At 31.7% G+C, this 72,089-nt stretch overlaps 1 protein-coding gene across 1 annotated transcript; it reads left to right on the top strand.

The window, feature by feature from the left end:
* The first annotated feature begins 41,886 nt into the window (after nucleotides 1–41,886).
* Oli (Olig family) lies at nucleotides 41,887–48,673 on the top strand. The gene is made up of 4 exons (XM_065501441.1): nucleotides 41,887–42,355; nucleotides 47,712–48,172; nucleotides 48,238–48,402; nucleotides 48,474–48,673. The coding sequence occupies exons 2-4, from the start codon at nucleotides 47,727–47,729 to the stop codon at nucleotides 48,607–48,609; spliced, it is 747 nt and encodes a 248-aa protein (XP_065357513.1). The 5' UTR covers nucleotides 41,887–42,355; nucleotides 47,712–47,726; the 3' UTR covers nucleotides 48,610–48,673.
* The last annotated feature ends 23,416 nt before the right edge of the window (nucleotides 48,674–72,089 follow it).

The raw sequence follows: 72,089 nt of genomic DNA on the forward strand, positions 1-72,089 counted from the left end.
CTTAAATTTAACTACACATAGACCTACGATTGAAGTTAAAATTGAACGACATAAAGACATACGATTGAAGCCAAAACTGCCCAACATAAAGAGCTACAATAGTAGCTAAAATTGAACTACATAAAGACCTAATAAGTAAAATTGAGCAATATAAAGACCTGCGATTGAAACTAAAATACACGAGTTAATTTCTGGTCTTACAAAATAATTTCAAGTCAATATCTCAATTTGATTCAAAAAATGTCACCTTAAAACTCCGTCCTACAAAAATATTGCACTTTTTTATATTTTAGTATAAACTGTGACTAAGTCAGAACCATTGACATGTTGTTGAATAAAATATTAAGAAACTTTATTAAAAATGTTTGGAAAAATATCCATAATTTTGAAAGATGGATTTTTAAAGTGGCATATTTTTGAATCTAATTGAGATATTGACTTGATACTTTTTTGTAAGAACAAAAATTAACTTAACTATTTGCAATCCTATAAAAATGTTGATACAAATTTTAGTTTTAAAAACTCAATAAATTTGTAATATGTATAAAATCTTTATTTATTAACAAAATTCAATGAAATTTTCATTTTTTTTTCCCCGCAATTTCTAAAAATTGGTGGTAAAATCCAAATAATGGTATTTTTTTATCATTTTACCGATAGGATCTACACTTCCTATGGAGATGGGAAAATACTTTGGGGATATATAGGGAACACATCAAGGCTTTCAAGACTGCTTTCCGTTTTCTGATCCCAGCTTTGGGATTTTAGAAAATGTGGCCCAAATGTGAAATTTTAATAAAAAAATAGGTCAAATTCCGAACGGCATAGGGGCGATATATTCGAAAAATAGGACATGTTTTTTATACGAAAATGTTCTCTTTAAAAATAGCTTACAAAATGACATAAAATGGTTACCTGTTCTTAAAGAAAACTTTTTTTAATAAAAAAGAGTTAACCCTTAAATGCATGATTTTTACTTTTATTTTTCTATAAAGTATCAAATATTTAGTTGATTTTTATTTATTATATTTCCTTTAGCTTTAGTTTGATTTAGAATTTCCTTAGCTAAAAGTTTTTTTACTCCATTTGATTTTTCTGAATTAGAATCTGAATTAGTATCAAGCTTATATTCGTCTAAAATTAAGTGGAACTGGAATGTAGACAATATGCATTAAAGGGTTAAGTCCAAAAAACAGCAAAAATCTAATAATTTTTGAATTTTTAAATTAAAAATCATTTAATTTGGATACATAATAGAATTTTCTCTGAAATCTCTTGTACATTTTTGGTAATTTAGCTGCTTAACTAACAAAGGAAATTCGAGTCCATTCGGTGTAAATGGCACTCCTGGCTATGCCAGCGCCAAATCCAGATCGGGTCACATGTTTAGAAATACCAGATTAATTTCCAAAAAAAAATTGATTCTGCCCCACTGTGCAACATAAAGAAATAAGATTGAAGCCAAAATTATACTTACTTAAGCCTACCATTGAAGCCGAATTTAAACTTCATAAAGGCCAACGAATGAAGCTAAAATTGCTCTACATAAATTGCTGGCGGCAAATTAAAGTTATGCTTGAAATTAATGAAATTTGTACCCACCATATATTGATTTTGTCATTCCGTTTGTAAGCACATCGAAATATTCATCGCAGACTTCTAGGACAATGTACGTATGCCCATCAGTCTGTCTGTTGAAAGCATGATAGAGCCCAAACGAAAGGAGCTAGCAGGCTGATATTTTCCACAAATTTTTGATATTGCACTGTGGTTTCAAATCGAAATCTAGGTGGACAAAATTATGAAAATCGTTATCTTCAGAATTTGGAAAAACGAAGTCTGCTCTACTCCAATACAAATGGGTTTTTCAATTGGAAATTTCGTTTTCTCGACAGAAGAGCCAGAAGTTCAACAAATTTTGAATCATATTTTCATTAATTTTTTTTATTATTTTACTGCTTTACTAAATTATATATATCTCAACTGTTTTACCATATAGAAATGAATACTTCAAAACGTAGATAAACATTGATATAGGCTTTTATCAAGTATATATCTTATATTTATGGGCCTCTCCATTTACCTGTTATAGTTCTTTAAACTTGGGTCTCAAATATACTGATATTTTTATACCCTACACCACCATAGTGGGGAGGGTATTATGCGTTTGTGCAGATGTGTGTAACGCCCAAAAATATTGGTCTAACACCCACCTTAAAGTATACCGATCGACTTAGAATCACTTTCTGAGTCGATTAAACTATGTCCGTCCGTCTGGCTGGCTGGCTGGTTGGCTGGCTGTCCATGCAAACCTTGTGCGCAGAGTACAGGTCGCAATTTTGAAGATATTTCGATAAAATTTGGTACATATAATTTTTTCGGCCCAAGGAAGAAGCCTATTGAAACCGGCTAAAATCGGTCCATTATTTCACCTAGCCCCCATACAAATGTCCTCTCGAAATTGGACTTTATTGGTCATAAATGTTTAATTTATATATGTATCTACACAAATTTCGCTCCAAATAAGTTATATATATACAAAATTTATGTCACCAAATTTTGTTACGATCGGTCCATAATTAGTTATAGCTCCCATATAGACCCGCTTCCGAAAATTACTTTAATGTGCTTAAATCACTTAAAAATGTTGGTATATACACAAAATTCAACATAAATAACTTTCATATAGGCATAAATCACACTACCTAATTTCATGGTGATCGGTCCATAATTGATCATAGCCCCCATGTAAGGCCCACTTCCGAAAATCACTCAAAAATATAAATTATTGAAATTTAAAAAAAAATATTTTTGCTCTTTTACTTAGTGTTTGCTCTAATAACGTATTTTTTTAATTTTTTAGAGAGACCCTACTGTAACTTGAAAAAAAGTTTATATTGATCTTTTAAAATTTTGTTCACCTAGATTTTGATTTGGAACCACAGTGTATTGGCAAGATTTGTTTGGTATGTGGCAATATCGGTTCATGATTTCACCTATCCCACATAAAAATGGTCCCTCGGAATACAGTTTGAACAATCATTAATATGCTGATCATGCGGTAATTCTATTAAAAGTTTGCACAAATTAGTTCTAAGTACTCTGAAATTATACTGTGAAGTAAGGCGAAAATCATAGGGCAGCATTTGTCCCTAGTCCCCATACAAGGTCCCCCTCAGAAAATGACATGAACATTCTTAATTGTCTATATTGTGATGCAATTGGACATGAACAAGTTTTATATGAACCTAAATCTTTCAACCAACTTCTATCCTATATCAGAAATATATTTTATTGTCAATAAATAAATAATTTATTGTATAATGATATATTGATAAAAATTTCGACATAAATCATTTAAAATTTAAAAAATTAATTACTATATAAAATTCAGTACAATTCGGGCCATAACTGAGTCTGGTTCCCATAGAAGGGCAAAGCCACATATTTATGGTGGGTATACAAGATTCAGCACTGCTGAATATAGCACTCTTACTTGCTGAGAATATTTGTTTCTTTTTCTCTTAAAGACAGTAAATACTTTTACTAGGAATGTAATCAAACAAAGCCATTTTTACCAACTATAAATTATTTTATGGCAATTTAACCCTGCTGTTAGGTTTGGACCATTTTGGTCAATTTTTTTTTTATTTTTTATATAAATTTGAAATGGCTTATCGTATCAACTTAAAACGTCTGCTCAGGTATTATTTTTCTATTTTAATGATTTTAGTTAGTTTTTAGCTATATAGGATAACATAGAACAGAAAAAAATTAAAATTTACAAATCTTAGTTTATGGACCATTTTGGTCCATGCAATATATTTTATTCTTTATATGAGTAAAAGTAAGAAAAAACAATTATGGCTTATTGTTATTTTCGAAGCAAGATGAAAAAATAGTTTTTCGATTCGATTTGCATACAAATATGTTGGATATAATGCATTTGGCATTACATTTGAACTTACATCAATTGCAAATTCCCCATTTTCTAGTAGCTGAAATTTTTATATCAACTCTTGATGGCGAAGCTTTTTGTTGAGTCAATAGCTCTGCTGCAAATGGATTTTTAGGTTTGACTGTCCATTTCAAAACGTATTCTTCTGATAGGCACATAGCTAACTGGCGTAAAAACTCGGATGTATCATCTATATTTGAAAATACATCATTTTACCATCTATTTAATTTTCTTTTAGTGTTGTAGTAACTAATAGTTTGATCAGCAGTATCAACGCCTCCTAAGATAGATAAAGGAAACAGTTATAATAAGAAACGATTGCAGGTATCTTGTTATGATTATTGATGGAGCTTATCAATATAGTTCCTTTAGTTTTATGGCCGATATATATAGCAAACAAGTGCTGCGATTTCACTAAAAGCAAATGCGGATGTATATAAAGGAACTTTTTTGGACATAAACAATTTCGGTGGAAGTTTTGTTTTCCCGAAATGTTCCCATATATGTCCGTCTCCTTTGCATCTTACTCAAAAGATGAAGTTATCACCTGTTATCAGGATGTTATAAAACATTGAAAGAAGAGTTTCCCAATTGTCCCATAACTCAAACTTGTCACTACTTTTTTGTTGTCTTCTGTTGACAACATCATCCAAGCTGAGAGCATATATGTCCGTCTCCTTTGCATCTTACTCAAAAGATGAAGTTATCACCTGTTATTAGGATGTTATAAAACATTGAAAGAAGAGTTTCCCAATTGTCCCATAACTCAAACTTGTCACTACTTTTTTGTTGTCTTCTGTTGACAACATCATCCAAGCTGAGAGCACTTGTATCAATATGCCAAAACTTGCATCAAACTAATCTTCGTTTTTGCCACTGCAATATAAAATTATTATGATAACCTAATTATGTATACACAAGACCAAAATCTTAGCAAGAATTAGAACACCAATAAATCTTTCCATTTGCTTTCAAATTTAAGTCTACCACATTTATTCGTATTATCCATGATTATTTTCACACCACAAAGCGTTAAACCTGGTGGTAATGATGTAATATTCTCCGCTGAAGCTCCAATGTGACGTGGTAAAGGAATCCATTGCATTTTGGTTTTCGCAATGTATAATGCATCTACAGCATAATCTGCTTAATTTTCTTCACCATTGTTCATTTCACATTCATCAATATGACTTTCTTTCAATATTTTCATCTAATATGGACGAAAATGAAATATCTGAATCAATTTCATTTAGAATTTCGGCAATATCACTGATAATATTTCGTCAATTTTCCATTTTTTTTAATTTTTTTTATAAAAAATTATATATTCACTTTTATAAATATTTAAAATGTCTGGCCAAAAAGAGTTTTATGTAAAATTTTTTATGAAAAATACAAAGAGGACCAAAATGGTCCCTTACCTAAGATTCGTAAGTTTTTTTTAACCTAACAGCAGGGTTAAACAAACAAATATCATCATTAAAATCATATTCCTCAAAATTTCGATCAATCTACTGGGCAACATAAAAATATAACATGAATATTATTATGACCACCAATGGCGAAAATCATGCACATTAAAAGCAAAATGACATCCAACAGAGTTGAGCTTATTAACAATAATTTTATTTAAAAAATGCCATCAAAATACTCTACCAATACCAGCCAAAAAACCCAAACAGTCAAAGGAACTGATATCTTTATAGTTATAATGCCAAAATACTACGACAAACACACATGCTTACATACGAGTTTACTAATGGCACACACTGATGAAGATGATGTCAGAGGTCATATCACAACACCCCCCAAGGATAAGATTAAACCCAACAAAAAAAAAGAGGAAAATGACAAAACAGAAATATGAAACAAATGCCGATTCCAAACACAACCAAACAAAAAAAATCTAGACAAAAGGAGTTGTACGAGATGTACTCCTTCATGTAGAAAATAAACTTCAAAAAAAAAAGAAATCAAAAATCCTGAAAATTGTTTGCTTTGCTCAAAGTGTTGACTACAAACGACCAAAAAGCACAGATACACAAACACATAGATTCATATGAAATTCAAACTATATATAGAGCCTCCGGTAACATTTATAGCAAATAATCCTTGTTACTGAACTCAACTCAAATGAATCATCGCCATCATCATTGTTGAAATCTTCATTCGAATCAGGCATTGTAGTTTGATATCAGCCATGGAAAGAAAAGTGTGTTGTACAGAGCAGAGCGTGTGGTGGCATCAAAGGATGTACAGTTTGTTGGTTGAAAACAAATACAAATAAATTCTATCTGTACGACTGTATGTTTGTATGTGCAATCAACAAAATGAATGCAGTCATACATACCTACCCAGCGGGAAAAATATGCAGTAAAGAGGCCCTTCTAAATGCCTCATTTTGCAGACATAAGGACTTCTAGCGATCCAAGGCCTTGCATACTCTCAGCTGTTATAATTTGCAGCCCTCTTTTTTGATCTAGACTCTTTTCATTTACTCACTTGTTATTAGAAGGGGATTCATAGGTCTCCTTGAACACCTTCTAAGAATAGGTAGAGTGGAATGAGTATGGGATCTTTTAGAATGTGTAAGTATGCCTTTTAGAAGGCCTACAAACTGAAGTCCTATCACTTTTTTCCCGCTGGGTATGTACACACACTCACACACACACCCTTTATGAAATTTCGTTATGCAAATTAGTCTGAAATGAAATCGAAAAATAGGATAAATGAACAAAACAGGAATTGAGCAATGAGTTTAAAGGTTACAGAGGCAAAATAACGCACAGACAGATAGCTACGCCAGTTTCCATAGTTTCAATTGAACCCGTGCATGGCTTAATTTAAATTGCTTATATGTTGCTACGAAACAACACAGTTTTTTAGGAAATTATGCAGGAGTTTTTAGCAATAGAGTGTAGTTAGTCGAGGCAGACTACATGACACCCTACACAAGTTACGTTAATGTATTTATTTAAGGATAGCATTTCTCAAAATTGTTGTCCTGCCGCCATGTTGAGCTGGATCAAATAATAAAAATAACATTTTTTAAGGTTTAATAATTTTTTCCTATTTCTCGCAAAGAAACATATAAGATGTTGGTATCATGTGTTCGTACACATGAAACATATTCAAGTAACACAGAGCCTTATCGTGCAGAATTTCTCGAAGTACTTATCGAAACTAACAAAACACCATATGAGTATTTAGCTTAAAACTTTTTCCGAAGAATCATTTAAAAAATTTAATTTGGTATCTTTTTTCACCATTTTTGGCCCATATCTACCAAACTGTGGGCATTCAATAAAGCAATATTCCTTATAATATAGTTCTAGTTCAAGCAACGAAAATTCGAGAAATGTATAAAGAACAAACTTCTGCAAGCAATGCATCCAGCTTTTTCCCTTTGTAAGAACTCATCAAATTGGTGATGCAGTCAATGTAATTTCAATGGCATAGATGCATTGATTTTATGAAAGTAATTGAGCCTTGTTTCCACCAATTTCTTTACTTCGTCTGACTGTACACGATTATTTCCTTAAATGCCTTCGATTACAGGTTCTGCGGTGGTTGTGTGTCATTGCGCTGTATCCGGTCCATTGAGAACACCTGTTGAAAGTAAAGGTTCATTGACCAATTTTAACCGTTTTTCGAGTTAAAAATGGTGAAAAAAGATATAAAAATTCAATTTTACGACATTTGCGGCATTAGATGGAGTTTTTTCGGGTTAACTTGTTTGACACTTTTTTCAATAGTCTTTAACAATAATTGTGTCGAAGACGGGGAAACAAAATTCCAATTGGTTTCCCAAAGGGGGTTTTGTTAGTTTCGATAAGAACTTCAAGAAATTCTACACGAGAAGGAGTCTTAATATTTCAATTTACGTTTTTTAAATGTTTATTTTCCACTTTAATTGAAAGAATTTTGAAATATTTTGTATATTGTGCATATCTAGAAAAAAGCCTTTTAAACCATATATGTTTCATCAATATAGGTGGACAATAACATACTTAAAGAAAGTTTAAAGATTAATGTATAACATATAAATTCACAAACAAAGTTTTTACCGTTTTCCGAATTTCAGTCTATATCGATTTTTAATTGAATTTTTCGAAATATATTTCATCCCCAATTTAATATAAGTCTATGTAGGCCTTGAATGGGACCTATGAAAAAATACCAATGATTACAGTATGTAAATGTAAATTTTAATTAATTTTATATCGATGCATGATTTCAGGTCCTAAGTTCTATAGGAAATCATATACTAAGTCTCACGATCCCTTACAAAGAGGCTATAGTCAAAAATGTAGTGAACTTTATAGACATTAAAGGTATGATTTTTAATTTTTGTAAATTTCGTTATAAAAATTTGTATAAAATGTAAAATTTGGGATTAGAAATATGCATGAAATTTTTCTTATTGGACCAGCACTAAGGGTTGCAAAATATTGCGTTTGACCTAGGAAAATAGCTTATGGGAGGGAGGAAAGAGGAAGTAGTGTTTGTGTACATTTTATTTAAACTTTCCTACATTAAAAATGACGGGAAAGACTTCAGTGAGATGTTTGTTCCTCGGCTAAATAACGAGTTTTCTCTATAGCGTGTTGTGCTGTCCACTGGCCAATTGACCACAAAGATAATAATTCAATTAGTGTCGGGATGTAAAATTTTGAGAATATACGTAATATGCGTAATATGGAGTCAAAAATAAACAAAATAAATCTCAGTACTGCGTTACCATAGCGGAAGTGAATATACCAGGAGATTTTTCTGCTTTGAAATCTTTAATAGCAGTCATTACGGCAGAGAACATAAATTATATTGGGAGTATTATCATGTCACTAACAATCTTCGGAGTAATACAAGAGTGTCTACTTTTTGGGGTAACTACGTTCTCTAATTGCTTAGCGAATATTTTGACTTTTTTATTTGTATTATTCGCCAATCCGACGTTTTGGAGACGCAAGTAGTTTTTGAGACTTTATTCCTTATTATTCTTAAAGACGGCATTGATTTAGTTGTAAACTTTAGACTCGGAGACCATGACTCCTGCTCTCTCTCTCTTATAAGAGACTCTATATTTCAAACAGATTTCGAATTTATGTAACTGTCTAAGGAGCCTGGGTGACTGTAGATACTTTAACAGCATTGGTCAAAATATTAACTGTGAAATTAAATATTATGTATTAAATGTGAACTCTTATACGAATTGGTCGTCAAGGTTGTAATGCACGATCTGATGACATATCCACCAAGTTAAATTCTTGATCACAGTGAAGTTATATCCTTAATTTTATAGTCTGTTAAGCGGTATTACTCCCCACAGTAGTTTCCTTCTAGGAGTAGCAAGGGTCAGTGGCTCAAAAGTGGCAAATCGTGGAACCCTGTAGGGAGATATACTATCGAAATAAATAACAGAAGGATCAATACAGTTCTGGATACAATATTTAGCTGTGTGGAATCTGCGCTAAGTACTCTGAGTGAGTGGAGTCTTTCGAGTGGACTTAGTGTGAACTCCCAAAAGACGGAACTGGTAATATTCACAAAGAGGTACAAAATCGATAACTTGAGACTCCATATACTGAATGGAATCAGTCTTGAGATCAGGGATAATGTAAAGTACCTTGGCATCATTCTAGATATAGAACATTAGATATAAATATAGAACATTATTAACAAAGCCTATGAGGCCATCTAGTCTTGCAAGAAGGCAATTGCTACAAACTTGAGTATTGGTATGGTGGCATGCCTTGAAGAATGATTCTCACCGTAAGGTCGTTGAACAAATTCTAAGTACAATTGCAATACTGTTGAAGCACTTTTCACTATTTTTAACTGGATACAGTCGATTACTACACTGCTCTGCAGGAGGAAATTACTACCATAAAACTGCATCAAACTGGCTGAGGTATTATCGAATATCTAGAGATATCTGTATATTTTCTGACAGCAAGGCTGCCGTTAAGGGAATAGCGGGTGTCTTCACGACAGCAGTTGAGTACTTTTGATGTAATAATCCTGCTACCGTGTATATTGTGATTCTTTTCATATATAACACTGGATTTGCTTTCGTGTCTTTCAGTTTTGAACTCTTCATCTACTGACAATATACTCCAATTTATATAATTTCATCTATATTTGGATTTTCCGATATCCATTTATCTGTTTGGTATTATTATTAAACTCTTCATGCCCCATTCGATGTTGAGTTTTTAATTGTCCTCTAATCAAAAAGTTTATACTTATTTATACAATAAATAAAAGAATTCTTAAAATGAACTATGCAATTTTATATAATCTTCATTTATTTAAATATACACCCTCGTACAATGTAACTATATTTTAACGGTTTATTTTTAATTTAAATAGGAAATTACCACTAAAATTTTAGCATATATGCGGGCAGCTGAATTATGTTAATTTATGTTGAAAAAAAATATTACAGATTTCACTATAATTAGCATTTGTAAATAAGAGAATGCTTTAAACATCCAACATCATCAGATAAATTATAAAGTACAAATTATAATTTAAAATAATTTCAAACAACACAACTATGAAGAGGGAGGAATGCGAGTAAAAGAAATGTCACAATCAACTCTCTGCATCTGTTGGAATATACACACAGTAGTGGCGGTAAATTGTAATTTGAAATGGTACTTTTTGCCATAAAAGTACAGATTTTATTTATGTACTTTAGAATAAATATGGGAATAAACAATGAGTAATAGGGGGATTAGGGTCAATTGCTGCCCAATTTTCGCCATACTTTACAGTGTTATTTCAGAGTGCTTAGAACTAATTTGTGTTAATTTTTATAAGGATTGCAATCAACATATTTATGGCTGCTCAAGCAGTATTCCATGAGGTCATTTGTAAGGGGGCTATTTAAAATCATCGACAGATACTGACCATTTTCAATACGAAACAAACATTGTTACCTCCTTTCTTTTGGACCCTATCGTGTATTCAACAGACAGTCATTGAGACATTGTCTAACATTGAGAAATATTCATTTAAGACCCAACAAAGTATATACATATTCTCTTTGTCCTCATGAAATTCTAAGTCGATTGATCTATGTCCGTCTGTGTAAAACACTCTCACGTCCAAAATACACAAACAAAGTTAGTAAGATTTTAAAAAAGGATGTTAGTCATTCTCCTAAGCAGTTTGGTATTGAGAATCAGCAAAATCGATATAGTATAACTATAGTTATAGACCAACATATGAGACAAACTCAAACAAATTTTGTAAGGTAATGCTTTGTATTTGGTGGAACCACAAGGGTCCTGTATATATTATGATAATATTATAATCTGGCCAGGCCATCACAGGGAACCTGTATCTAACACGACTGATTCCTTTGAAGCTAGCATTGACCTAATAACGCTTAGACTATACGACCAGGTATGAAAGTGTAATATTCCATCATGACAATATTCGACCACATATTGCAATAATTGTTAAAAAGTATTTCGAATTAATTGGTTGTGAAATTTTTCTTCACTCGCTTTATAGTCCAGACCGTGTTCCGTCCGACTACTATTTGTTTCGATCGAAGCAGAACACTCTCTCTAGGATACGCTTCACTTTGGAACACAGTATCCGATATTGTCTTGATTCGTTCTTGGCCTCAAACGATGACCAGTTCTTTTGGCTCGGAATCCATATGTTGCCAGAAAGATGGGAAAAGGTCATAGCTAACAGTGGCCAATACTTTCAATAAATTTATGTATATTGTACAAATGTTTAAAAATAAAAGCTGAACATTTGGAAAAATCCCCCGTTTTTAAGTCATACATCCAATAAATTGAATGAAATGTTATTAAATCTCCATTATTTTCGTATTAATAACATAAACCGAAACTTAAAACCTTTAAATCAAAATCTAGGTGGACAAAATTATGAAAATCGGTATCTACAGAATTAGGAAAAACAAAGTTTTTTCGGAAGCTGACAATCTGCTCTCCTCCAATGCAAATGGGTTTTTCAATTGGACATTTCGTTTACTCGACAGAAGCGCCAGAAATTCAAATAATTTTGAATCATATTTTCGTTAATTTTTTTTAATATTTTACTGCTCTACTAAATTACATATATCTCAATTGTTTTACCATATAGAAATTCATGCTTCAAAACATAGATAAACATTGATTAGGCTTTTATTAAGTATATATCTTATATTTATGGACCTCTCCATTTTCCTGTTATAGTCCTTTAAACTTTAGTCTCAAATATACTGATATTTTTTTTATAAGAATGTTATATAACTTGCCAAAAAAAAAGACCTTCGAAGCCTGTCCAATGACTATATTTAAAGAAACTTCTGGGGAATGTCTTTGTAAAAAAATTGTAGCCGCCAGCACCCGCCGAAATACTTTTTTTTTAATTTTTACGGAACGGAATTTTTAGAAATATATTTTTTTTATTATTGATTTTTATATATCTAGACCCTACTGTAACTTGAAATGTAGTAAATACAGATCTTTTTAAAAATTTAGTTTCAGAAACACATGAAAACGTATTTTTTTAATTTTTTTTTATTAATGATTTTTATATATCTAGACTAGGGTATTCAATCGATTAACCGTTAATCGGTTAACCGATTAATTTTGGACGGTTAACTGTTCGAATAATTTGAAATTACCGATTTTCAAATAACAAATAAACCGATTAATATGTGTCGATTAACCGATTAACCGAAATTCCTTTTTTTTGTACTTTAACAAATTTTTTTGTATTTATTTTTCCCTTTCAACTCAAATTTCAAATTAAAATTAGATATTTTTTGAACATCCAATAAACGTGAATAGTGAGTATGTTTAACAACTGACAAATTTAATTTACATGTCTTTGAAACTTTGTTTGTATTTACATGTATAGACGACATTTTTTTGAAATGAGTCTTTTATCATTACGTTTAGTAATGATAAAACTATTAAATTAATAAAAATCTAAAACAATCCAAAAAGGAATATTATTTATCATAGGTTAGGTTATAAAGGCAGCTAGTTGTCAACCAGCTCACATGGGTACATTAAATTGGTGCCTTTGTGTTACCCTAAGGATCATGCTCAGGGCCTCAAGAGGTCCTTCACATGTCAGAAATGGGTTCAATGCCGGACCAACCTGACGCACGAATGAACGAATCCAACCTCCTGACATCCGGAGTAGATAGACCCGCTAGGCCATGCAAAAATGGACTACCTATTGTCGCAGTCCGCACCCCTGCTAGGGCAGGGCAAAGACAGAGAAGATGTTCAATCGTCTCATCCTCGTCTTCATCATGGCAACTCCTACAGAAGTCATTGTATGGAGTATTCAATCTCCTAGCATGCGCACCTATCAAGCAATGCCCGGTGAGCACTGATATCAGAGCTCGTAGCCTAGCCCGAGGTAGCCCCGTGAGGGACATTGACCTATGATGGTCAAATATGGGCCAAGTGAGTTTCGATATCGAGCAATTTGTCAAATTAGACCATCTGAGCTGAGCAGACTCAAATAATTTACGCTGTATGGTTGACTTACAGCAAGATAGCGGTAAACCGACCAAGTGATCGATCTCGTCAATATGTAGACGTGAGCCTCTTTTGGCCAGTTCATCCGCAATAGCATTGCCGGGTACACCAGAGTGACCAGGCACCCAGAATAACTCCAGGTTAGAATGTCTCGCCATCTCATTAAGAGATACCCGGCATTCATGTACCAATCTGGATGTCGAGTAGACACCAGATAGGGATTTGATAACAGACTTACTGTCGGTACATATTCGGATATTCACACCAAATAGCCTATAGTACTTCATCCAGTGTACCGCCCTTTTGATCGCTGAAATCTCAGCATTATTTATCATGCTTTTGAATTTTCCAAAATATACAATCAGCGACAGAGTTTTTTCCAAGAAAAATTTTATTAAATCTAAAGAAAAAAATCGTTTAAATTATATTCTTTATAAAAGATTATTTCAGAAGATCTCACTAAAACCTTAAAAAACTCACACATCGCGATGCATCGCTCATTTGCTGCAACAACGTCATAATTAAAAAAAAGTCGTTTTGTAGAAAATCGTCTTTGAATATTTTATGACATTTTACTATTTCTTAAATAAATTTTCAACAAATCATGCGATTTCAGAAATATAAATCGTAGATATTAATATATTTCTAATCTGTATCTAACCCAAATTTGTACTTATCAAATATACGAGAAAACATGAATTTTTAATTTTGATGTTTACAACAAAAAACACTCTCAAAAGAAATAATTGACTTTTTCGAAAACTATATGAAACATTATAGAACAGCGCATATTTTGTTTTCAGTTCATAAATCACGGAGTTTGAGTTATGACGTTGTTGCAGCAAATAGGCGATATGTTTACAAAAATGATCTCAAATACTATTTGCTGTTTTATGTTTTTGTACACAAAATTCGTTGTTGTATTTTCAATTTAAAGTGAAAATAGAAATTATTCGGTTAATCGAATAATTTTAAATTAACCGATTATTAACCGGATAAATCTAAACCTCGATTAAGTATTTGATCGATTAACCGATTAAACCAGAAACCCGATTAATTGAATACCCTAATCTAGGCCCTACTGTAACTTACAAAAAAATTTATGTTGATCTTATAAACATTTTTTTTTGGAATCGAAGACACCAATACTATGGTCTAGATCAGACATGCGCAGCCCATACCACAACTGTGGCAAATAAAATCACACGTATTCTTATGCTCTTACATTTTAGTAGTCGTTGTCCATGAAATAAACAAGATTACGACATCGACAATTCCGTTATTTTAGTGTACTCTTTTACTTTTTTTTCGTGACATCAGCAATGATTGCTTTCTTATGTTTTGAATGTAAAATACTTACTTTTTATATGAAATTTCAAAACAAATAGTGAAAAATAAATAAAAAAAATCGTGATTAATAAATCAATAGTGTATAATTTGTTTGCCATTTCGAAATAATTGAGTTTAAAATGTTTGTGTTAGTAGACATCTAGAACAGAAGTAGTTTTCAATTGATCTTTTGACCCACTTTGTGGAAGTAGAATTTCACGAAATTTTGACCACATATAGAATCAGTTATGTAGATTATTATAATGGTGTATATGCTTATACAATATTGTTTTATTGAGGGGACGATTTATATTTGAAATTAAAAAGTTTTCATTTATTTTTTTGAACAAATTAAAATTGATTTTAAACAGTAAATATATTTATTTGAAATGAAAATCAAATCGATTCTGTGGTTCATTGAAAGTACTAAATAATTTTCCCTTAAAAAAGTACTAAAAAAATAAACTATTGTACAATTTCTAGCAACCCTGCTAAAAGCACTCGCACAGAGTGCAAAGAGAGATAAATAAATGGAAAATTAAATAACAGTAAATTTATGCAAATCACGTCAACGCCCGATATATAATTATGCAAATAATGAAAGAGATAAAAAAATATTCAACTTTGTACACTCGTATCTCCTATCCTGGCTATAGAATGATAATGAAAACTATAGTTTTTTTTACTGTATGTTTTTGGAAATATGTATGTATTGCATGTATGGCTGGGTTGGATGGTGATGGATTTTGAAAACAATGGAAATTGATGAAGAAATTAAATCAATGTGCACTTCTGTGTACTTTTTTTTACTTTCAACAGAAATCACAATCATAAATGAAACAAAACAAAAAATAATATTAAAAAAAAAAATAGGACCAAGGGTGGATAATAGAGCAAAAATTCAAATAATGATGAGAATGATAAAATATTTGGGTTTTATTGTTGTTGTTGCTTTCTTTATTTGGTATTTCTACATTGTATAAAATTGCATTACCCTGAATCCAGGCTGTATGAATTTTTAAAAGAAGGGGAGGTTTGGTAGCGTTGTGTGCTCTGCTGTACTGTGCCAGAGGAAGGAGTATAAAATGAATTATGAATTCTCTAAACAACAATTACAACAACTACAACTATTGCAAACACAACAAAAACAACAACAATAGAGGAATGAACAAAAAAAGGTCATGAAATTCCCAAAAGAATTATTAAATTGTTCATGCCATTCAAGGCTCTTCTACACTAGATCTGTAGATGTGTTTGAGTGCACGAGTGTATTCAATGTTGCCTGAATGAAGGGGTGTTATATGATTTTAGGAACAGGGGATTTATTGTAGTTTTTAGAAGAAAAAAATGTATTTATTTGCAATATGCGTATAGAACAATAATAGTCATTTTACAATAGCAAAAAAAAAAATAAATAAAATACAGCATATGATGATAAAACTCATACACATAAAGTTTTAACTATGCCAATTTACTAGAGAAACAAGAGTAATACAGTGGCGGGCTAAAAAGTAGCAAATTTATTTAGACTATACCACCAATAGACCAAATTACCGAACCAATCCGAAGCACGAATAAACGAATCTATCTTCCTAATATCCACCCTTATTATATCGCGAAACCGTGCACAAAAAGACTACCCATTGTCGAAGTCCGAGTCCACGATAGAGCAAGGCAAAGAAAGAGGAGGTGTTCAACCGTTTCCTCCACGTCTTCGTCGTGACAACTTCTACAAAAGTCATTACAAGGAGTGTTCAGCATGCGCACCAATTAAGTAGTGTCCTGTAAGCACGGCTATCAACATTCGTAGCTGAACCTGGGATAGCCCCATACCAATTTGCCTCGATACCAATTTGTCTAATTGTACCATTTGAGCTGAACATTAACAGAATAACTCCTGGTTAGAATGTATCGCCATCTTGTTAAGAGACACCCGGCATTCATGTACCAATCTGAATGTCGAATAGACACCAGTGAGGGATTTAATAGCAGGTTTACTGTCAGGACAATTCTTCATCTAATGGCTGAAATCTCCGCCTGAATTACACTACATTAATTATGTTGCCTGAAACACACCCCCTTCTGAAAACGGGGAATATAGAAGCCCGCACCCATATCAATTGCAGATTTAAATCTCCGCTTGAATTACTCTATTTGATCATGTAGCCTGAAACACACCCCATCTGAAAACGGGGAATATAGAAGACCCCCCCCAAACTGTCTTGCAGAACTGCATTTTATTAGGGGGTGTGCGGCGAATTTTGTTTTTGAGGTACGGTCTAGTGTGCAACAATCAATGTTTGCAGATATATTATGTATACATCCCACAATGGACGCATGACCGGTAGATCCAGAATTCCATGCTCCCAGATTACGGAGCCTAAACGCCGAATTTATGGCCAATTGTTTGGCCATGAGATCAGCCAGTGCAACATATCAAATAAAGCACAAGGATGGAGTGCAGCGCTACGCACCCGTGATCATTAGTAGAGAGATTTGTAGGTGGATATACTGAGAACCCTCAATCATACTAGTACTTCTTACATTACTATGGGATGTACCACCATGTCAGAGAGCCATTTTGCGTTTCTAGGGTTTATTCCCCAAGTTTTCCCAATGGCTCTTCTACAGGCATATATAGCAATAGTTGCCTTAGAGGTTCTCGATTGGATGTTATGGCTCCATGATAGCTTGAAGTCTAAAATGATACCCATGTACTTCGCACTATCCGAGAGCTTAAGTCCCACCCCGTTAAGGCACTGTAATGGTAAGAAGGGTATTTTGTACCTTCTTGAAAACAAACTCCATTTTCCCAGGATTCACACCAAGTACACTATCAGTGCGCTAGCGGCTAGGTGAAGTTTGTAAGCATTGAGATGTTTCCCAGAAACAGTCACCACAAAATTATCAGCACATGCGACAGTTTTACACATCATGGAGTTTAATTTTATGAGCAGTAGATTAATAGGAAGATTCCACAGGAGAGGTGATATAACCTCTAGCTGAGTTCCCCGGTTAGCTAATCTGAAAATAGTAACAATAATGGCCCTATTAGTCAGAAGTCTTCCTATGAAGCAGATAATAGACTGATCTATATCCAATCCGCCCAAAGCCATAAGAATCATCACTGGACTCACATTGGTAAAGGCCTCTTCAATATCCCAACAGGCCAACAATGCATATTGCTTATTCTCGAGTGATTTTTCTACATATCTCAAAAGCGAACATAAAGCCGTCTCAACAGATTTGCCCTTTATGTAGGCATACTGAGACGGGTAGTATCAATCGATGAACTTGAGTGCAAATCGAATATCCTTGCTATGGTTTCCAGAGGAAGACTATTACGCCTAAAGTCCTTTGGTCTAGTATGAGAAGTCTTCCCTCCCTTAGGAATGAAGGCAGCAGAACATCTGGTCCAGGACTCCGAAATATATGACCATGCTAAGCAGGCCAAATACACACGAGCCAACCAGGGTATAATGAGATCCTCATTCCGTTATAGGTCCGCCGGAATAATACCATCAGAACCCGGTGATTTAAATGGGTCTAAACTACGCATGACCCATTTCAGTCTATCCTCATTTATGAGAATTGAGACTTCAACAGAGAGTTCCGCAGTGTTCCTTTCAGATAGATGGACACTGCCAGGGAAGCGAGCGTCCATCAAAACCACAAAAGGTTTCGCTAGTAGTCCTGCTAATACTAAATTTCTGGATGTTGCGTCTTGCGGTCGAAGATTAAAAGAGCCTACGCCAGCGACCCGTCTCGGAGAATACTTCCACGCCGCTACATAAGGTTCTTCAAGATTTTCGCTTTGCGGTTCTTGAATTCGAGTAACTTACATACGACTGTTTTTTTCGCAAAATTGTGTTCAGCAATGAGGAAAATGTTTGACATATTAATAAACAAACAAAATTGCCGCATATGGAGCGACAGCAATCCATAACATCCTGACATAACAATCCATAACATAGATTCCATTACATCCTGAACAATTTTCCGTTTGGTGGGGCTGATGGCATCATCGAACCTTATTTCAACAAAAATTAAGCCAGTGTTCGCGTTTCGGTCAATGGAGATCGTTACATTGACATATGGCCAGCAATGCTCGAAAAAATGGCCCAAATTTTGACGTCCAAAATGCATTTCTTAGGTATCAAGTTATGATGTCAGTTCAGGAATTAACAATATTTCTGCCAGCATCGAAAATCGAAATGTTCAAACTAAGGGCCACTCCAACCCTTATTCATCATGAGTGATTGAATGTCTTTTATGCAAAAATATGTTTTGCTCTTTTTTCGATCTCCACTGCCTCGTAAAACAATTGCAAATAGAGTATATGAATTGAAATTAAAAAATAATAACAGACATTTAGAAAACATCTGACACCCAAAAACAACGGCACAATCACATGTCAAAAATTTCAAAAGAATGAAACACCAATAACAAAAATACCTAAAACATGAGCCAAAAATTACACAGGCACACATCCAATTTCGGATGCATTGTTTTTACTCCAAAAAAAAGCACTTAATAAAATACATTTTCCCAAAAATGAAATTAGATTTTATTAACTTCCTTTTACATTGTGTAAAAGTAGTAAAGGCATTAAGCACTATTTAATAATTGATGTACTAGAAGTCTAATGAAGCATGTTCTATTTTAAAATTAAATGTAATTTGACCAACATTTAGGTAGAATAATACGAAAGAGAATGTTTTATTTTAAAGGATATGAGGGAGGTTATTATTTTCATTTAGCATTTTCATTTTTTTTTGCAACTTAGAAGATGAATTTATTTATTGTACTTGATTTAGTGGGCACAATTTATGCTCCGTTTTATTTTAAGTTTCAAACTAGTGACAAGAAGAAATATAAAATCAATTCTTGATTATTTTTTTGTTTTTGTATTTCGTTAAAGGTAGTTAAACGGAAGTCATTAGTGTTGAACCAGTTAGGGGGAAAACCAAACTATGTAGTGCTGCTAAATTTTTGTTATTAAGAAAATAATCGCTTGTATAGTGATTGTGCTACTTATAAGAGCAGAGGCCTATTAACTATTAATTTTATAAAAAAAAAATTACGTCTGTCTGTTTAAAATACGCAATTATCCACAAATACTCTCTGTTGATAAGGTTTGTTTGGAATTGAAAATGGTCCATGATTTCCCCTAGCCCCATATAATTGTCCCCGGGAATACTATTTTAGCAGTCATAAATATGTTGATTATGCTGCAATCCTTATAAAATTTTGCAAAAAATAAGTTGTAAGTACTCTGAAATTATACTGTAAAGTATTGCGGAAATCGGGCTAGATTTGTCAATAGTACCTTTCAGTAAATAACTTGATCATTCTTAATTGTCTTACAATAATTAGTATCGTGATAAAATTGAATAAACAAGTTGTATATGAAAATAAATTTTGTGAGGACCAGCCATAATAATACATCAGAAAAATCCCGGAATTTTCGGGACCGTGATTTCGGGATCCCATAGCATCAACGATTCGTCATATGCTGGAAGTTTTGCTTTACTTCTTGAATTTTAAAAAAGTGCCGCTGAAGCACACCGATTGCTCAAAAAAGCTTATGGTGAATGTGTTCCAATGGTTTCAACGTGCGAGAGATAGTAAATCGGTTCAGAAGTGGTTATGTTGACACGAAAGATAAAGATCTCCCAGGCCAGTTAAAAAAGTTTGAATATAAAGAATTAAAGGCATTACTCTATAAAGATTGTTGTCAAACTCAACAAGAGCTTGCAAAATCATTGGGAGCTACTAATGTAGACATTTCAAAACGTGAAATTGGCTACCATACTAATTGAAGCAGGGAGACCTTGAAATACGATTTTGCAAGTCCGAAATGATGTTTGAGCACTACAAAAGAAAATAATTTTTGCACCGTATCATTACTTCCGATTAAAGATGGGGCCATTAAGATAACCAGAAGTGTAAGAGATCGTATGTGAAGCGCGGCCAACCACCAAAACCAAATATCCATGGTCTGCATTTGGTGGGAGCAAAAGTGATCTATCTGTAGCGATGGCAACTGATTCGATTGAAGTGAGAATATGCGGCCAGAATATTCCATCATGCCAATACTCGGCCACATGTTGCAATACCTGTTAAAAACTAATTATAATGAAGTGTTTGGGAAGTTTCATAGCATAATTGATTTTTTCAAATTATTGAAATTAACCATAAAACAACTTGTATCGTAAAGTAAGATGTCAAGCAACAACTACTTGCAGAAATTATGGTTATTATGTCAACAGAAGTATTCGAAAATGGCGACAGAACACACTACTTTCGACTTTAAAGATTTGGGGATTTAAAATAATACCATATTCAAAGGGCATATTTTTAATATTTATAATTATTTTTTTCCGAATTTTTATACCTTGTTGGAAAGGGTATCTTGTCCAAATTATATTTTTGTAATGAGTTTTGAATATATTGTTATCAGATTTGAAATTTATTCATTTAAATTATATAATGTTTTTGGCTTACATACGCAACTTTGACTAGGATTTTAACTATTGCCGCCGTTTTCCGCCGATCTGATTTTAACATAGAATTAAAGTTTAACTTATTGTCTAAAAGATTTAATAAAATAAGCTGCCTTTTGATGCCTATAAAAAAATGGCATGTTGAGCAACTCAGAAATTTAAGAAAAAAAATATCAACTTTTTTGATTTTAGTTGCTTTTCATAGCTTATTTTGCTATGATGGTTTATAAAATTTTATAACTCTATATAAAGTAAATTTAGCTCTTAACAAAACAGTGTTTTAATTTTTTTAACCGGATGAAAATTGTAAAAGTTATTCAACTTTTCATTAACACTTTTTATAGTATTTTCTCCCTCAGCGCTATAAATAAAAAAACAAAAAACTAAGTATAAACTAATTTTTTTTGTACAATTTTTAATTTACAAGGTAAATCACTGTGAAATAAAAATAGATTTTTTATAGAAAAAAATTAAAATAACTATTTTTGAATTTGAAAAATTACGAAAAAAAATAAAAAAAATGACAAACTTTTTATAAAAACTTACATAATTTCATGAAATATTCAGGCATTTATGAAAGATTAATTCGATGCCTCTTCATAATTGTTTAAAATCGGTGTAAAAATATGTGAGTCAGAGGTACTATAGTACTATTACTTTTATGCAAAAACTCAAAAAAAATCAAAAATGTTTTTTTAACCATTCATAATTTTTTTTAATAATTCGATTTTTATGATTAAAGCTCATATTAAAGCTTCATCCATTAAATGTTACAGATTTTTGATCCCAAAATTCCCCACTGTGTCACGCCTCATAGTCCAGACCTTACCCCGTCTTACTGCAATTAATTATTTCGATCGATACAGAACGATTTCTCTGGGATACACTTCATTGTGGAACAGAGTAACCGAAATTGGCTTGATTCGTTCTTGGCCTCAAAAGATAAGTAGTTCATTTGACTCGGATCCATATGTTATATGTTAAATGTTTGATTCAATAAAAATACAAAAATAACAAGTAAGACTTATATCCGACTGATTTTAGGTTATGTTTTCGAATTTCCATCAAAAGTACTTTGTAGCCCTGCTTATTATACCCTACAACCCCATAGTGGCGAGGGTATAATGCGTTTGTGCAGATGTTTGTAACGCCCACCCTAAAGTATACCGATCGACTTAGAATCACTTTCTGAGTCCATTAAACGATGTCCGTCCGTCCGTCCGTCTGTCCATGTAAACCTTGTGCGCAAAATACATGTACAATTTAGAAAATATTTCGATCAAATTTGCTACATATTATTCTTTCGGCCCAAGGACCAAGCCTGTTAAAAGTGGCTGAAATCGGCCCATTATTTCACCTAGCCCCCATACAAATGTCCTTCCGAAATTGGACTTTATCGGTCATAAATGTTTAATTTATAAATGTATCTCCACAAATTGCGCTCCAAATAAGTTTTATATATACAAAATTCATGTCACCAAATTTTGTTACGATCGGTCCATAATTAGTCATAGCTCCCATATAGACCCGCTTCCGAAAATCACTCACGTATATAAATTATTGATATTTTAAAAGAAAAATGATTTTGCTCATTTACTTAGTGTAGGTTATAATATGGTCGGGCATGATCGACCATACTTTCTTACTTGTGGATTATTTTTTCTGTGCTGGAGTCTCTCGTAACTGGATACTAGCTCATTGGCTGACATGGCTCATGGCTGAACTGATCGATGCCTACCGCAGAAGCAGGGTTGAAAATTAAATGGACGTTGAAAACTTTTTATGCTGCTGTCCCATGTTCGCGAGAAAAATAATATTCATGTGATCGACAGGCCGATAAATCGTTACATCTGGTAAGCATGTATCAACATAACCTAACAGTGCATATTTTACTTCTTGAAATTCTGAGAAAATCTTCTTTAATTTATGTTTCTTTGCTCTTCTGAATAGAAGTATCCTTATTGGTAAGTTTATTTATCCATCAACCATCACTTATTCGGCCAAACTCAATAAGATTATTCTGAATACATGTATGCGCCATCTGTTGTAGATTGAAACAACTACGAGTAATAACAACGCTTTCGATTGTTATATTGTGATTTCCAAAAAAAAACCGGTTACTAAATGCAGCTGCTTGCACTTTCTACCCAACTCAACCCAGCATCACTAATCAAAATTTCAACCAAATATCTGCAAGTATTTTACATACAAAAACCATAAACGAACGATAGAAGCTGCAATGAAAAAACGAACCAAAAAAAAAAACTCAGCTACAAGAAAAATTTGTTGGCATGTGCCATTTGTGGCATTGTTCCAAATAAACAAATGTTCAAAAAAAAAATAAACTACCAACAAACTACAACCAACATTAAGACCAGAATCTAAACGAAGAAGTAAGTAAAAGCCACTACAATACACTTTCATGGACACTCTACTGCAAAACTATAGCTATACTCACGTAAAGAACAGTAAAACGAAACGAATGAAACAATTTTGAAGAATCGAAAACAATAAAAACATTAGTTAACCCAGCAAGCTGTGATTCATTCATTCATTCATGCTGCATACCAGCCAGCTATCCAAACAAACAAACAACCAACCAACCCATAGGACAACAGTCATCATCGCTTGAGCATCAGTAGCAACAACATCGTCATCATCCCTTAACAAGGGACAACCGAACAATGTCGAAACAAGCGATAAGAGACACAATTTTAACACTGTGCCACACACATACACACACTCTAGCACAGTGTATAGAAAAAACTACAATGAAGAAAAAATAAATAAATAACAAAAGAAAAGAAAAAAATATAGAACTAGGAAAAAGAAACGACATCAGTAACGCCATCGTAAAACGATTAGATTCAGTTACAATAAAGAGAAATTGAAAAAATAACAACATTAAATAAGAGTGTTACGAAAATGTATGCAGAGAATTTTTTTAATACCCTATAAAAAATTAGAAGATGTGTTAAAGGGGATCTTTAAGTTTCAGTTGTAATTTTTATAAGGACTATTTAGCGATGTGTTAGATTTGTTTCCCCTACCCTCATATTAAAATTTAGTGCTACTTAACACATTCAAAATTATTAGTAAGTCTGATTTGTATCGGCTTTTATGGGTTTTACAAATATTTTGTTTCATTTCAACTCAAAGAATTGAAGCAAATATTTATGGCATTGTGTCCTAATTAAGTAACATTTTTGGCTTCGCAAAATAAGATTTAAAAGTATACCCTACACCACCATAGTGTGGAGGCTGTTGCACGTTTGTAATGCCCAAAAATATTAGTCTAACTCCCATATTAGAGTATGTGGGAGTTAGACAGTTCCCTGCTTTTAGATGAATCCTGCTGCTCGCAAACGTTTTGAAATTACCGATTGAGTAACTTCCAATGATTTTGCAAGCTCTTGTTGAGTTTTCCAACAATCGAGTAATAGGAATTGTCATAGAATCCAATAATTGTCGGAATCTGTTTCGAAAACGATAGAAAAAGTACATTAGTCTCGTGAAATCGAGAGTTATCGGTTTTACATTCGATCTAGAACTAAATTCTTTATCGATTAAACATTGGACTTCCTAAATCAAATGTACCTTTTTGTCGTTTTCAAAACCGATGCCTCCAATTCTTGGCCTTCAAACTTCTTTGGCTGGCCTGACCGATCTTTATCTTCCATGTCAAAATCACCACTTCTGAACCGCACAAACCATTTCTCTCATGTTGAAACCGATGAAACTCATTTACCATATGCTTGGTGTCCTTCAGCGGCAATTTTTTGCAAATTAAAGAAATAAAGCAGAACTTTCCACATATGGCGGTTTGTTACTAAAAACTTCGACAGTTTTGAAGGAGATTTGAAGATATTTATGGGAAAATGCATGGTGATAATAATAAAAGAAACATATGGAAAAATCATATCTCCGCGACCGGTACGTTCGCGACCGGTAATTAAGCCAATTAAACAAAACTCAATAGTGATATTTTATTGTGTAAATACCAGACAGACCTGCATTAATTTACTTTTAAAATAAATTAATCGTTAATATTCCGTTGCATTTCGCAGATTTTTACATTTCACTACTATCAGCTAAAATTGACTTCTATTTTGCGTACGTTTGTTACCACATGTTTATAACTATCATTATAAAAACATAAACTCAATGAAATCCATATTTTGCACTAAACTTAGAGCTACCAAAATGCTATAGAATCGCAAAAATAAATGCTAGGAAATGTTTTGTTTTCTATATTTTTTTACGTTCGTGACCCCATATAATTTATTAAGTTATTAAAAACAAAAAATGCGTGCAAAAGATACGCCATCTATTGTTAATCCCGCATTTTTAAGTCATACACCCAATAATTTCATGGTGATCGGTCCATAATTGCTCATAGCTCCCATATGAGGCCCATTTTCGAAAATCACCCTCGAAAATAAGTTACTAAAATTTTAAAAGAAAACTTTTTTTCTCATTTACTCAGTGTAGAGTACTATATGGTCGGGCTTGACCAAAGTGCTGTTAAGAGTTAATGTCCAGTTTTGTGCCCTTATTATAAATACTAGACTTCATGTTATATTCTTTTAAATTTTCATCAAAATCGGCCCAAAAATATATAACATTTCGCTATCTTTCCGTGAAAAATTCCAAATATTGAAACATTTTACCTTCACGATTTAAGGATTGGCGTTTTCTGATTTTAGTAAAACTTTCAGACAATATTTTAAGTTAAATGGACTATAATACTTATTTCGAACAGGTTTCTAGGAGGTATTGTCATACTTTTTCATATTTTCATTCCCTATTATATTCTCAATAAATCCCAATCAAAAAATTCTGAAATTTGTTTAACAAAATTTTTAAAGATTTTCATGTGGATTTGTTTACCAAAATTCACCAAACTTGAGTTGAGAGTGAAAAGAAATATCCGCCATATAGCCACGGGCTACCCTAGTGTCCATATATGGAACCTACGTACGTTGATTTTTATGTGCACTAGGATTATTTATGTCGAATTTTAACCTGATACCTATATCTGTACTTACGTGAGTTTTCGACGTGGACCTAATATGGAAGCTGTCATCAGGTATGGACCTATCCAAACGAAATTTAATTTTCTTAACTTTCAAAATAGGCAAAACATTTTTAAAAAATATCATCTTTTTTGGAAGTTGTCCCACCATTTTGGTCCAAACTCTGGATCTACTTGACCGATTTTACATATTTTCAATACAAAACAAGTAAGAAAGTATGGTCGGTCAAGCCCGACCATATAATACCCTACACTAAGTAAAAGAACAAAAAAATTTTTCTTTTAAAATTTCAATAATTTATATTTTTGAGTGATTTTCGGAAGTGGGGTTATATGGGGGCTATGACCAATTATGGACCGATCACCATGAAATTAGGTCGTGTGATTTATGTCTATATTAAAGTTAACTATGTTGAATTTTGTGTGTTTACCAACATTTTTAAGCGATTTATGCACGTTAAAGTGATTTTCGGAAGCGGGTCTATATGGGAGCTATGACTAATTATGGACCGATCGTAACAAAATTTGGTGACATGAATTTTGCGTATATTAAACTTATTTGGAGCGGAATTTGTGGAGATACATATGTAAATTAAACATTTATGACCGATAAAGTCCAATTTCGGGAGGACATTCGTATGGGGGCTAGGTGAAATAGTGGACCGATTTCAGCCAGTTTCAATAGGCTTGGTCCTTGAGCCGAAAAAATAATATGTACCAAATTTGATCGAAATATCTTCAAAATTGCGACCTGTACTCTGCGCACAAGGTTTACATGGACAGCCAGCCAGCCAGCCAACCAGACGGACGGACGGACGGACAGACGGACATCGCTTAAGGTGGGTGTTAGACTAATATTTTTGGGCGTTACAAACATCTGCACAAACGCATAATACCCTCCCCACTATGGTGGTGTAGGGTATAAAAATTCGGATCGAGGCCCCTATCGTTTTAGAATTTTATAAGGACCCAAAATATATAAACTTTTTGGTTTTACGATTAATATTTAATTATGTGATGGGTATAACTACCCAGCAACAAATTTGGGAATGTTGGTAATGGAAACTAGTTACTACATACATTATTTTATAATGAGTGGTCGTTACCAGCACATTTTATTATTTAGTAGAGTATGTGCTTATCTTTATACAGGTTGGCAACGAAACTACACCACCATAGTGGGGAAGGTATAATGCGTTTGTGCAGATGTTTGTAACGCCAAAAATATTAGTCTAGTACATCGATCGACTCAGAAACAGTTTCTGAATCTATTAAGCGATGTCCGTCCGCCTGTCCATCTGGCTGTCCACTTAAACCTTGTGCGCAAAATACTGGTCGCAAATTTGAAGATTTTTCGATCTGATTTGGTTAAAACTGGCCGAAATCGGTTCATCTAGCCCCCATACAAATGTCCTCCCGAAATTGGACTTTATCGGTCATAAATGTTAAATTTTTATAGGTATCTAGACAAATTTCGCTATAAATAAATTCTATATACAAATATAAAAATTAAAAAAAGAAAATATATGAAAAGGAAGGTGTGAAGGGCGTTAATTCTCCTCTAGAAATTTTAAGTAACACTCTACGACTATATGATATATTTGTAGAAAGTTTCCAGTTTCATGGAACATACTGCTTCATAATTCTATACTTGATGTGTTATGAAGGAAAACATATATTATCTTTGGAAACCAAAGGCAGCCTTACATTAACATTTTGTTTTCCAACCGTCATCTCTCAAAATCCAGTCTTAAATTTTTGTAAAAATTTAATTTTAGTGATTATTTTCGTAAAATTTGTATATGTGAAATTGATGTTAATTTTGTTTGTTTTTGGATTTTAAATAAAATTTAAAATTTTTTGGAGAAAATTTAATTTCGGAGAAAGTAGCAAGTTTTTGTCAAATCGGCGATCTTTTTTAAATAAATTTTTTTTTTAATAAATGTAATTTAGAATTTTCAATGATTTTTTTTATTTTTGTGAAAATTAAATTGTTGGTAAAATTTTTATTTTTGGTGAAATTTTTTTTATTGATGAATTTTTTTTTTTTTTTTAAAATTAAATTTTGATGAAATTTTAATTTTTGGTGAAATTTTAATTTTTAGTGAAATTTTGGTAAAATTTAATTTTTTTTTTCAAAATTTTAGACTTTTCCTCTTTTTACAAATATACAAATTCTATGAACGTTACAGTCTACTAATTTAACTGACGTTGCATTGGTTTTCTTAAAAGATAAAACTGCGTCAACAAAATAGTACTTAAACTAAAAATAACACTCGTTCTTCAACCAATGAAAACGAATTAGCACCAATCATGCCTAAATACAACAACAAAGCTTCATTTGAACTTTTACATCTATCCCATGATAAAATGAGAAGTGCATAGTAAGCACTGTGCAAAAAGTAAAGCTAACATTTTTAGTAGGCTTAATTTAACAGTAAATATTTTAAAGTAACATACAGCGGTATATAAAGTATTATATATCAATGGATAGGTAATTGCACCTAGTTTTCAGAAATATATGAAGCTTTTTAATATTTTCTTGTTTTATAACAGTTATAGCCTATTACAAAGTTTGTTTTTTTTTGAAATTTTATTGTAATAATTTTGTTACAAAATTAGGCTGAAAAGCTAAATATATAATAATTATACATATAGCAGTGGATAGGTTTAAACAAAACAAAGTTTTCTTTTTTTGCCAAAAAAAAATTATTTTTTAGCAAAATTTCGAAATTTTTAGTTTTAAAATAGAGAATGTTTCAAGCTAAACAAGTCCCAAATGATTAAAATCTGTAAACAACTTTTGATTTTATACACAAAAGAAAAAAACTAATATCCCCTAATACCACTTTAACATATCTTCCCATATTTTTGCAAAAAGTCTTCTATATATTTCTTAATTTATAAAAATTGTATTTATTTTCTTCTTACACCAAAAAATATTTGATTTTTTTTAAGATAATGAAAATCCTCAAATTTATTTATCGATTAAAATTTTAATGTTTCGGTTTGTTGGAGATTGAGTTGTGTAACAGATTCGGTTATAAAACAAAAAGATTTAAGTCGGACTATACTGATTTTCATGATCCTAAAAAAATCCAAAAATTCGCGGGTGTTTACTCACTTTTGAGGCTGTGTGTATTATATATAAGTATATCTTATATTTTCCACTCGTCAATTTTATGGATTCAAAATCAAAAACAAACAGAAAATTTACAGAATCTTGCCGTTTTGTAATATATTTTTGTGCACTGCATTGTCGACTAAACATATGAGAACACTGCAAGATGTAGCTAATTATTGCGAGTTATGTATTTTGTTAAAATAATATGGAATATTTATTTAATCTGTTGTGAACAGATTTTAATCATTTAGGGCTTGTTTTGTTTAGAACTGTATTTTCTATATGTGTAGAAAAAAATAACAGCATAGCTTCATTTTCCAATTGAAAGGCTCTTAACTCAAAGGGCAACACTGCTCCTGCCAACAGGCATTTGTATGTGAACTCCTGTTAAAATTTGAAAAAGTAGCAACATTTAGTTTGTGTTTGACAGCCTTTGATATAAGACTACCTCGTGACTTGAGAAGAAATTGGAAAGATATGAATTTCGACTGCTCATTAAGTAAATAAAGGCAAAGCTCGATAAATACTATGTGAACTCTGCACCATCAATTTCAATGGTAAAAAGGTGATTTACTGAATTTCGTTGTAGCTGTGCTATCACGGAAGTTCTAGACGCCCAATTGAGGTATATACACCTGAAACAATTGAAACAAATCACAATATAGAGTTGGCCGATCGGATATTGAAAGTGCGAGAGATTGTAGAAGCCACAGGCATCTCAAATGAAGCAGTGGTTTCAGTTCTGAATGAACACTTGGGTATCAGAAAGCTTTCCGCAAGATGACTGGCGCGTACCCATAAACCTATATTTCATTCCCACCATTGACTCATCATCAATTTATAATTTATATTTTAAATTTCTTTGAGAAATATTAAAAAAAATTAATATCCATTTTTCAAACACTTTTCAAATTTTTGAATTTGATTTATTATTTATTTGATTTATTTATACAAAGCTTAAATGCGTTTAAGTCTTTGGGTAAAATTCATACTCAATTTCTCAATTAATAGTATTTCCTTTTTAGTAACTTAGGGACTAGTTAATTAACCACTATAATGAAAATCTTATGGCCAAATTAGAGCATGTTAGCAAACCAAATATATTTTCTTCTAGGTCTTTATAAAAAATATAATTATATCATTTATAAACATATATCTATTTCTAATAATGAACTCTATTATATCATTATTAATTTGATTCACGAGTTATTTCATTAGTTTTAAATAATATTTATATAGGGATCTAAGCATTTCATGATGTATCCATTAGCCTTTATCAAATTTAGCAAACCTAAAGCTAAATTTAATACACTTAGCAGCCTTTCTCTATAGCAATTGGAAATGTAACATTTACTAACGACTACGAAATTGTTACAAAACCCAAAAAAAGAAACAAAAGAAATGAGAATCATTTAAAGATTAAAAACATTCTTTATAAATTCGCTACGATTCCAGTTGAGTGACTCACTCGTGCTGAAGTATTTCATTTGTGGCAACATATAAGTACTGAGGCAGGCAGTTTTAGAGTCATTTGGTGGTGGTGGTGGGGTTGGTTGGTAGTAGTTTTATCATTGATTTATATACAACACGTACCTTAAATGATACTGAATACTGAAATACAACCTACACTACCGCACACAATTTTATGTGAACTGAAAAGCGAAAAAAAAACCATTTATGATTTGTATTTGTACGTATTTGTGTTCACACATAAAGATAAACGAAAAGACAGATAGACAGAACGACAGACCAAAATACTACATACATAAATAATCGTACAATCAGAGAAAATATACTTGAATCACTTAAAATAACTTACAGTTACAGTTATAATCATTTGTGGCACGAAGAAGATTAACACCAACATTATTTATATACCTACAGCATAAATAGAGTACGAGATCAGGGTTCGAAATGTTGAAATTTGAATATTTATTTAAATGATATTCAAATTGATATTTCCATATGAGAGAAATGCAGATAAACTAAAAAAGTTATTGAAAATCTTTATCGTATCTTTATTGGAAATTATTATTGCGTGTCTATTACAGAGAAAAAACAGCTTCGTGATAGCAACCGAATTTGTTGCCAATCGAATGATTCTACCTTAATCGCCGAATTTTACAGTTGTGACTACAAATCTTAGAAGGGATAAAAAATGTTGCTTCGGTTGCTTCAACCGACATTCTTCTTTATCAACCGAATTTCTTTTGATTACTCGATTGACAACAAATTCGGTTGCTATTACGAATCTGTTTTCTCTGTGTAATTTAGTCATGCTTATCATTATTGACATTTTTTTTAGATTCCTATTAACCAGTTTTGTTTTTCCACACTTTTAGTAGAGATCCATAGGAATCAGAATATCTCTACAAATACCTTAAGTTTAAACATAACGTCCAAAATTGTTCTCTGTCATCTAGAAATCTAATTATGAAAATTTGTGCAAAATTGGATAACTTTTAGAGGTTCCACAATTTTATTTGTGCAAAATTGGATTACTTTTAGAGGTTCCACAATTTTATTGAAGTTTCGTGATTTGGGTGTTTTTCCGCCAATTATAACTTCAAACGAATCAATTGCTTTCGGTGCAGGTTCCATGTGATGGTCTGGCCTGATTTCAGCAGCTCATAATTGATAGGACCCTTTTGGTACCACCAAATATAGAACATTACCTTAGCGCTATGGATATTTGGCTTTGGTGTCGATTTGGCTGGTTGACTGGGCTTTACATACGATATCCTTCACATCAGGTAATCGTAATGTATTAATTTTTCATCACAAGAAATGATTCGGTGCAAAAACGATCTCTATTTACAATAGATGGAGGCGTATATTTTGAGCGCGGCTTTTGTTTTTAATAACTTATATGTCATTTTGAAGGGTACATATCAGTCATTTATCCTCACTTAGTTATAGAATGATTGCTTTACTTCTTTAATTTGAAAAAATTTCCCCTGTTGCACACCGATTGCTCACAAAAGCAAGTGGAATATTGCATCGGATTCAACTTGCAAGAGATGGTTTTTTGGATCATAAGTGGTGATTTTGACATAAGTGAGAAAGATCGCCCATGCCAGCCAAACAATTTTGAAGGCCATGAATTGGAGGCAGTACTTCATGAAGATTTTTGTAAAACTCAACAAGAGCTTGCAAAATCATTGTCAGCTACTTAAGCAAAATTTCGTTTGCGAGTAGCAGAATTAGTCCAAAAGATATTATACGAATTGAAGCCGAGAGACCTTGAAAGACGATTTATCATGTCCGAAAAGTAGTTTTTGAACCGAATCATTACATGCGATGAAAAATGGATCCATTATGATAACTCGAAGCGTAAGAGATCGTATGTGAATACTGCCCAATCAGCCGAATATCCATCACTAAGGTAATGCTCTGCATATAGTGGGACCAAAAGGGTCCTATCTATTATGAGCTGCTGAAATCTGACTGATCATCACAGGGAAACTGTACTGAAGGCAACTGATACGTTTAACGCGGCCAGACATGAAACCGTAATATTCCATCATGTCAACGCTCGGTCACACGTTGCAATACCTTTTTAAAAAATTTATAATGAAGTGGTTGGGATGTTTGGCTTCACCTGTTTTATAGTGTGGACAATGCCGCGTCCGACTGCTATTTGCTTCGATTGATGCACAACGCTCTCTCTAATATCGCTTTGAAAAGAGTATCCAAAATTTTTCCATTCTGATCTATCCAGTGCTATTAGCTTCATTTCGTCACAAGACTTTCCAGTTGAGTTTGTTTCTGTTTCGATTTGTCTCCTCTGGGTCTGCCTATTCTTCTATTGCCTTGGGGATTCCCTTCAATTGCCATCTTGGCAATTTATGATCTGAATACGTATTGGTGTTTCACCTACTCTTTCCTACAGGTCTCTGTTTGAGATAAAATTCGTCCAAATATCTTGAGAAGTTTTCGTAATGAGCGATTAATGATAACCTGCAAGGATTGTAAGTCGCTAACTGTGCAGGATTTAGAGCCATACAACAGGACGGAATGCACGATAGATGAAAAGAGGTGGAGCTTGGTCCTCAGAAGAATTTGAGATGATTTCTATACTTTTTGCAGTACCTTATATGCTTGGTGGCCTTTTTGAAGCGATTTGCTGATATGACACTACCCAGATATATACACTATTTTACATCTTCAAGACTTACGTTGTCTATTTGAAACTTTTGGGAGTTGGTGGTATTTAAACACCAGACTTTGGTCTTTGCCATGTTAACATGGAAAACAGCATCACTTAGATCAATCAATTCATGTAGAACTCATTTGCAATGTAGCGCTTGCAAATAGCCTGCTGTTGAAGGTTATCGAAGGCTTTAGTAAAGTCTATAAATATATAATATAGAGCGGATCGAAGGCTACTCATGCATGAGTCAAGTCACAATTTGTTGGTTGCTTTATAATTACCCCAATATTGAGCTCATGGAGAAGTGCATGTGATGGAATATATTATCCTAGCACCAAGGGGATCGGCTTTAAGCCGTTCTGGGATGATGATGTCAATGTCTGTTGCTTTACCATTTCACAGTACAACATTTTTCAGTTCGTTGATTTGGGACTCAATTCTGACAATTAATTGCACGTGAAAGTAGTCCCAAAAATAAGAACTTCTGCATCATTAGTTTTGTCAATGGCCATACGAATTTTTTTGCTCAAGGTGGATTTGTTTCAGTTTTTCTATATTTTAATATCTACGGAATATCTCTTATGTGGCTGAAGCAAAGTTGTAGATATTCGAATTTATCCGAAAAAAGTGCATCCAGTGCCTTAAAAATCGCAAAAATTCCCATTTTTTTTTTTAAATTTCTTACCAGTTTTTAACCTTTTTTGCTCAATAACTGGATTAGAAATCCAATTATTTACCGATCACCATGAAATTAAGTCGTGTGATTTTTGTCTATATGACAGTTATTTGTGTTGAATTTTGTATGTAAACATAATTTTTTAGAGATTTATGCAATTGAAAGTGATTTTCGGAAGCGGGTCTTATATGGGAGCTATGACTAATTATGGACCGATCACACGACCTAATTTCATGGTGATCAAATCAGTTATTGAGCAAAAAAGATGAAAAAGTGGTAAAAAATTTTAAAAAATGGTTTGCTTCAGCCACAAAAGAGATATTCCGTAGGTTATACCGAGATACAACTGTGTTAAAAAAAAATCGTATGACCATCAGAGACCAGCGCCCACTAAATTTCGCGGCGGCGGCGGCTGACTCCAAAAAAGGTCGGCGGCTAGCCGGCTGTCAGCCGACTAAAGAGTAACTACTCAAATTCTAAAAAAATTAAAATTGAAAAAGTGAAATTCTGAAAATTTTATGAAATTACTAAGGAACTTTTACCATAAACGGCGGCTATGTTCCAGCGAAAAAAAATTCGGCTTTGAAAATTTATAGGCGGCTCGGCTCAGCCGGCTTACAGCCGTTCGGTGCAAGTCTCTGATGGCCATTAAATTATTACGGCAGCCAACTTGACAAAACTAATGATGCAGGATTTCTTATTTTTGGGACTACTTTCACGTGCAGAATTGAGTCCCAAAATCATGTGTTGTACTGTGTTATTGAATATTGTATGACCATAGGATTCTTAAGGTGTATCTAGTTTCAACAAATCTGTTACGGATATAGTCCGATGACTTGTCGAAAATTTTTCTTCCTACCTATATTTTTATTAAAGGACCTATAAAGAAAATTTTGGTTCGAATACGGTGTTTCAAACCCTGATCATTTCATTACAATAATAATGATTATTATTGTTGTTGTTAAACGAACGAGAAAAAAACAACAACAAGCAACAAAACCAAAAGTAAGTAAACGAACAAATAAGTATCATAACCGAATCGGTATATAACAATGAATAAAGTCCTTATAGAACACACACTCACAAATCCAGACACTCACAGATATTGAAATTTAAATACCACTACAAAGGCAAACCTAGAAACATTTACACATGAAATACAAAACCAAAAAAATTAAATAAAAAAGAATCTACCAACACACATACATACAACATATAAGCAAAAATATTAAATATAACAAATTTGTATTATTTTTTTCTTATGAACAAATAAAGAGCAGAAAAAAGTGAATAAAACGAGAAGAATAAAAGAATAAATACGAAATCATGTAAAATCAGGATTCAGGATACCACAATAGAGTGGTCGTAATAGTGGTGGTGGCTTTTGTTGTTTTTGTATGTGTGCTTGAGTGCGAGTGTGAAATTGCGAATGTATCTGTATGTTTGTATATGTGTAAATGGTTTACTTATAGTTAACTGGTTTGGTTTTGATTGCTTATTGCAAGGGCAATCGGAAAAGTAATTTTAAAGTTTGTTTTTGACAAATAACGCTACTAAGTACACTGTTGTTTCAAACTCAAGCATATCAAAGTTTTGATTTCAATAGCTGTTTCAATAGCACAGATCGAGATTAATAATAACACCAGATTACGAGGATTTTCTGCATGATGGAAAACATATATGGATTTGTTATTTTAGGCAGTCTACCTTCGGTGCAAATATTGAAAAAATGTAGGGCGTAAAAATTTTGTGATATTTATTACTTAAGAAAAATATCATTAAAATTGAAACAACAAATTCAAAATTAACGGTGTTAAGTTGTTTTTATAAATATTTTCATTTATTGCCCTCACTACACAGCAAGAACAGTCATTTTCAGGTGCCAAAAACCTTGATAGTTTTAAACAAGTATGGTCGGTCAAGCCCAACTATAGAATACCCTACATTAAGTAAATGAGCAGCAACATTTTTCCTTTAAAATTTCAATAATTTATATTCGTGAGTGATTTTCGAAATGGGCCTTATATGGGAACTATGACCAATTATGGACTTATCAGCAAGAAATTACGTCGTACGATTTATGTCTATATGAAAGTTATTTCTGTTGAATTTTATGTGTATACCAAAATTTTTAAGAGATTTATGTATGTTCGTTAAAGTGATTTTCGGAAGCGGGTCTTATTTGGGAGCTATGACTAATTGTGGACAGATTATAATACAATTTGGTGATATGCATTTCGTATATATAAAACTTATTTGGAGCAAAATTTGTGATAATACCTATATAAATTAATCATTTATGACTGATAAAGTGCAATTTCGGGAGGTCATTTGTGTGGGGTCTAGGTGAAATAATGAACCGATTTTCAGCCTGAAGTATATCCACTTCAACCAATATCCGATTTTCTGATTGACGAATCGACGAATCAAAATACGTCATCGTTGTTCGGAACATCAATTAGAGAACTTGAAGTGGATTTATCTTCAAAAGATGACAAAGGCAATACATCGCGAGAGTTATTAGCAGCTATAGCTGAAATAGAGAGCTTTAAACCTATGAGACTGGACGTAGATGCCGATTTGTTGCAATATTAGGAAGAGAAAAAGGATACTTTTGCAATTTTTAAATAAATTGGTTCATATTGTCTATGCACTGCCGGCTAAACGGCTTTTTGTTGAAAGAGCATTTTCTGCTTTGCGTATTTTGTTGACTGAGAAAAGGTGCAACTTGGCGGACAATGCGTATGCTAAAACATTGATTGTGAAACAAAATTCTTCATAATTAAAAACACACAATAAAAAACATCAATCTCATACCAAGCTTATTTTTTGCTACTTTAAAGGTTAAATTCAATGTATGTACGAAGGTGGCGAAAGAAACTTCTTTTGAGTTATGAGCAATGAAAAAAATATATTCTTTAGAATAACTCTTATTAGGCAACTTAAAAACATAAAAATCAAAAATAAAAGTTGTGAGCAACATAAAAAAATATAAATCGAAAATAAAAGTTATGAGCAACGTAAAAAAATATATATTATGAATAACACTTATTAGGCAACGTAAAAAAATATAAATTGAAAATAAAAGTTATGAGCAACGAAAAAAAATATTTATTATGAATAACTCTTATTTGAAAACGTAAAAATTATTCATTGATTTATGCCTAACTTTTTCATTCTCAAAAAATTTAATAACAGTTATTTTTGGTTTCTGGTTTAAACACATTTTTGTTGTTTTTCAAACAAAAAAGTTTTAAACTAATAAAACTTTTTGAACTATTTTGATTGTTTTATCATAAAATAACTCTTTTTTTGTTTGAAGCACAACAACAATTTGTTTTAACTATCATAATATATTAGGACCTTATGACAATATAACTTAATAGCAGACCGTTTGAATCCCTCAAATGTTTGTATTTACTTTTGGTAAAATAAAATACTGTAAATAAAAACTGTAATCCAACAAAATGGACAGTTGCAATTTTGGGAGACATTTGAAATAGCATCTGCCATTAGCTTCATATCATATTAACTGCATATTTTGAGATGTAGGAATAAAAACAATGCTTGTAGCTTTCTCATTTTATGTTGAAATCCCTTTTAAGAGTTTTGGATGAAATAAAAACTGTATTTGAATACGAAATATATTCTTGTTTATTTGTTTTCTCGGAAAGTATTTTCAAACACCATTAGAAATGTAGAGAAAAATAGAACAATATTTTTTAACTTACTAACATACAACATAAGTTTCATAAATTTTACGGAAAGAAGATCTTATTAAGCTCATTGCAGAGGTATTATCGCCTCATAATATTCCTGCAAGATCTTCGCATTCGTCCCTAATTATATTCAGAGCCTTTTACTCCTTATACAATTCTTTTTCGTTCTTGTGGTTGTGTTCAACATAATTCTTGGCAAGTAAGCAGTTATCATACTCACTCTTGCCTTGCAAGTTTTATTCCTGTACTCTTATTTACTTGTACTATTTTGTGCCGATTTTTTTTGACATTATGAACCACAAAAAGTCATTCTGAACCCAGTTTCAATTTCAAAATTAATTTTTTTTCTTTACAACTTTCTTTACACTGATATCACATTTTTTTTTGGTGAATGATAAATACAAGATGTTAATATATTGGAACATAATTTACAGATTAATTTACGTTTTCTTTATAAATTAAAAAATAAAATTATCCCCCAAAATTTATATTGGGGACTTATTTCATAATGATTTCATAATGATGAAATAATCCCCCAATTAAAAAAATGAAATAATACCCCAAAAAATTAAATAACTCCCCAAAAATCTTTGTTGTTGCTCTCTGTACTAATTTTTGGGGGGTTATTTCATTTTATTTTTGGGGGATTATTTCGTGGGGGTTATTTCATGAAGTCCCATTTATATATGCTTGTACTTAGTCCACATTTTTAACCAAACATCATACGACATGAAAAAAAAAATGCAGTTTTTTCAAATCACAAATTTGAAGAGCCATATCTTTGGAATTAAATTTAATTTAATTTTTTTAGCAATTTTTTTAATTGCAAAACTCGATTTTTCTATTTAGGCCATGCTCACAACACCGTGCGGCAGGTGTAGTATGCCACCCTCTTAATCTTATGCTGAGTATGTTGCCCTCTAAATCCTATGTTAAGTATTCAGTTTTCATGATAATTTAGAGTCCAGGATAATACCTATATATTTTGCATTATTTGAAAGGTGGATTTGGCTTGGATTCACTCCAAGACTATTTTCCATGGCCCAGTTGTCGAGCAATCCTAAAGCAGTGGACTTAATATCACTTATTACCTCCGGAAACAATTCTAATACGAGTATTACTATATTGACCGCATAAGCGACAACTTTTCTCCCTATTCTGTCTAGACCAATGAGAATCGATTTACTAAAAAATTTACTCAGAATAGTGGAGACATCACCCGTCCCTGAGGTGTGCCTCGTCAAACATGCTTGGACTTTATGCTACTATCAAGATTCGCTGATATATTCTTCAATATCTAGGTTAGTAAGAGCTTGTTGAATTGCAAGAGTTGTTACATTATTGAAAGCAAGAGTAGTTACATCATATAATCAGGAAGGCTGCATTGTGTATTGTTTAAATTCGAGAGATCTCTCTGTAGAGCGACCCTTAAGTTAGGCGTGCTGACTATTAGGACGAAAGTCCTTCGCAATCTCATTACTTATTTTGCCAATCTTGGGAATAAAAATGAACCTAACCCTCCTCCAGTTAACCGGAACATGGTTGAGTTAGAGACAATATTCTATGAAGCCAGGGAATGACATGCCTTTTTCCACTTTGCAGCATCTTTGGAAATATACCTCCGGCCCAGGTGACTTGAATGGTGAAGAACTACCAATCGCCCACTATCCTATCATAGGAGATATAAACAGAGGATACATTCACTCTTCATATCAGTAACAACATTCTTGCAGCCTGGGTAGTGTCAAATGCCTCTGCTGAGGATTCGGACCAGGAATCATCATTACTTTTAATATATTTAGGATTGGATTGTCCCTTGGCTAGAATTCAGCTAAGTCTTGCAGAGTCCTTTGTGTTATCTGTATATTCACAGAAGCTTCTCCATGAGTTTCTTTTTGCGATTACTATAGCATTCTTGTAAGATATTAATTTCTAAAGGTATGATTGCCACGATTAACTATCTAATGTTAAAGGCCCTATGTGTTTCCCTACGTAGCTTAGATAGTTCCGAATTCCAACATCGAGAGAGGATTTTCTTAGCCTTAGTGACTGGGCAGGAAACTTTGAAAGCTTTGAAAACAGTTTTCCTCTATTTTTACGAGACCAGAGATCAAATCTTCAACAACTGGCATTTTCTTAAGTTTATGTCTAAGGATCCCATTAAATTTGAATCAACTGGTCCTTCTTGGGTTCCTATATTGTATTTGCTCTGACAAGTTCTGAAGTCTAATTTCGAAGAGAATCTAACTATGGCAGATAACGACCTATTATTGGATAGCTTCCACCTATCTACTGATACTTTAGACCTATCTTTAAAGAGTGTAATATTTAACACTACCTTCCATCTATTATAGCTTTTCCAAGTGCGTACAGAATTACATATACTTAGTTTATTGGAATTAATGAAAGTAAGTAAAGACTCTTAAAGACCCTTTCATTGATTTCACTGCTACCCCAGATTGAATGCCTGGCATTGGTATCACAACCCAGGATAATGTCGTACGATGCCTCAACAGAGGACAGTAGAGCACTTACATCAGCTGGAGGAGCTGTATTCTCATGTGCCATGTAACTTTAGGCAATCATAAAGCTTCTATTATACGGTAGCTCGACCTTTGCTACTGTTAGGTCCGCTGAGCTAGGCTGCGTAAAAAGAAAAATGTTAATAAATTTCTTAGCAATAAGACATGATCTTGGCCTACCATTACTACTTGCATACATAATGTTGTACACTGAGAACGGGAACCCCTTCACGTCAGAGTCAGAAGCCCAGGGTTCTTGCACCAATCCAATGTCCAGATCCTCTTCGGCTAAGAGTACCCGAAGGTTATCTGTAGCACATTTTCTGTATTTATAGGGGGTTGAGATAGTTTCATCTCTGTTTGCTGTTTCAACCTCATCCGCTTCACCGCTCCCTGTTTCTGTGGGACGGAACACCTTCACCTTAGCGTCCCGCACCCCGAAGAACAGCTTAAAACCCGGCTTCTCCAGCTCGATTGAACCAGATTCAGTGATGACTAGAATTAGGCATGTGAGACCATCCCCTTGTTCGGTGCGAATGATGGATGGACCAGTCATCCATATTAATGTTGGGGTTTTGCAGCTTTAAACACTCCAACATCTTGTGCGCATCGGTTGTCATTTATGGTAATTAGATTCGTACACGCGGTCTCATAGGAATTTCTTGAGCAGGGATCTGTTTAGGACTTAAACCTTCCATGCATCATTGATCTTTACGATGCATTTGCTAAGAAAGTCCAAGAATTTGATCACCCAGAGTCAAAACAAGGTGCCGCACTAGTCCTATTAGCGAGCAAGTTTTCCATAACGAGCTCGATAGCACCCCATTCTGTTTTCACATCAATGATACCGTCTTTTCCAGTCACCAGACCCACTAAAAGATGGTCTTTCACCACATCGTTGAAGAATCGTTGTTTTTGCGGGTCCCGAAGCGGCTTTTTTGTCGGCAACCCTTCACATTTTAGGCGATTTTTCTCCCTCTGTCTGAGAGCGATTGCTCTCTGTCAAATTAATTAATATAAAAACAATATGAATAAATTCAATCAGGGAGTTTATGTTTGAAAGTTCAAGAATTAGTGGTATTGTTTTAAAATAACTGTTCAGTATCTCCTCGTATTTTCAGTAGTTCAGTCTGTGTTTGGTAGCTGGTGTTCTAGGTTGCTTTTTATTTAACATCACCACTGCCATTGTTTGTGTGCTTGTGTGTGTATTTGTGTTTAATGTTTGTCTATGTGTGCAAGTTGTTGACATTGTATGACGACGTCAACAACTAAAAACTAAAGCTGCCACAAAAACACACACACAAAGACACGCATTTACCCATCTTTGGTCGGATGCTAAAGTTGCTCTGCTTTGCTATTGCTAAAGAGCTGCTGTGCTGGTGGTAGAATAATAGAATTCAACACAAAACTCAATGGAATAATAACAAACGCCGCCGGTGTTAATGTTGGTTGTATTGTTGTAATTCATTTGCTAAAGACCAAAGGACGACGATGAAGAAACAAATTTTAAAACCAAACAACAACGACTAAAAACATGCAGCAGAAACAAAGTGTGTGTAAATAATTTTGTGGTTTTGCGTTAAATAATTAATGACAAACACCAATAAAGGAAACAAATAAACCAAAAAAATATATAAAACAGCAACAACAACAAAAAAGTAAAAGTGTTTAAGTGAAATTTATAAATAAATAATCAATTTATAAAACAATTAACAAACAAAAAGGAATATTTAAGCAACAAAATAAAGTTGAAATTTAAATAGAAAATAACTAAAATAAATTAATGAATTGATTTTATAAAGCAAAAAGGTAAGTAAATAAAACTTTTCTAAAAATAAAAGAAAATTATTAAATTTCTTATAAAATTTAATAATAATTTTCTCATAGTTAATACTTTACATCCTTTATAAACATGTCTCCTGTTCATTTCCTTTTACCACCATATTCTCATTATTATGCTTTCAACTATTTTCGTTAATGGCGCCATCTGTTTAAGAAGTCATTAAACTCACGATGTTTTGCTACTGAACAATAGATGGCGCCATAAATGTAAATGTTACTCTGACAACACATGTTATGATTTTTATGTTAACGAGGGTGGTTTTCCTCCGCTTTATTTAAAATCATAACAGTTGTTGAAGTATTGTGTTTTATTCCCTTTTTGTGGCGCAAATAATATTTAAATCCATAAACAAGTGTCAAATGGTTATTGTTAAGCGATTTTTTTCCACCATCGTTTATTGAACATATGAAATATTTTTCGTACTTAATGTTTCATAAAATTGAGTTTCAGTTTTTAAGGGATGATCTCATTTATTTGTGTAATATTTTACGAGTTTTGTTATTATTTATGAGGTTTTAATGTATTAAATGCTTAAGAGTTTATACCAGTTTAAATAGTTTTATTTACAAGTTCGGATGTGTTTTTTTTTTTGTTAAAGAGAAAGAAAATATTTTGTTTATTTTAATAAAAGGCTGATATTAAAAGGTATTAAAAATAGTTTAAACAAATGAAATATATTTGGATCTAGTTATTAATTATTTTGGAAGTAAGACCACAATGAGTTTTTGCTATATTATACAGATTTTTTGCACCTGATATTGTCAGACTATTTATTGACGTCATGTCCCTACCGTCAATATTATGAAGGCGTTGTGGTATTCAAGTACTGATCGGCATTAAAAGAATAGTTTGTTCTATATTTAGTCTTCCGTGGGTCTTGTGAATAAATGATTTACTATTAACTCTACCATGAAAGTCTACACGGCTCATCTTTTGAGGCCAAGAACGAATCATGCCAATTTCGGATACCCTGTTCCAAAGTGAAGCGTATCCCAGAGAAAGCATTATGCATAGATCAAAACAAAAAGTAGTCGGACGGGCACGGTCTAGACTATAATGCGGGTGAATAAAAACTTCCCAACCACTTCATTCTCAATACTTTTTAAAAGGTATCAACATGTGGCCAATGCTCATTTCAAACGAATCTGTTGTGTTCGATACATTCTCCTGTGATGGTCTGATCAGATTTCAGCTCCCACGAAATATAGGGAATTACCTTAGCGCAAGGTCAGGGCTATAAATTGGGTGAAGCAAAACCTGCCAACCACTTCATTCTAAATACTTTTTAACAGGTATTGCAACATGCGGACGAGCGTTGTCATGATGGAATATTACGGTTTCATGTCCGGCCGCATATTCTGCACGTTTTTCGGCCAATGCTCGCTTCAATGAAATTAGTTGCGTTTGGTGGAAGTTCCCTGGGATGATCTTGCCAGATTTCAGCAGCTCGTAATAGATAGGACCATTTTGGTATCACCACACAGACAAAACAGATTCGTAATAGTAACCGAATTTGTTGCCAATCGAGTGATTCTGCCTTAGTGACCGAATTTTACAGTTGTAGCTACAAAGTTTTAGAAGTGGTAACAAAAGTTTGGTTACTTCAACCGAATTTCTTTCTTTATCCACTGATATTCTGTTGCTAAAATCAAAAAATTCTATGTGTGCAACCGAATCATTCGATTGACAACAAATTCGGTTGCTATTACGAATCGGTTTTCTCTGTGCAAGTAGAGAGCATTACCTTAGCGCCATGGATATTTGTCTTTGGTGTCGATTCGGATGGTTGGCCGGGCTTCACATACTATTTCCTATGCTTCGGGTTATTGCAATGGATCCATTTTTCATCGCAAGTAATGATTTGGTGCAAAAATTTACTTTTATATTTTCTGCTGCATGAAAACATTTTTAAATTACTGCTTGCTGCTCCTAACGATTTTGCAAGGTCATGATGAGATCGACAACAATCTTCACGGAGTAGTGTCTCCAATGCTTGGTATTTCAAACTTTTTTGGGTGGACTGGGTGATATTTGTGTTTCGCATCAAAATTACCACTTCATACACTTAATAACAAATTTATGCTTCACTATGCTTATCTCTTTGGGCAACTTAAATGGAATTTATGAAATTTAGCTCCAAAAAAATCTCACCCAACCTTAAAATTTGTGAATTCAGAGACCACGAATCTATAGAAAAAGGACAGCAATTAATATTCTCCACCTAGATATGAATTTGGAATCACAGTGCTACGGAAATATTGCAGTATAATTCTACACGAACTGTCTAGGAGAGTCATAGAAGTTTTTACATCGAGAATACCAGTACAAAGAGAAGGTGTGTGAATGTCGTCGATCTATGAATTTTAAGAACATTATGCCTGATCAATTGCTGAATTTAGTAGAGGCGTCAAGTGTTCTGTTCTAGGGCTAAGTTTACTTTATGTGGTTAAATCACATAAACAATGACTACTCTAAAAGTTGTCTGGATGTGGGAGAGGAGTTTCTTTGAAACTACATTGACCCAGCGAACGGTAGCTTGATTTTTCGTACGTTAAGACTCGGAACGTTCGGATGTAACACTGATATAGCATTTTCTTTCTCATGGCCTAGCATACTCTTGCAGTAGCTCGGCAGATATACTTAATAAATGTATTTATAATATTCTCAACTATTATATATATTAAACTCTCCGATTTATTATGAACTAATGTAGTACTAACAGCCTAGGTTTCATAAAACGGTATTAGAAATATTTCTTTCAATCTGATCTTCTTACTATTTACACCCAACTATATCCGATCGAAAATGAAACGGGAGCTTCGCGACCGGAGATGTCAAAGATGCATATCGGTAACAGTATAGAATTCCTGGAGCCTTGTCGCAATGTGGATTGTCATTTACTGTTCTTTGGAATATACAATTTAATGGGTTCTGCTTAAATTAGGGAACACATTACTGATACCAACTGGGTTTTACGTAATACACGTCTCTCCAAATGTACTCAACCACTCAGCAATGCAAATATATTATTTAGACGTACGTTACGCATTTGGAATACACTTTCTGCAACAACTTTGAAATCGAATATTCACAAACACTTTTCTCTATCCTCCTTCGATATCCTATTGTTCTAGCTGCAAAACAATGTACTAAAATAACAGGTCCTGTTCCAAAAAAATTCCATACAAATCTTCAAAATAAAACAAGTAAGAAAGTATGGTCGGTCAAGCCCGACCATATAATACCCTACACCAAGTAAATGACATTTTTCTTTTAAAATTTTAATAATTTATATTTTTGAGTGATTTTTGGAAGTGAGCCTTATATGGGAGCTATGACCAATTATGGACCGATCACCTTGAAATTAGGTCGTGTGATTTATTTCTATATGAAAGTTATTTATATTGAATTTTGTGTATATACCAACATTTTTAAGAGATTTATGCACGTTAAAGTGATTTTCGGAAGCGGGTCTATATGGAAGCTATTACTAATTATGGACCGATCGTAACGAAATTTGGTGACATGAATTTTGTATATATGAAACTTATTTGGAGCGAAACCTTTGTAGATACATATATAAATTAAACATTTATGGCCGATAAAGTCCAATTTCGAGAGGATATTTGTATGGGGGCTAGGTGAAATAATGGACCGATTTCAGCCAGTTTCAACAGGCTTGATTCTGGCCGAAAAAATTATATGTATTAAATCTTATCGAAATATCTTCAGAATTGCGACCTGTACTCTGCGCACAAGGTTTACATGGACAGCCATCCAACCAGCCAGCCAGACGGACGGACATCGTTTATTCGACTCAGAAAGTGATTCTAAGTCGATCGGTATACTTTAAGGTGGGTGTTAGACCAATATTTTTGGGCGTTACAAACATCTGCACAAACGCATTATACCCTCCCCACTATGGTGGTATAGGGCATAATTAACTGTTGATTACTTAGATCCTATAAAACATATTTCAAGGTTACACCCTTGAAATTAATGAAAAAATAGTTTCGAAAGAATTTCGTATCGTGATTAATCATTTTCCAGATACGAAAAAATCTATCGTTCCATTCTATATATTGCACTCTATGAGAATCATAGAATTCCATTAGTATTGAGTAGAAGGATTTTTAATTGGGCACGTTTTTTCAGTCCTTGAACTTAATTGGATATTTCCTGTCTTTTGAATGTTCCTTGATCTCTTGTATTGTGATAGATTGATGATTTACTCAAAATATTAATATTTGTAGTAATTATCTTCAATCACAGTTTTAGAGATATCGTAGTGCTTCATTGTGATCAATAGTAATTTGTTTCAACTTTCAACAATGTAAACTTTGTGCGCAAAGTACAGGTCGAAATTTTGTAGTTGTTTTGATCAGATCTGGCACATGCATTTATTTCTGCCTACGTTCCAGTTATTCACATATCACCAATACAAATGTCCTCCCGGAGTAGGACTTTATCGGTCATAAATGTTTCATTTATATAGGTATCTACACAAATTTTGTTCCAAATAAGTTTTATGTATGTGGAAGTCATATCACTTAATTTTGTCACGATCGATCCATAATTAGCTCCCATATAATACCCACTTTCGAAAATCACTTTATCGAGAATAAATCTCTTATTATTAGTCTCATATATACATCGGAGGACCTAAATTCATGATCATAGCTCTCATATAAAGCCCACTAACTAAAATCATTTTAATGAGCATAAATCTCTTCAAAATGTTGGAATCTAAAAATGATTTAACATACATAAGTTTCATATAAAAATAAATCACACGACTTGACCGTCCATACTTTCCTACTTGTTCTATATTGCAAAACTGGACTTAAAGTAACTTCCTTGCTAGACGTTATAGGGCAGACTTCTCATTTGCCAACCTACTAAAACGAAATATATATAGCTCATGTATAGGCATGCTCTAACCATGCTGTTTTCAGGTAATAATGAAAGACTTTGATAATCTCATTTGAAAATCGGTGAAAAATCCAGATGATATCGAGTCTAACCCAATTTGTTGTGAAGAGCATTTGAGTTCGAATTTGTGTGAGCATTGTAATCTCTTTAATGAGTTTTCAAAATTAATATCCTAAAAGGCTCTCTTACTTTACAGTTTATTTGGAATGTTTTTGTAAGCGTTTATTTTCAGCAGATATAAAGTAAGCTTCCTAGGATGTAAATTTTCTTCTGGTATACGAAAAATACAGAATTATTTCAACATTCGAAGAAAAGCAATTCTTTGTCTGTCTTCAAAAAAAATATTCAGTTATCTAAAATAATATTTGTTCATTTCCTTCTATATTTCAGACTCAAATAAAAACTATGGATCATCCTAATCTCCCCTTTGGCTTTGCCCTACCCGGACACACTCATCCACCCATACCACCAACTGCAAATATGCTGGGTCCCCATCCCAGTGGTCATCCAGGACCAACATCTAGTCCACCACAAAGTGTGCCCGGCAGAAGAACTCCCTTGGGCTCAGTGGGCCTGGGAGGTTTCTATGCTCAAAGTTTGGGAATGCTGCCGCCAGGAGATGAAAATAAACCAGATTCGGGAGTGGGTGCGGCAATGGATAAAGCAAGTCCTAATTTAATGTTGGCAGCCTCAACAAGTGGTAGTGGTAGTGGAACGGTGCCTTCATCCGTAACGGGGCTAGGAGCCTCTAGTAGTGGGGGTGGGGCCAGCAGCAGCTCGGGAGGAGCTGGTGGCGGGGGAAAACATAAGAATAGACAAGGAAAAACTGTGAGATTAAATATAAATGCAAGGTGAGTTTTATTTATGATTTGCCTACTAATTTTAGTTTTAATATAAAATTTTTTTATCAAAACAGGGAACGCCGCCGAATGCACGATTTAAACGATGCCTTAGATGAACTGCGCAATGTGATACCTTATGCTCATTCGCCCTCGGTGCGCAAACTTTCGAAAATTGCCACACTACTGCTGGCCAAAAACTATATACTTATGCAACAGAATGCCATAGAGGAATTAAGAAGGTACGATTGCATTTACTTAATGATAATTTAATAAAATTTATTAACTTTTTGTGATTTTTTTTAAATTTTAGACTTTTAGCTTATATACAAAGCACCACGGGAGCCGCTCCTTTGGATTTGGCTTCATTTCCAGCAGCTGCTAAGCTTCAAGCTTTGCTGCAGAGTGCGGGCAGTGAATTCAATGATCCTCATGATAGTAGTTGTTAAAATTAAGATTTTTCAAAGTTCTTAAGGGCAGTTTTTGTCAAATTAGTATAATTTTTATTATTTACAAGAGATCGGTAGAGTGATGATGTTAGAGTTCTGAAGAGGTTTATGGAATTTTATAGTTTTAAAGGGGAATATTCATAATTTGTTTGCAACTTGCTTAAAAGTTCTAAATTACTCGCTTGAGTTTATAAAGGTATTATTGAATTTATCAAATATTTGACGAACTAAATATTTTCTGGTCATGTTTAGATATGTGTCATTCTTTTAAAGCAACAAATTATTTCATTAGCAAGTTATTATTTGAAGCAACAAATTGTTACTCTATTATATTTTGAAGTTGTTTACTCTTGCAAACTGTATGCAAAATCAAACAAACATTTACGTGTTTCGTCATATATTTGTACAACCTCAACGTATTTTTTCTTAAATTAATATTTGCCCTAAGTTATATCACGTATAGGTCATGATTTATTTCGTAATGACACGCTTCGTTTCTTTGAATATTTTCAGATTAGCACGTAGCAAAATATGCCATAAAATCCCCCTAAATTGATAAATTCATTACTAAAAATTATTTAAACTCATTTCGATTAATAGACCTAATTAAACTAATGAATTAAAAACAATTTATAGTTTGTGTAATCATAACAAAATCTTATATTTAAAAAGATGAAATTGCATCAGATTGTACTAATATTTATTTAGAAAAAAATTTTGTCTCACCAAATAAAATTGTTTTTGAAATATTTTATATTTCAATGCAAAATAATTGAAAAAAACTACGTTGATAAATAATAAAAAATAAAAACTATAAACACTTCGGGGAAGTACGCTACTTTCCATTTCTAACATACAAAACAATTGGCCTTGCAGTAGAAAGCGAGTCTTTTTCAAAAGCAAAATGATAATAGAATAGTTGATGAATTAGTTGAAGAAGATCCAAAATATAAGCTTTTGCTGCCTATTATTTTATCTAAGAATTAAAGTTAAATGTTCCAAATGACTGCTGGCTTTTTTATATTTGAATCCTTATTAATTTACTCTACTGCCAGCAAGACAAAGTAAAAAAGTTAAGTTCTTTATATGGACCCATTTAAAATCGAGTCATTTCTACTGATCTCTTTAAAATCCGCACACTTAAAATTGTATTATAAGTATTTCTTATTAACTTTCCCCTTTAACCTTAGTATTAAATCAGCATTAAAATGAAAAGCAATTTACGTGTCAATTTACGTGTCAATTTTGTGTAATTTTTAATCCTTAAACAAGCAAAAAAATCTAGTCAGTTTTAAACCACTTATAATATTATAGTAACTTCTTTAAGTGATATTTTTATTTGTATAAATATTAAGCCAAAAAAAGAAAGCCAAAGAATTATTTATTAATATTTTATTATTTACGATGAGTATTAAATTAGTTTTTAAGTTATATATACTATATAAAAATTTTGAATTAAAACGATACAAATGATGAAAAAATATAAGCAATAAATTAAATAAAATCTATAAAATACTAAAAAAAAAATGTGTTAAAAGTTAAGACAGTTCATCGCCCAAGTAACAAGGAAAATCGTATTCTAGTGATCAAAATAAGAAACTTTGCCCAAGGAACCATACCTCTACAATGAAATCTGATGTTCCTTATTTTGATCCAAAAGTCTAATTTTCAATATTATTACCCACCCTACTCCAGTTCTTTGATAATAGCGGATCCAAATATTTCCCGATTTTCTCCATTTTTCTTTGTTTGACTATTATTTAAAAAAATGACTAAGTTCAAATTATATAGATACATTTGAATTTAAAAAATTTTAAAAAGGGAAAAAGGTACTTTTTTTCTTTTTAAATTTTCTCAAAAAATTTCTAAAAAGACTTATAAGGAATTTATACTTTTTTAAAGCTAACTTTACATCCAACATTTGAAATGAAAAAAAATTGAAAATTTTTAGTACCGAGGGGACCATCAAAGGGTTCTTAGAACCCCTACCCTGGTAAGGATATTATAGCCAAAAAACTAAAAAATCACATTTTTGGGATTTTTCAAAACTTTTTTGGGAATTGCGGGATATCTCATAAAAAATTTAAAATTTTTTTTTTTTATTTTTCCATTTTAAATAGAAAAATCTACATAACTGTGAAATTTCATTAAAAAATATTCATAAATAAAAATTTAATTTCAATTTGAAAATTTTGTATCTATGGAAAACCTCAATAAAAAGCATTTTTTAATTGCCAAGAGATATATATATTTTTTTTTTTTAAAATAGACAAAATCCCCTATCCATTGATATATAACATGTCCACTAGGGTATTCATTCGACTAATGATCGTTCGATTAATCGAATAATTTCTTACGAATAATTAATATAACAATTTAAATATGGCCATTTTCGAATAACAAATAATTCGAGCAATTTTATGTAGAATAATCGAATAAAATGAATAAATGTTCATACACGCAGAGAAAAAACATGGTTGGACATGGTTACGACAACTATACTATGTTCTCTGTAACAATATATTGTTCTCATAAACATATAATTATTGTTTTAATTTAATTTCAACAATATTATAGTTACTGTAAACGTTTATATTTTCATCGCAATTATAAATATGAATATGGTTTTCGAACAACCAAATAATGATAATTAGGTAAACATATTATTTTTATATACAACCATTAAATGTTAAATTTATATACGCGTAGTCATATTATGTTTAAGATGCAAACAAAATATGTTTACAACAACTATATAATGATAAATAGGTAAACATATTATATTATGTAGTCATAATATGTTTAAGATGCAAACAAAATATGTTTACTTTTAATAGTCTTTTTTCCAACCATTTGTGAGTGTTTGTCTAAGCTGTGTTGTTTTTACAAGTAAATTTTGAGTGTCTGTAATTCCCATTCGCTCTATAGTTTTATTTGTATATTATCTTTAACTTTCCTAGAGCGAAAAACAATAAATTTGATTTTATCAATAATATTTTAATTGTGAATTTAGTATTTTAAAACTAATTCCTATTAAAATTTTGTATTTCCAAAAATAAATTTTAATACTAATATGATTATTTTGGATCATAATATGATTGTTTTGGATCATAATATGATTTAATTGGGTCATAAATATGATGACTCTGGGTCATATTATGATTGTTTTTTATCATTATATGATTATTTCAAAACATATTATGATTGATTTTTATCATAATTTGATTATTTCAGAAGATATTATGATATTTTATGATACTAATAATGATCATAATATGTTTTGGACTACAAGCAAAAATCTGATCATAATATGTTGCTCTTAGCTTATGGTTACCACAACCATGTTTTTTCTCTGCGTGTATATATTGTTATGTTTTAACCTTTTCAAAACGTTAGTTTATTTCCTTTAAATAAACCGGATACTTTTGATTCCAAATAAAAGCCATTTAGTAGTTTGAAAATGGTAACAACTCTTTATTTATTCAAATGTACAACAGCAACAGAATTAAATAGTCACTCAATGTTTTTTTATACACGTTTGTAAATTCGCAGAAATACAGACACAATTTATAATGTACACGAATTTACTTGAAAAACACAACACACTTTCAGGCACTCAGTTGATGTTGATTCGAAAAGCGTCTCTAATAAACTCACTCACGACTGCAACCTCTGCCACTATTTATAACACTGCCATCTGCACTCTAGATTGCTCTTTAACTGTCAAAGTTCGAATATTCTAGATCTTACGCCATCTGTGGTGTACTTTCTACAATGTTCTTTAACTGAATATTCGAATATACAGCGTTGTCAACTTACGATCAATGGTCAACTGAAAGCTTTTATTTAATAATGCCCACAGATATGTTACAGTTTGCTATTACAGTACTGTTATTTGAACGCATTATGCTACTTTTAAATCAGCCCTTAAAATCGTTATATTTGAATTCAAGTACAATTTCGTAACAATATATAAATTTATTAAATTGCTTGAAATTGTACATAATCTCAAATTTAAATAAGTAATAATGACTCACAAAAATTGTATTGTTTCTGAAATTCGACAAATAACTAAAGACAAAGGGACTATCGGTCAATGTAGATGAGAGTTCCGATAGCTCCTTCCATAAATATATAAATATTACTACAAGAAGTTAAAATTTTAAAAACAAATTTTTCAAAATTTTTAACTTAGGACTTGAACCAATGAAAATAAAAGGTACGGAATAAAATATCTGTTATTTAGCTGGCGAAATATTAGAAGAATCGCAATTAATAATCAAAATTTTAACTTAGATTAAAGTGGAGTTGAATGAGATGGAGAATGTAATGTAAAACTAACGTTTTGTTGCAAGAAAAGCATGTAGTTCGTCTTATACATGATTTTGAACATCGTTGGACATCTTTGTCTAACATTTTTTGCGTATTTGTAAATGTGTCAATCATGCACTGCCTGACTTCAAATTAGCCACGATCACTGACAATGATATCAAACTTTGGACAGATTCCCTTTATTGTGTAATTCCCCAAGACCACTTTATTAAGCAAAGATTCGGCAACGTTGATAGAGCTTGATGTATAATACAATTTGTTATAATTAATTTAGAAATAGTGAATAATTAATTTACTAAAGAATTAGTTACTCAATTTAAAACCCGAATTAACACAGAAAAAAATATATTTCAATTCAAACATTTATCCCATATTGAACTGGTTTCACTCAAAAACAAAATTTCTTGATATTTTCTATTGAATTTTGAGTTTTGCATTTGATTATTTTGACAATTGAATATACAATTTTCGCACAAAAAATAACAAAAATGTGTTTTCAATTACGAAAATTATCTATTCAATCATTTTTGTGTTTGAAATTCAACCAATAACGAAAATTGTATATTCAATTATCAAAATCTAAAATCAAAATCAATAATTACAAAAAGTACCAAAAAGTCTACAACTAAAATTCACACTCATTAGGACCATATATGCTTAATTTCATGTTTCTAAGTCCATTGTCATATAAAATTCAAAAAGTACCATTAGATGAATAAAAAAGTACCTATAGTTCAGTTCTCACATTTTGGTACCTAAAAATTGTACCCTATGCCTAACACAAACTTCACTCAGATACAAATCCGCTAACTTTAATGTCGATAAGTGAAATAATTTAAAATATTAAAAAAGTACCAATTTCCCTTTTCTTCCTCGAACACACCCCTCAAGTTCGAACTTTAAAAATATTCCATTTTGCAAAAATTGTTTATGCTACAGACATGTCTCAAAATATTAAAATCTGTTTTAATGTGCCCAAGAAAAAATATGTTTTAAAAAAAGTACCAAACTGTTTACCCGGATTTGGCCCAATATATACTTTGGCACTCGAGTTCCAAATAACACCCTGTTAGTAAATTTTTGTATGAATCCAGGAACCAATGTTAAACAATTTATCAAAATTGGCTTAATAATTTCAAATAAAATGTATTTTCCCGATTTTATCCCCTTTTGGGTACCTTTTTTATCCCCATTGCTTTGGTAAAATTTTATTCAAATAAATTTCTGAATCGTGGTGGGAGATCATAATAAAATATTCGTATGTCTATGTCAGATTATAGAAAAACATATTTTATGAAAAAGTACCAAAAATAAACAGAATTTTTATCCCTTAAGGGTTCGAATTTCCAAAAAGTACCAAACTTGTATTTTTTATTTTTTGATAATTAAAGAATACGAATTTGTTTCTATGTTTATTGGTTTAAAAGATACATAGGGTGCAAAAAAAGTGCCAAAATACAGTTTTTACCCGTTTTCTCCCCTAAATGTTTCGAATTTCGAAAAAGTACGAAACACCTGTCAGCTTATTTTTTAAATGGAGTAACATGCAGTTTTAAGTTTTTTTGTATCTTTATTAGTTTTGGGGAGGGAGGAAGCTACAGTTAAAATTTCATGATTCTAGCTTCAGCCGTTTGGGTTGTGCGATGATGAATCAGTCAGTCAGTAACGTTACTCTTTTATATATATAGATTTCAGTTCAGGATCATGCCCAACTAGCTCAAATTTTTTAAAGCATAACTGAAAAACGGAAACTGAAGGGTTTGCTAGTCAATTGTTTTGCAGATTGTTCGGGAGTTAATCTGATCAGAACACTTCTGTTGAAAATGCAATGATGGAATTTGTTTTCGAATGTTTTTTAACATTATTAATAATTGAATTGTTAACTTTAAAGTTATTTTTTGTTTTTCTTTAACAATAAAATATTAAAAAACCGACATCAAAACTTCAATCTTTACTTTTTTAAAAAAATTTAAATTATTCAAATAATTCGATTAATTTCGAATAATTAAAAATTATTCGAACAAGTAAAAATCTTTTATTCGAATTATTCGTTTTATTCGAACAGGAGAAAAATCGAATAATTCGAATAAATCGAATAATTGCGTGGCAAATTAATTAGGGCAAACTTAACAACTCACATAGAATTTACCTATTTATTTAAAGTAAAGATTGACATGAGTTATTTTTTTTATTTATTTTATGTTTTCAGAATTTTTTTTTAAATAGCAAATTCCATTTGTACTGTTGACAGTTTGATGCACCAAACCAATATAAATATAGCTGTTTGTACACAGCTTGTATTTATATTAAAACTGTAAACGAAATTTTCAATAAACCTTAAAAATGAATGCGCATGTCCAAAAAATAGTCGACTTTTACGTTGACAAAACAGTTGATATTGATTTAAATTGTTTTTTGCTCAGGCATGCGCAGTAATGTCTAAAATTCGATTGTATAAAATAAACGCAAGTTTGTGTATCTATTTGCAGAAATTTTACGCTTGTGCATCAGCTATTTATACTAAAACATTAAACCGAAGCGTATGGGAATTTTACTTAAGCAAATACAAAACAGTTAATGTTGAAATAAAAATTCTTTTTTGCTCAGACATGCGCAGTAATGACTAAAATTTTATTATTGAAAAGAAACGCAAATATGTGCATCAGCTATTTATAGTAAAACTTTAAACCGAAGTGCATGGGAAGTTTTTGTACTAAAGTGTTAAACGAAAATATTTGTTTGTGCAATATTTTTAAAGGACGGAGTTTTAAAGTGGCATATTTTTGAATCTAATTGAGATATTGACTTGAAATTTGTTTTGTAAGACCAAAAATTAACTTATCTATCTATCTATATATATAAAAATGGATGTTTGTATGTGGGTATGTATGTATGTTCCGAATGAACTCAAAAACGGCTCCACCGATTTTGATGAAATTTTCAGGGAATCTTCAGAATAGCCTGTCGGGTAACACTGTAAAGTCAGATTTTTGATTTTCGGCCTGTGGGCGGAGGGGCGTGGCATTATCAAATTTTTACATTATACCGCTAATACCATCTATATATATAAAAAACTTCTGGACCGATTTTGATGAAATTTTCAGGGAATCTTCAGAATAACCCTGCGGGTAACACTCTAAAGTCAGATTTTTGATATTCGGTCTGTGGGCGGAGAGGTGTGTACAAATCTAATTTTTACATTATACCGTTAATGCCATTATATATATAAACAGATGTGTGTATGTATGTTCCATATGGACTCAACGGCTGGACCGATTTTTATAAAATTTTCACGGAATCTTCAGAAAAGCATAGTGGGTAACACTGTAACACATATACATAAATACTTTTTTTTATTTCCAACGTTCAAACAATGACAATTTTCATTTTGTTGCTTAACATCATTCTAAAAATTAATGATTTGGTGTAAAAGAAAAAAGGAATACATTCCAACACATGTCCGGTACTATAGAAGTTCTTTTATATTATCAATCGATGATAAACAATTTTGTTTACTCTTGCAAATTAGGTGCATGATTAACAAATTTCCATATAAAATCTATTAAAAAAATAATATTTTGAATAACTCTCCGCATATCACTTTTAATAAAAAATAACGGTTTTATTCAAATAAAATTTGTTTTCGAAAGGGCATATACGTCTAGAGTCGCAGAAACGGGAAGAGAGCGAGATTGACGGCTTCAGCAAATGCATCGCAGTGCATCTTCATCGAGTGCTGCAGAAACACCTCAACAGCATATAGTTGTTTGCTCCCGAATGACTCGATCAAGAGAAAGAATCGATTTAAAGTTGCCCGGATTTTATTACAATAAGTATGATGATTACAGGAATCACAAGGATGTACTAATTGGCGCAATGAACAAACATTACTTACATTGCAGCATTTTGAAGTTCCCTAAGGAATACCCGGGAATGTGCTGTTCGAACGGTAAAGTTATTCTGCCACCAGTTATGGAGCCGTCTGAGTTGCTACTAAGTTACATTTCTGGCGCCAATCCTATTTCCAAACACTTCCTTCAAATTATCCAAAAGTACAACACATGCTTTCAAATGATGTCGTCTTCATGCTCACCTTTAAAGTTCAAGACCAAATGTACCACAGTTTTGGATCATTGCCCACGCTTCCCAATGACGATACAAAAAATTCCAATTGATCCCTCCACAAATGAGATTTCATTTCCGGACTTCTGCCAAATGCAAATGAATATTCAAGACGTTGTCAACAAAGTATTCCCAAGTCTTACAACGAACTACAACAATTCGGATTGTCTGTGGGAACAAATAATGATGTTAACAAGATCAATAAGCAAATACAATTGAAACTGCCTAGCAAAACAATAAAATACAAATAGATTGACACAGTAATGAACGAAGAACAAGCCGTCGATTATTCTACTGAATTTTTGAATTCATTGAATCACCGACTTTGTCCGAAACTGTGTATTAAATTCGAGATGCAATATAAAACAGATGTTTTCTAAGGGCCAGCAACGCGGACCGGGTTCAGCTAGTAATAATAATAAATGTGGATCAAATTGTTCCTAATATTTGCAATCTTATTAAAATGTTGATAAAAATTTTAGGTTTATAAACTCAATAAATTTGTAATATGTAATAAAATATTTATTAACAAAACTCAGTGAAATTTTCAATAGCGGAGTTCAGTATTAAGTGCGAATGGCATTGCATCATTGCAAATGCAAAATTGTAAATGTTTTTGTGTGTATTTTGTTATTGGATTACGGTAAAATTTTGCATTTGCAATGATGCTAGACCATTCGCACTTAACAGTGAATACCGCTAATGTTTTTAAATTTATCATTATTAATAACAAAGTGTAAAAAAAAATTGTCAAAAGGTCAAAGGGAATTCCGCAGTGCCTAAAAATTGAAGCGAAAATCCAAAAAATTTTATTTTTTACAATTTTCTTCATAGGGTCCACATTTCCTTCGGGTCTGGGAAAATACTTTGGGGATAAATAGGGAATATATCAGGGTTTCCAAAACTGCTTTCCGTTTTCTGATCACAGCTTTGGGATTTTAGAACATGGGGCCCAAATTTTAAATTTTAAAAAAAAATAGGTCAAATTCCGAAGGACGATTTATGGGACATGTTCGAATTCTCCATAAAGATACCTTACAGAAAAACATAAAACTGTTATATGTTCTTAAAGAAAGTATTTTTTTTAATTAAAAAGTCACATTTTTGCCCAAAAAACTGAAAAAATCTATTATTTTTTTAATTTTTAAATTGAAAATCGTTTATTTTTGGATCCATAATTTATATTGCTCCAAAGACTTTAAATCTTGTAGTACGATTATTGGATACACATTACCGTTCGGTGTAAAATTTTGGTTCAGTACAATTTTTTTTGGATATTTGTTATGTCTTAAATGTTTATTAAGATTCATATCTTTTTCGGAAATGGGCCTTATAGGGGAGCTATGACCCAATCTGCATAAAATTTGGTACTGTGGTTTCTATGTATATGGGTATTATTTGTGTCGAATTTTAGCATGACAAAGGTATTTATAAGAGATTTATGAGTACTTAACTGATGTTCGGAAGTGGATCTTGTATGGGAGCTATGGTCATATATGAACAGATATTAAAAAAATAATGTAGTATGATTTCTAAATATAAATTACGGATCTGTGTAAAATTTTGATTTGATATTGATATTTAGATATTTATGTTGGTTAATGTGTTTTTCGGAAGTGGTCCTTATATGGGAGCTATAACAAATTATGGGTCGATCTTCATAGAATTAGGTACAGCGATTTTGGTATATATGGGAATTATTTATGTCTAATTTCAACTTGATAGCGACATTAATAAGACATTTATGCTTATTTAAGAGATTTTCGGAAGTGTAATTTATATGGGGGATATGGTCAAATATGGGCCGATCCACGAAAAATTTTGTAGTATAATTTGGTTTACCACGAAACTTATTTTTGGTGAATTTTATATGGATATTCCTATTCTGTAGGCATTTATAGACCATAGAACCATATTTCGGGAAGAAATTTGTATGGGCGCTAGGATAAATCATGGACGGATTCATATAATTTTCACCGGAGTTACTCCCTTTATCATAAAAGTGACGAGTGCAAAATTTTATGATATTAGCTGCAATATATTTACAAAAATTACCAAAAATATGTGAAAATTATCAATTTTTTTTTTTGAAGTTGTCCCACATTTTAATTCATAACATTGGTTCCACTGTACTGAACTCTTTAGGGCAATAATAAACATTTTTCTTGCAACTCTACTAAGTTTGTTTGCGTATTTTGAACGTGAGCGTGTTTTAAACAGACGGACAGACAGACGGACATGGCTCAATCGACTTAGAATTTCATAAGGCTCAATAATTATATACTTTGTTGGGTCTCAGATGAATATTTCTCAATATTACACACGGAATGGCAAACTTATATATACCTTCATTCACCACTTATGGTGGTGGAGGGTATAAAAACAATAAAAAATAGTTTTTGTATTTAATTTAACCATATACCTGTGTTTAAATATAAAATATTACGATTTTCTGAGACCAAAAAAATCATAAATGAAAAAAAAATTGTAACTTTTTGAAATTTTGTTAAAAAAAAGTCGAATCCCAAATCTTTCAAAATATTTTTTAAACCAAAAGTCTATTTTTTTTTCTCAAATCTAATTAATACTAAATTAGGCTTCAAAATGCAAAGCTTAAAAGATGTTTTTTTTGATCACAAATTTTGTTCAAATTATGTTTTCATAAAAATTCATTAACGAACCTATTTTCTAATATTTTATATCGGATTGTTTGTCTGCTTTACTTACACAGGGCAAAAAAATCTAAAAAAATTTTAGAGGATTTTTAAACCACTACACAATCTTGATGTATTGTGGTTAGTGTTTATAAACCGGTTAACCGGTTAACCGAAAAACCGGTTTTTCTTCGAAATCTCGGTTTTTTGCGATCCGGTTAATTTAAAATGTTGATTTTCGGTTAACCGGTTTATCCGGTTTTTATCACTCGGTTAACCGGTTCTTAAAATTTAGGTTTAAAACTAAGAAATCTCATGGTTTTGTGCATTTTTTATATTTATTGTACAAACATTATTGGTCTGATTTGAAATCTAAACTGCTGATTTACAATATAAACCTATTTAGATTGATATTTTTAAGAATTACAATGATTCTAAATAGTAGAGGACGATGAGTTTACTTAAAAACTTTTTCAGAATAAATTGCACATAATGAAACTATTGAATGAAATTAAATTCCGCAGAATTCTAGAAGTTAAGCAAAATCTTAATAATGATTCATTATAAACTTAGTGATGATTTTACCAAACGTCAAGTTGAATTTGATGTGCATACCTTCTTTCAATCAATTTGACTTCATTAGTGTGTTTTGTTCTTAAAATTTTATTTTATTATTAATTTCGTTAGCTTAGTGTACAAAGTCCTTTTCAGAAATAACAACGTTCCAAAATCCATAATTTGAAATATTTTTGAAATCTGATAATGAAGCTTTATTAATTATTTGGTGTGATTTATAATGACAAATAATCACAGCTAAGAAGAAATGCGTTTACATCTTATAGGTCCTTTTTTGGGACTTGCTACATTTTCTGTTCCATATCAGAAAAATTTAATGAATAAACCAATAATTAAAACAAGTATATTATATATTTAGTAACATATTTATACTCAATTCCATTTGACTGAGATAATAATTGTGAAATTTTTACAAAATAAAATGGACTTAGCACCTTTGTATATTTATAGTTATTTAATATTAACCATTCCTGACTAATAAAAACTAAAAATTTTAAAGCTGTATACACTTTATTGGACATTTTATGTTTTCTACATATATATGACGGTTAACCGGTTTAACCGGTTTTTTCGATGTCGGTTAACCGAAAAACCGGTTTTCTAAAAAAGCCCAATTTTCGGTTAACCGACAAACCGGTTTTTTAAAAAGTCGGTTTTTTATAAACACTAATTGTGGTTGCAGAAGAACAAATATAGTTCAATTATAAAAATTTCTAGGGAGAGGTTTTGTTTTTAAAAAAATGTTTAAGTAAAATTGTGAGTTTTTTTAGACGTTTCTCCACATAATTAATGATAACTCAAAAAAGGTTAGTCCGATATTATTAAAATAAATTAACATAAACTTTAATCCGTTTATATATTGCATTTTAATCGGCTCAGTAGTTTCAAAGTTATAATAACAAATTGAAGCAAAAAATATATTATGTACGTGAAAATAGCATTTTTTTGTTTTATTCACAATTAAATGAATTCGCTTAGTTCCACGAAAATTATTAAAATATGCATACGCTGATCTAAAATTATAAGATCAATATTTTCATTGCCCAAAATCCAGAACTTTATCATTATCACATAGAAAACAAATAATACATACAGAGAAAAAATTATATTTCAATTCAAACATTTATCTCATATTGAACTGGTTTCAATTATTTCATAATTAAATCAAGTATTCATGTGATCAAAAATAAAATTTTCTGATATTTTCTATTGAATTTTGATTTTTGAATTTGATAATATTGACAATTGAATATACAATTTTTGTTATTGGTTGAACTTTAAATAAAAAAATTATTGAATAGATAGATAATTTTGATAATTGAAAACACATTTTTGTGTTTCAATTACGAAAATTATCTATTCAATAATTTTTGTATTTAAACTTCAACCAATAACGAAAATTGTATATTCAATTGTAAAAATTATCAAATTCAAAACTCCAAATAATTGAAACCAGTTCAATATGTGACATACAGTGACGGACATTACAATAGAATCACTACCAATATTTCATTTAAAACCAGGAGCAATCATAAGGATTGGTGTGGGCCAGAAAATATAAAAAAGTGGCAAAATGAGTTGTGGACGGACGAAACGACCATTAATTTAATTGGTAGTGATGATAAGACATGGGTTAGACGTCCAAAAAATGGCAAAAACCAAAAACGTTTAAACATGGTTGGGGAAATATTATTATATGGGGATGCTTTTCTTGGTATTGCGTTGGTCCAATTTATTGGATTATAAATATGGATAACCACTTGTATGTAAATATTTTGGAGAATGTTATAAAGCCACATGCAGAATGGAATATGCCCTTAAAATGGCTCTTCCAGCTAGATAATGACCCAAAGCACACATCAGGTCTTGCCAAAAAATGGTTTTTATATAACAAAATTCATGTTATGGAATGGCCGTCTCAATAATCAGACTTATATCCTATGGAAAATAGTAAAAGACAACTCGGACCTGAAAAATTGAAAAAACAAGGAAGAACTTTGGCAGAAAATTCAGGAAATATGGTATGCATTTTCCTGATCTACATGCGAAAGTTTGTTAAATTCAATCCCCAAAAGATTTGATGCTGTTATTAGAAATAATTGATATGCAACAAAATATTAAGAAAACAACGAATTCTTATGATGATTTTTTATTTTTAATCATTTTAAGACTGATTGATTCTATTTGAATGTCGCATATTTTATTTAGTCTTTTAGATTTGACATCGTTTTTAACATAAGAATGTGTTATTTTTTTATTTAATTTTTTTCTATTTATTGTTTACGTTATGAGCATTAATATATAATGAACAAATTTTAAATTTTGAAATCAAATTTTGTAGTTTTACCGCTTTAATCGAATTCATATGTAGTGATTCTATTGTATTGTCCGTCACTGTATATTTGAATTGAAACGGTTTAAAAAATAGTTTTTTCTGTGTATGTATTTGGTTTTTATTTAGTCAAATTTTAATCTTGATTATTAATTTGTCACCTACTGATTGTAAGATAAAACTCCACTTAAATGAAATATAATTACACTCTAAAAATAACACTGATACTATAAAAATGTAAATCCCCCACTACTCAAAACTACATAGTTAAATTTGAAAATATACCTCAGCTTATGTCATGTGGCAATGAGAGCATTGCGAAGGTAAATTATTTTTAAGCTCAAAGAAATAAATTTACTTTTATGCCAATTACATAAAAGTCTATGATTTCATCATTATCACAAAGTAAATGTTCATCACTCTACCTACTGTGTTACTTGTTGACACCCAATGTAAACAAAATTTGTAATTTTTTTCTTCTTTTACTTAATTTGATGTGTGTAATTTAGTGTTTGTTAAAGAAATCGATATGTTCAGCTCTATTTGAAGCAAAAATACTACAAATTTATAATAAAAGATATAAAACTTACCGGTTTTTGGAATGCAAAAAAAGTACAAACAAAAGTACAAATATTGATCTCTAAACAAGCACGAAACTGTTGTTGGAAAACCGCAAAGTGCCATAGACACAGATTCGTAATATAAATAATTATGTATTTGATTGCATTAATGAAAAAGCTGTAAATTAATAAAAATAAGAGAAATATAAAAAAAACAAGTAAGAAAGAATAGTCATATGCCCTGCACTGAGTATAAGAGCAAATCATTATTTTTTTTTTTAAATTTCAATAATTTTTTTTCATGAGCAATTTTCGGATATGTCAGCGATCAATTATGGACCGATCGTTATCAAATTAGATCAAGTGAATTATTTCGATATGAAACTTATGATCATTAAAGTGAGTTTCGGAAGTGGGCCTTATATCAGCATTATATTTCAGAAATTTTTAATTGAATTTTTGAAATTTCTTGTATCAGAAATCTCCCATTGTATTTCTATTTGTATTTTAAATACAAATTTTTTAAAATATAGTGGAATATGTCTGAAATACAATCGGAAACAGTGTGGCAAATGTACCTTTTAACAACAATATGAGATAATAATTTAAAAAATAGTAAAATGTTCGTATTCTTCTATTTAAAGCTCAAAGTTCGCAGTTTTTAATTTCAGTTTCAAAATATAAAAAAAATACTATAAAAAATTTGTCATAAAACATTATCAGTGCAAACGAACGCATGAAAAAAACATTAAAAATCCCTAGATTTCTTTATTTAATATTTGGTAATAAAATATTTAAATAAAATTTCATCATTCTTTCAGAAAAATTAAACGTGTCAAGGCAGAATTTAAAACAGAAAAACTTTGCATTTTAACTACGTCTTCTTTTTTTTACATGACAAATGTTACACATCAATAAAAATAGTATCAGGGCCAATGTCGCTGTTATTATTATTTGGAGTCCAGAAGTAGATTTAGCAAATGAGAGACTTACACTGGTGACAGTTTTGTAAGGCCAGTTTTGTAAGTAGCTTGTAGGCCTAAGCATTTCGTTTTAACAAATGGAACTGTTTATACAGTTTTTAAACAGGATTTATTCTTCGATTGAATAGGAATTCACTCGCCAATTAGGTTAATTATATAGGACCACGTAGGGGTAAATCACAGAGGTTAGTGTCACTCAATAATAATGTGCAGATTTTGGTGCACAAAAGATCCTATCGCGGAGCATGATCTTCTCAAATCATACTAAAACATACTTTTCTTGAGGGTAACTTTACAGTGAAGTCTTAGATTTGATAGGCTTTAATATATATGTACCTAAGCTTGGCATCTCTTATGCACTTTGTCCAACGTTTCTCCAATTTTGTTATACCTTCCCTAATATAAAATTTGTTGAAGTCATCAAAATAGTGAGATGATTTCATCGTTGGAGTAAAATCTATTTCCGCTAAGATATTTCTTCAGCTTTGGAAACAAGAAATAGTTACTCGGGGCTAAGTCCGGAGAGGTAGCATTTTGTAGCCTAATTAATGAATTGTTGCTACATAAACAACAGTTCCATGATGTTTAGGGGAGCCAAATTGGTGGACTGGGATTATGGTTCGATTACACTGTGCACGAAATTGACACATTTTTTCTGTCAAAAGTGGAACCCAATGGAATAAACTAATTCGAGTACGCTGAATTCAGTTGTGCTAACCATTTTTTTTAGGTTAGCTCGTATTTTCGAGATATACATTTATTTCGAAAATGGAGGAGGTTGCACAAAAAATATTCGCGTAACTCAAAAACGGGTTAGTTTACTGAATAAACTGAAAAAACCAAAATTCCGCAATGAAATTACCTTTTAGGAAGGCTCAACATGTTTTTGATCGTCGCAGTGATTTTACAAATATAATTTTTTTTTTGGCAAAACAAAAATATTTTTCATGCCGTTTTAAACTAACTAAACACAGTGTTATCTGAATTCAGTTTATATTTCAAAAATAATATCACACATTTAATTTATTGGGTGTATGTATGGACAAATTTATAGCTCTTATTTTGATACATTTGTACAATATCAATTTATTCAAATTATCCGTCATTGTTAGCTATGACCTTTTCCTATCTTTCTGGCAACATATGGATTCCGAGCCAACAGAACTGCTCATCTTTTGAGGCCAAGAACGAATCAAGCCAATTTTCGATAAGCTGTTCCAAAGTGAAGCATATCGCAGCATGGACTGGATCATATAAAACATTTATATAGTCCCGAAGAAAATTTTGTTCTACAAATGAAAAAAATATAGGGACTTTTTGGGGAAAAAAGTAAAAACATTACGCCCATTTTATAAATTTTAAATGCGTGTAACTTTTTATGGGGACGATATAGCTGATCTTTTTTTAAAAAAGTTAGATTTTCCATCGACCAAAATTAAAAAAAAAATAAATAAACCTAAAAATAAATTCAACCAAAAGAAGTAACCTATTCATGTAAGCGTATTTTCTGTAGATCTTCTCAAGGAGTATTTATATTGGAATCATAAATGGATTTTTGACGACACTGTGGTTGCAAATCAAAATCTAGGTGGACTAAATTATAAAAATCGGTATCTTCAGAATTTGGAAAAACGAAGTTTTTTCGGAAGCTAACAGCTCCAATACAAATGGGTTTTTCAATTGGACATTTAGCTTTCTCGACAGAAGCGCCAGAAGTTCCAAAAATTTTGAATCATATTTTCGTTTTTTTTTAATATTTTACTACTTTACTAAATTACATATATCTCAATTGTTTTACCATATAGAAATTCATACTTCAAAACATAGATAAACATTGATATAGGCTTTTATTAAGTATATACCTTATATTTACGGGCCTCTTCATTTTCCAGTTATAGTCCTTTAAACTTGGGTCTCAAATATACTGATATTTTTTTTCTAAGAATATTATATAGCTTGCCAAAAACAAAGACCGTCGAAGCCCGTCCAATGACTATATACATCATTTAAAGAAACTTCTGAGGAAGAAACGGAAATAATTTTTTTTTAATTTTTATGGAATCGTATTTTTAGAAATATTTTTTTTTTATTATTGATTTTTATATATCTAGACCCTACTGTAACTTGAAATATAGTAAATACAGATCGTTTTAAAAATTTAGTTTCAGAAACACATGAAAACGTATTTTTTTACTTTTTTATATTAATGATTTCTATCAGAGATCGAAAATAACTCGTCCATATACCAAAAAACCCAAATTGTGATTTACATTTTTGTGATAAAAATAAATCACTGAAAATAACAGTTATAAAATGATTTTTATTTAAATGGTTTGGTATGACCTTTATTCGTTTTTGTTGTTTTTTAATGGTTTCATAACACCATAACACCATATTTATGAATGTAAATAACAGTGCTAGGTAAATTCTCCGCGATTTGTTAATTTTTTTTTTTTAATGGTTTGGTGTGAGATAAACAATTCATTTGTTATTGTTCTTAATAACTGTTACTTTCTCTTTTATTTACATACAATAACATATTGTTAGTAATTTTTAACAAATTATGGAAATAATGATAATGAATTATGGATGTAATGAAGTCTGAGTAACAGAAATAAGAATTTTTTTTAAATTGTTATTAATGATTTGATAAATTTTATATATTTAAGCGTTGATTTGCATCACATTAATTTTTGCGATTTATTTTTCATGTTCGCAAATAAAAGTCACAAGCTGACCTTTACGAAAAAAATAAATTATAAATCACTCATCCAGATTATTTGTGTTTGTTTCTTTTCTGTTTCTCTCAACTCAATCCTAAAATTTTCTCGAATAAACCACTCAGTGATATATCACAAAAAATTATTTTTAAATAGCTGCGAATGAGAATTTACCATTGAAATGAAAGTGAACCAGTTATTTTCGGTCTCTGATTTTTATATATCTAGACCCTTCTGTAACTTGAAACAAAGTTTATATTGATTTTTTAATAATTTTTTGGGGAATCGGAGACACCAATTCTATATAAAAAGAGCGCCAAATAATTTTGTCCACCTAGATTTTGATTTGGAACCACCACAGACTTTGAGGGGCAACGTACTGGCCCCATTACCACTAGGAAGCTGAAAAAATGTAAATCAATTTGACAACACTTCAGCTCCAACTCTTACGCAACGGGTTAGTACTGGATCCATTTTACATCGCAAGTAATGATTCGGTGCAAAAATATGATTATATCATTTCGGACATGCAAAATCGTATTTCAATGTATCTCGGCTTTAATTCGTATGGTACCCAATTTCCTTGCTTCTGGATGAATCATGCTGCTCACAAACGTTTTGGAATTGCTGCTTGAGTGGCTTCCAATGATTTTGCAAGCACTTATTGAGTTTTACAACAATCTTCATGGAGTAATGCCTCCAATTCTTTGCACTTTTTGGCTGGACTGGGTGATCCTGGGTAAAGCAAAACTTTCCGCAGATGACGCTTTGTTGGCCAAAAAAATTCTACAAGCAAAAAATGATTTGTTATTTACACTATAATCTATCTATATATATAAAAATGGATGTTTGTATGTGGGTATGTATGTATGTTCCGAATGAACTCAAAAACGGCTGCACCGATTTTAATGAAATTTTCAGTGAATCTTCAGAATAGCCTGGCGGGTAACACTGTAAAGATTTTTGATTTTCGGTATGTGGGCGGAGGGGCGTGGCAAAATCAAATTTTTACATTATACCGCTAATACCATCTATATATATAAAAAACTTCTGGACCGATTTTGATGAAATTTTCAGGGAATCTTCAGAATATCCCAGGGGCTAACACCGTATAGTCAGATTTTTGATATTCGGTCTGTGGGCGGAGAGGTTAATGCCATCTATATATAAAAACAGATGTGTGTATATATGTTCCATATGGACTCAAAAACTGCTGGACCGATTTTGATAAAATTTTACGGAATCTACAGAAAAGCATAGCGGGTAACACTGTAAATTATAATTTTATTACAATAACTATGATGACTACAGAAATCACAACGATGTACTGATTGGCGCAATGAACAAACATTACTTACATTGCAGCATTTTGAAGTTCCCTAAGGAATCCCTGGGAATGTGCTGTTCAAACGGTAAAGTTGTTCTGCCAACAGTTATTGAGCCGTCTGAGCTGTTTCTAAGTTACATTTCCTATTTTCAAACACTTCTTTCAAACTATCTAAAAGAACAACTCAAATGACGTCGGTTTCATGCCCACCTTTAAAGTTCAAGGCCAAATGTACCACAGAATTTGATCGCGCTTCCCAAGTACGAAGTTCCTTCAAATTTATTTCACTGGAAATGAAGCTACAGAAGCCGAACGCTATCAACAAACATGCGCTGTAATACCCTTCTGCAGAAACTTTCTCAAAACAATTGTCGGACATCGGAAATGGAAAAATTCCAATTGATCTCTCCACAAATGAGATTTCATTCCCGGACTTCTGCCAAATGCAAATGAATATTCAAGACGTTGTCGACAAAGTATTCCCAAGTCCTACAACCAACTACAACAATTCGGATTGGCTGTGGGAACATGCAATTTTGGCACCAACAAATTATGATGTTAACAAGCTCAATAAGCAAATACATTTGAAACTGCCTGGCGAAACAATACAAATAGATTGACACAGTAAAATGAACGAAGAACAAGCCGTCGATTATCCTACTGAATTTTTGAATTCATTGGAACCAGCCGGAATGCCACCACATGTTTAACATTGAAGGTTGTATCAACGACTTTGTCCGACACTGTATTAAATTCGATGTGCAATATAAAACAGATGTTTTCTAAGGGCCAGCAACGCGGACCGGGTTTAGGTAGTGTTCAATAACTAAGTGAGAATAAATGACATATACATATGTATCCTTAAAAATTACATATAAGTTATTAAAAACAAAAATCGGGTTCAAAAGATATGCCATCTATTGTAAATCCCGCATTTTTAAGTCATACACCCAAGAGTTTTAATATGGGTGTATGACTTATAATATTGTAGTTTATGTCATTATATGACGTAAACTACAATATTATAAACATCACTTTAATTTAGAATATTTTCCATGAGATTATTTATATTTATTTCAACCCCCCTCTGAGTATATGTTACAACAATTTCAAGTTCAATGAGATCTGCCTAAAGCAAATGTGACTTCGTTTTGGTTCATTTCATACAATTATTTGACAAGTATTATCATTAAGAATTTATTTCGTATACGTCTACATTTAATTATATTGCGTTGATATAAATTTAAAAATATTGTTATCAGTAAAAACAAGTCAGTCAAGCCAACAAGACGAATCATAAATACCCACCAACAAATCATACGCATTTGGTCTAATTAGGCTTTCACAAGACAGAAGGATGGGAGCAGTTAGTTATTTCTTTTTATAATTTAAGAAATTTACTATCAGTATTTCGATGTGTTACCAACAAAGTGACAGAATCAATATATCACTCATTCTAATGGTAGTGCTTATAAAAATTACAAAAAATAAATAATATTTTATTTCATTTCACTTTCAGATGCACGTAATTGTTTGAATACAAAAAAACAAGATTGAAAGTGACGTGAATTTATTTAGAATATTATTTTAATTTTGTTGTTGTTATCATTTTTTTTTGGTTCAGCTGTAAATATTTTTGTTTTTGTGCCAAATTTTGGCTATGCGTCTTATTTGTCTATTTAAACACGCGATATTTGTTTAGTTGATTTGTTTTTCCCCTAAAACGTGATCAGATTTATTTGTGTCTGATTCACTATTTGCTACATTATTTACAATTTTTCACACCACATCAGCAATATTTTACAGGTTCAACAGACTACTGGAATGTATGATGTAAACCCCTTTGTGACTGGAGGGAATATTACCTCAGTACTTCAGTTGAACGATTTTTCTGATACCAGTACCTTATCACCAGGCTTTAATTTGAGGACAATCTTTAAGTGTAAATTATTAAAAAAAATTAATGATCACAATTAAAAATATGTAGGTATGTTTATATAAAACCTTACCACTTCCCAGAAAACAATTTTGCTTATTATCAAAGCATAACGCTCCAGCTTTTCTGTTGGTTTAGGGTATTATTCCCTTGATTGAATTTATAAATTGTTTATAGGAAATGTGGACTTTTAAAACAAAATTTTACCACAATCAAGTAACTTTTTTGTCGTTTTTTTATTAATGTTAATATATATTACGTTTATTTTTAAGACAACAAAAGTTATCTTTGACGTCAGCAATTTTAAAGCGTATTACAGAACTTAAAAAAATTATTATATTTGAATATTTACAAAACAATGCGTACAACATCATCAACAAACTTTAAAAAATTATAGTTACTAATTAAAAGCTTATAAATATGTGGAAGTATTCAACTCATAACGTGTTTCGGATTTCCTATTCCGACAAATGTGTAAAAACACTAAGTTGAATTTAAAAAAATAACAAAAACAGAGACATGAAAGAGAAATATGGAATTCAGTTTTCATGGATTTTGTGAAAAAATATACGTAAGTGATCACAGATCGTGCAACTTTTCACATTAAATAAAATCTTTTGGGTTAGACAAGATAAGTGATCACAAATAGAGCTTTTATTCTCGATTATATCGAGCCCTTAGCGCCAAATTATCGAAAGCGACATTTTCAAAATTTTTTTATTGCAAAAATTAAAATTTATGGACCGACTGATGTTTTAGCGTTCTCAGAATATCAAAATTGCTAATAACTTCAAAATTATAGGGGGAAAGATTTTATCGTAAGTCAGTGTTTACATTTTACAGTAAACGAATTTTATCGTAAGCGACACATAATGGTATAGAAAAAAAAGAGGGAAATATATCTGTAACTTCTCAATGGTTAGATTGGTTTGAATGAAATTTCACATGCGCAAGGAAGAAGTATTCTCTAGTTTAAGTTCTGAACGTGGATCTCATTTGCCCACCAGGGCCATGACCAAGGGTCCTCAAAGTAGCACACCTCGGGTATATTACATTTTTAAAATGAACCTATTTCTTCGTTTGTTTTCCGATTTCAAAAAAATTACACACGTAAAATCTTTTCATCGAGTGCTACAAAATACCTAGTCGTAGCTATCAATTGTCTCTTATATCTTAGGAGATATTCGCATTTGAAAATTAAATTTTCAACATTTCTACCCAACCTACTCCAGTTTTTTTATAACAGCGTATCCAAATATTTTCCGATTTTCTCCAGTTTTCTTTCATTGTGCTAACAACATACGTATGTGTCAAATAAGAAAAGAACTGTTTAAAAATAATGACTAAGGCCAAAGTTATATGCATTTGAACATAAAAAATTTTGAAAAGCCGATTTTTCGCTAATTTTTTGGGAAAAAAGAACTTTTTTCTTTTTAAGTTATCGCTAAAAATTTCTAAGATGATGTATAAGGAAATTGTACTTTCTAAAAGCTAAGTTCTCATAAAATATTTTAAATGAAAAAAAAATTCAAAATTTTTATTACCGAGGGGACCAGGTCCATTCAAAAAACACCTATTTTTTATGTAAAATTAAACTTTTGTGCAAAAATTCTCAAATGGCCCAATATGCTTTTATTTATTATGTAAAGGATTCCGATAACTCCGACCCTGGTATGGATATTATAGGCAAATAACTAAAAATTTCCATTTTTGGGATTTTTCAACGCTTTTTGGGAATTTCGGGATTAATTCTATGAATAAATTTCAAAATAATCGAAAAAACCTTCTCCTGTAAAATTTGTGTTTTGTCGCTTACGATATGTTATATTATTGAGATTTTTACTGAAATACTCGATTTTGTATAAATTATCAGAAATTGAGATTCATGCTCCGATTAAACTTGAAATAATTAACTCTTTCAGAAACAGTTTTTTGAGT

Source organism: Calliphora vicina, chromosome 2 (genome assembly GCF_958450345.1).
Source record: "Calliphora vicina chromosome 2, idCalVici1.1, whole genome shotgun sequence".
Lineage (NCBI taxonomy): Eukaryota > Metazoa > Arthropoda > Insecta > Diptera > Calliphoridae > Calliphora > Calliphora vicina.

Excerpts from the sequence above, each read along its gene's own strand:
- Oli (XM_065501441.1), top strand. The coding sequence starts at position 47,727 with ATGGATCATCCTAATCTCCCCTTTGGCTTTGCCCTACCCGGACACACT. Across the intron at positions 48,173-48,237 it reads AGATTAAATATAAATGCAAG|GGAACGCCGCCGAATGCACG; the intron begins GTGAGTTTTATT and ends TTATCAAAACAG. Across the intron at positions 48,403-48,473 it reads GCCATAGAGGAATTAAGAAG|ACTTTTAGCTTATATACAAA; the intron begins GTACGATTGCAT and ends TTTAAATTTTAG.